Here is a 72,089-nt window from a genome sequence, read left to right as displayed (position 1 = left end):
ATGTGTGGCAATGCTGCTGGCTGGATGATGAAACCCGGCCTCATTTATAAATCTGCAAAGCCCAGGGCTCTGAAGAACAAAAATAAAAACACTTTGCCTGTCTTCTGGATGCATAATTCCACGGCCTGGATTACGAAGCTCCTGACATCCAACTGGTTTCATCAGTGTTTCATCCCTCAAGTGGTAGAATACCTTCGCAAAAAAGAACTCGAATTTCGAGTGTTGCTGATCATGGATAATGCTGGCGGTCACCCTGTGGATTTGTAGCATGAGGGAGTCCAGATCGAGTTCCTCCCTCCCAACACAACATCCCTCCTCCAGCCTATGGATCAAGGAGTGATTCGTGCCTTTAAGGCACTTTACACTGGCAACTGTCTTCAACAATTAGTTGATGAAATAGATGAGAATGAGGACTTCCAGTTGAAAGTGTACTGGCGCAATTTCACAATCGTGCCTGACAGTCATACACAAGGCACTTCAAGACATGAAAAAAGAAACATTTAATGCATGTTGGAAAAATCTGTGGCCAGAATGTGTTCATGATTACAAAGGGTTCTCACCAGATGAAATTCAACATGATGCTGTTAACAAGTCAGTTAAACTAGCAAAGTTAATCGGTGGTGAAGGCTTTGATGACATAACTTATGAAGAGGTCAATGACCTGATTAACGCCCACTCTCAGCCTCTAACGGACGAAGATTTGGCAGAGTTGACGAAATCTGCCAGTGAAGAAGAAACAGAGGGCCAGGAAGAACAATCACAAGAGGAAGAGGACAAAGGTCTAACTCTAGAACGGTTGGCTGAACTCATGTCAAAAGCAAAGGATTTGCAAGAGACTGCTAAGTCATGGGACCCTTACATGGTTCGTTCGCTGCAATTCTCAAATGCAATTAACTCTACCATGTCGACCTACAAAACTGTATTCATCACTATGAAAAAACAACGGAACCAGCTGCCAATAACCATGTTCCTAAAGAAGGTACCCAAAACGTCAAACCAAGCCACACCCGAAGAAAGTACGACACCTCCTCCTGACTCTCCTAAAGAAACAACACAACCTCTTGACTCTCCTGAAGAAATGGAGCTTTCTCCTTAAGTGCCTGAAGAGGAGTAATTACCTAAAGTGCTGTAAAGCAGCAGCTAAGCTGTGCCATACTGTACATTAGTGTTATCATCATCACAGCAAATTTCATCATCATTCATTATTGGTGCACAAACAATATTAAATTTTTTTTCAATTATTATTGCAATACAGTACGTATTTTTTTATAAATGCATACACTGTATGTACAGTGCATATTTTTGTGACCGTGTATTAATAATGTTTTTAATTGCATATTATTACTGAATTGTACTGTACTGTATTATTATTACCTGAACTGTGCGTACTGTATTTATCTGTCTAAGTTTGCCTTTAAATTTGTTCCACTTTCTGTCAATTCTAATACATGTGTTGTACGCATAGAAAATGACTTTACGGTACAGTAATACAGTATGGGTAACTATACTATGCGGTGTTACTGTCCTCCTGTACTTACGTTTCTTTTTGATTAAAATATTGTTGCAGTACAAAATTAAAATGTGTTTACATTATCATTACTACATTAGTGAAATACATGACTGCATGCAATATTACTACATTATTACTGTATTAATGAGTAAGAGTGTCTTTAGAAAGTGTCTGGGAAGCATTTAGTACCGTATATAATCTCATACATAGAAGTTTTAAAACTGCATCCAATATTCGCGGTTTTTCGCTATTCGCGGGGTGTAAAGAACGTAACCCCCGCGAATAGCGAGGGAATACTGTATCAGCATGAATTTAAAAAAACATTTAAACCCTAATAACTGAGACATCTTTAAGGTGTCCCAATTTTAAACACTATTCACATGAAATATGTACATGCACAATAAAATCAAAACCAAGGTTCCTTGTTTCTCATATTAAGTTCACGTTTTCAAATGCGACACTCAAGGCTTACAAAGGACTTCTCGAGACTGTAGGTGGAGAAGAATCAAAGGAGTTGAACTGTCTTTTCCCTTATCTGTCTTTTGTTTTCTCACAGTTTGGTTCAACAAAGAGAATATCACTGACATCAAGAGGATTTTGAAAGGTTTTGTTGCTAATCACACCAGAAAGTGTGCTAATTGCCCTCTTCAAAACTGAACAAATAACACTTTTCTTTGGAGTGTGATGGTTTGGAGTTTGAGAGTGTTCTCCAATTCTGCTCCTATTCCTTACTTCACATTAATTTCTTGTAGTTTTGTTTGAGCTGCCTCAACATCCATTCTGTCTGACAAAACAACTGAAAAACTAGCCAGCTTTACTCTGTTTAGTCTTGTCTACCACATAGAATCGTTTTCATCACATGTGTTTCTTGAACATTTTGCTCTTAATAACCGTCTTTGGGAAGAAATTAGCTTTGCTGCTTCCACAGTTTTCTTTACTGAATTCATTAAGTTACTTTTTGGTGTGTGAATTCTGGAAACAGTGTATGGGGTGGCTACCTCGGCAGGATTAATGACTGGCTGAGGTGTGTTACCTTTCTCAGATGCACTCTTCGAGTTTCTCTGCCTTAAAGCATTTTCAATGTTCCTTTTTTCTTGTTTTTCCTCCTCTTGCTGTTGTTCAAAGCAACGAAGATCGAATTCAATCTCGTTGGCAAGTTGTTTGTCTGGTGACATTATTTTGTTTTACTTCTGGTTTCTTTCTGGTTCATTGACCAGCAATGAAAATATTTCTGAGCTAAAAACCCTATAATTAACCTTAGCATGTCGTACCAACCTATGCAGCCTTTCAACCATTTCAGCAAATGATCCAGTAGGAAAACATTTCAGTATCTCTATACAAGCTTTGGCTACTTTACACCTAAAGTCTGATATATCAACAACTTTGGTACACAAGGGTTAGAAAAGAACTCTCACACCCTTCAATAAAGCTTCTTGGTTCTTCTTCATAAGGTAAGAAGTAAAATTAACAGCGTTATCTTTAACTATTTGCTGGGCTCCAGGGATAGATTGACTTCCCGTAACTGTCAACATCAGGATGTTTGGTAGAAGGTATTTCATAACAGTGAGATCCAACAGCTCAAAGATGTTTCAAACCGATAAAAGCTAACAGTGAAATATCTGGTCTTTTCTTTCGAGTATTTTCAATCTGATGATGACTGTCAAACAACAAACATTTTTCAGTTTCTACTTTTGTCAGTTCTGTTAACTGCTGGATAACATGTTCAATGAGATGTATATTAAATTTCGGAGTAAAACCTTCCAATAAGGTAGTAAAATCAGAAAGTGCATTGGATAAGATACTGATTAATTTCTGAACCTCTTCAAGAGACAGGTCAGTTGTCTGCAGAACAACAGGAAAGTTGTTATCTCTAACGAACTGTGACGATCTTCTATCCAAGTCCAAATATGCTGGGATAGGGTTCCAGATTGAATAAATATCATATTACTTATCTCATTTCTGTCAGACTTACTTGGATGGCAAAACAAAAACCTAGAGAGATAATAATAGTATAGTTGTTAATGATTTTGTTATGAAACGTTTTCATACAAATACATCTTTAATAATTGGTTTTTAAACATTTGTATTTGTAGCAACAATGTTAACACTAGATCACTGGTATTCGGTACTTAGTATTTAATTTCAGGCCATAAGTATAAATACAGTGGTTTTAGATCAGTGTAACAGTTATGTGTTCATGTTTCATTAGATGTAATGTGTGGGTTTTATTTAGGAACTTAGTACTGACATATACTTTTAATTTTACTTATTCTATGATATTATTGTCTTTAAGGATAATTTAATTAAATAATAAGGTTTGTTTTTGTTTGTTTGTTTTGAATTTCGTGCAAAGCTACTCAAGGGCTATCTGCGCTAGCCATCACTAATTTAGCAGTGTGAGACTAGAGTGAAGGCGGCTAGTCATCACCACCCACTGCCAACTCTTGGGCTACTCTTTTACCACGAATGGTGGCTCAACGGTATGTCTGCAGACTTACAACGCTAAAAACCGGGCTTCGATACCCGTGGTGGGCAGAGCACAGATAGCCCATTGTGTAGCTTTGTGCTTAATTCAAAACAACAACAACAACAAATACATATATAATACGATTATTAATAAAAATGGAAACAGAGGTCCCAGTTTCAAATCTTCAATAATTAGTGGGTCAACGATGACCGACGGTCATGCATATTTTGTTCTGTAACCAACTAAACTTTCGTCATCTGCGTAAAACAAACAACCTTCTGAGCAAATTCAATGTTTCATAATCTCTCATCTGGGTTATGACCACTCCTCAAACCATCAAGACAATATATATATATATATATATACATGAATCGTTGTAGGATTTATCATTGGTACAGCGTCTTCTTTACCCAAATACACTTCATCCAAGAATATCTAACTAGCCTTGTTCCCCTATGTAAGTAAAGTTAAACACGAATATGAAATAGCCTGAAAAAGTAGTATCCGTACACAGAAACAAAATGCTTGAAAATATAGATCGCGTTAACCAATTAAAATCTCTCTTACATCAAATTATCTTATTCTCGTTAATGATTCGACAGTTACAAATGATAAAACTGATGTTTTGTCCCAGTACTCTTTATCATTTTCTATAAGTAAGGATTTCCCAAACTGACAATTCATTATTCTAACAAATGAATCATAATGGTTATATTGAATGTTTTTCAAGTGTTTTTGGTATAAAAAATAATAACAATGAACTGAATCTTTTTCTCTTTTTTGCCACTACATGAACTGTCCTTAAAGGAAGATTCAAGAATTGATGGTGGGTTTTATTCACTAAATAAAATATGTTTGTGTGTGGGTTTAATCTTAACAAGGGAATATCTGCGACAGGCCCACAATAGCTATTCTACAAACTTTATTTTTTAGCTCAAAAAGTAAAACTAATAAAGAGAAATTTAAAAACGTTAAGATAAAATATTTTCAAATACGATGTAAAACGCTTAATCCGTCTCTGATTTGAAAACCAATTAATGATTCAAGTAACTTTCACTTAAGTTTGAAATAAAAGAAAATGCCGATTGGTACAAGATTAAATAGCGTCTAAAGTAGCTTTGTCTTGATATCTGTTTTGGTTTTGAATTTCAGGCAAAGTTACTCGAGAGCTATCTGCGCTAGCCATCCCTAATTTAGCAGTATAAGACTAGAGGGAAGGCAGCTAGTTATCACCACCCACTGACAACTCTTGGCCTCCTATTTTACTAGCAAATAGTGGGATTAACCATCACACTGTAAAGCCCCACAGCTAAAAGGGCAAAAACGTTTGGTGTGACAGGGAGTCGAACCGGCAACCTTCAGATTACGAGTCAAGTGTCTTAACCATCTGGCTATGTCGGGCCACTGATAGCTGGTAAGGAACCTGCTAGGTTGAATAAATAATATTAAAATACAATAACAGTAACTTTTACATAGGCAAATTTTGAGTTTTAATGATTTCATCCTTTCGACCTTTGGTGAGACATAATCATCAGTTAGAAATAGTTGTTATTGTATTTTGAACTTATCTGTTACCTTATTTTCTGATGAATTATACCGTGACACTTGCCAGGTTAGTTTTGTTTCCCTGTGATGAATTAACTACAAAATAATAAGTTGAATACATAATCCTTTTATCTTTCGTTAAATTCGAACCTACGAAATATATTAATAAACTAGATATTTGGTGAAACGACCTCTAACGTGCTTTCTTTCAACAGCAGATAAAAACAAAATGAAGAGTAAGAAAAATATTTTTTCAAGTTCATACGTCATGCTGTGTTGTATCGTACAGTTTATAATTCTTTTCGTGATTTATGACATGTGCACGGTACACTAACGTCACGACAGTACAAATTATAACGTTAAGTACCCCTTATATGGCATCATTTTAGTGTTTACTGACTGAGAGACAGACAGATAACACCCTACAGTATAATAGTGCAAGTGGTTAAAACAGAAGATCACCAAAGGCTCTCTTACACCGCAATAATAATAAAAAAGAGCCGCAGTGTATTCAGAGAGTGGTTGAGAATTGATATTATATTATTAGTATCTTCCGGTGTAGAGTGACGTGAGTGGGGTTTGATACGTCACGTGGGGAGAAAACAGTTGTACTTAAAGTACAGATTGTTGTTTTTCTTTTATATTAACATGGATTAAAAGTTAAAGTGTCCAATTAGTGTCATGCTACACGGATGTTGGTAAAAAAACATAAAAACACCGCATGGTTATAAAAAAAATTTGTGTCTCTTAGTGTCTAAAATTTGAGCCAAAATGTAGATAAATCCAGTAAGTAATTTCAACTGAAAATATCAGTATAAATCTATTCAGAGACATTCCAGAAGGGTTAGGAAAATTATGAACTCTCGACCTTTAACATATTTCTGTTCAAATGTATGATAGTCTAAAACACCAACTAAATATCCATTGTAAGTTAGAATTTATCTCCCTCTACACATACAATCTCATAAGGAGTTTTTTTATGGATCACTAGTGCCCCGATAAAGTTCATGATAATAATACCATTTTGTGGACCAGATAATGATTATTGTATAAAGAACACTTTTATGTAATAACTTGACCACTAACCAAATATCGTCATTTCACCAGGTAAAATATATCTAAGTAGTCAGTACGACTTCCAGTATTATCAGAAAAGTACAGAAAACAAACCCAACATTCTCTGTAAAGCCACTTACCAACAAAGTTTAAGTGTTTAATCGTCATCTAAGAAAAATGATCATTCAGTCGTATGTAGTCAGAAACGTAGGTTTTTGAAAGTGGTAAGGCCATGGCCTGACCACTTGTTAATAGCTAGAATTAATGAATTTAAACTTGCTTCTTGTAATACAATACATCACGTTCTATATACGCAGTATAAAAATTCAGTATCCTACTAAAATCATAAAAACCAGATATTTACAGATCGTCACACATTGGTTACCTCAGTGTCACATGATTGTTTAGATCTTCAAAACATAATATTTCTCCATTTCACGAGAAACAGATTTTCGTAAACGGTGGAGAAACTTCTTCAGAGATTTTTTCGATTTTTTGTCACTGAAATAGAAACAGTAATTACAAATACTGAATTTGTTTTGGTACATTTACACAAAAGTGAATTTCATCAGAGAAGATCTATAGATCTATATTTATTTATGTAAACTGTATTATATTGATAAATCCTGGCATTAGGTTTAGTGGCTAATAACTTTAATAACATTGACAAATGTCATGATTTAAATAAGTTCAAACATAAAAAAAATATTGTTAAATCAATTTGACAGCACGAGTAGTGTCTCAACAACTACTAGATCTACCGTATACCAGCTAAACTGAAGAGTCCTGATATTACATGAAATACTTCGATAACACAGAGTTTAGTAGATGTGATGTACTTTACATCTTGAAGTTCGTCCTATGAAATTAAACGTCCTAGAATATTTACATGTTGGCATAAATATTGACTAAATATTCAATGTGTATTTGAGGGTCACGTAAACTACGTCACAAAATTTGTCTTCATGATTTTCAAATACAAGAATTAAAGTTTCAGATAAAATTATAATTGAAAATCGACACTTAGAAAGTATTGAAAACAAAGATGACATAAAAGGTTGTGTTTAGCTGTCCCGGCATGGCCACGTGGGTAGGGGGACCCTGGACTCGTAATCTCAGTGTCGCGAGTTCGAATCCCCATCACATCAAATATTCCCGCCCTTTCACCCGTGGGAGAATGTTTAATTCATGGTCAATCCCACTATTCTTTGATTGAAGAGTAGCCCAAAAGTTAGCAGTGTGTGGTGATGACAAACTGCCTTTCCTTTAGTCGTCCGCTGCTATATTAATGACAGTTAGAGCAGATGGCTTTCCTGTAGCTTTACGCGAATTCAAAACAAACAAACAATTATAACACCATGACTGTTTGATAGTAGCTAATACACAAAACAAACAAACAATTATAACACCATGACTGTTTGATAGCAACTAATACACAAAACAAATAAACAATTATAACACCATGACTGTTTGATAGTAACTAATACACAAAACAAACAAACAACTATAACACCATGACTGTTTGACAGTAACTAATACACAAAACAAACAAACAACTATAACACCATGACTATTTGATAGTAACTCATACACAAAACAAACAAACAACTATAACACCATGACTGTTTGAGAGTAACTCATACACGAAACAAACAAACAACTATAACACCATGACTGTTTGATAGTAGCTAATACACAAAACAAACAAACAATTATAACACCATGACTGTTTGATAGCAACTAATACACAAAACAAATAAACAATTATAACACCATGACTGTTTGATAGTAACTCATACACAAAACAAACAAACAACTATAACACCATGACTGTTTGATAGTAGCTAATACACAAAACAAACAAACAATTATAACACCATGACTGTTTGATAGCAACTAATACACAAAACAAATAAACAATTATAACACCATGACTGTTTGATAGTAACTCATACACAAAACAAACAAACAACTATAACACCATGACTGTTTGATAGTAACTAGTACACAAAACAAACAAACAACTATAACACCATGACTGTTTGATAGCAACTCATACACAAAACAAACAAACAATTATAACACCATGACTGTTTGATAGTAACTCATACACAAAACAAACAAACAACTATAACACCATGACTGTTTGATAGTAGCTAATACACAAAACAAACAAACAATTATAACACCATGACTGTTTGATAGCAACTAATACACAAAACAAATAAACAACTATAACACCATGACTGTTTGATAGTAACTAATACACAAAACAAACAACTATAACACCATGACTGTTTGATAGTAACTAATACACAAAACAAACAAACAACTATAACACCATGACTATTTGATAGTAGCTAATACACAAAACAAATAAACAATTATAACACCATGACTGTTTGATAGCAACTAATACACAAAACAAACAAACAAACAACTATAACACCATGACTGTTTGATAGTAACTAGTACATAAAACAAACAACTATAACACCATGACTGTTTGATAGTAACTCATACACAAAACAAACAAACAACTATAACACCATGACTGTTTGATAGTAAGTCATACACAAAACAAACAAACAACTATAACACCATGACTGTTTGATAGTAACTCATACACAAAACAAACAAACAACTATAACACCATGACTGTTTGATAGTAAGTCATACACAAAACAAACAAACAACTATAACACCATGACTGTTTGATAGTAACTCATACACAAAACAAACAAACAACTATAACACCATGACTGTTTGATAGTAACTCATACAGAAAACAAACAAACAACTATAACACCATGACTGTTTGATAGTAACTAATACACAAAACAAACAAACAATTATAACACCATGACTGTTTGATAGTAACTCATACACAAAACAAACAAACAACTATAACACCATGACTGTTTGATAGTAACTAATACACAAAACAAACAACTATAACACCATGACTGTTTGATAGTAACTAATACACAAAACAAACAAACAACTATAACACCATGACTATTTGATAGTAGCTAATACACAAAACAAATAAACAATTATAACAACTGTTTGATAGCAACTAATACACAAAACAAACAAACAAACAACTATAACACCATGACTGTTTGATAGTAACTAACATAAAACAAACAACTATAACACAAATAGCAACAAACAAACAACAAACAACTATAACACCATGACTGTTTGATAGTAACTATAACACCATACATAAAACAAAAACAAACAAACAATTATAACACCATGACTGTTTGATAGTAACTCATACACAAAACAAACAAACAACTATAACACCATGACTGTTTGATAGTAACTCATACACAAAACAAACAAACAACTATAACACCATGACTGTTTGATAGTAACTCATACACAAAACAAAACAAACAAACAACTATAACACCATGACTGTTTGATAGTAACTCATACACAAAACAAACAAACAACTATAACACCATGACTGTTTGATAGTAACTCATACACAAAACAAACAAACAACTATAACACCATGACTGTTTGATAGTAACTCATACACAAAACAAACAAACAACTATAACACCATGACTGACTGTTTGATAGTAAGTCATACACAAAACAAACAAACAACTATAACACCATGACTGTTTGATAGCAACTCATACACAAAACAAACAAACAACTATAACACCATGACTGTTTGATAGTAACTCATACACAAAACAAACAAACAACTATAACACCATGACTGTTTGATAGTAACTCATACACAAAACAAACAAACAACTATAACACCATGACTGTTTGATAGCAACTAATACCCAAAACAAACAAACAATTATAACACCATGACTGTTTGATAGTAACTAATACACAAAACAAACAAACAATTATAACACCATGACTGTTTGATAGTAACTCATACACAAAACAAACAAACAACTATAACACCATGACTGTTTGATAGTAACTCATACACAAAACAAACAAACAAACAACTATAACACCATGACTGTTTGATAGTAACTCATACACAAAACAAACAAACAACTATAACACCATGACTGTTTGATAGTAACTAATACACAAAACAAACAAACAACTATAACACCATGACTGTTTGATAGTAACTAATACACAAAACAAATAAACAACTATAACACCATGACTGTTTGATAGTAACTAATACACATCACTGGTGTATGTCCTTCAAATCTATTAATATATATGTTCACCATGGTGATTGAAAAACAACTATAAAGAAAAATATATAATATACATTAACTGATACACATATTTTTCAAACTGAACGTGTCCTATTTGATTTAGAAAACATATGGAAATGTCTTTCTAGTTTCAAAATGTTTATTCAGTACTTCACCAGTTTTCGTAACTTCATAAGTGCTACATCTGGCTAGGTTGTTTTGAATTTTGCACAACGCTACATGTGGGTTATCTGCGCTAATTGTCCTTAACTTAGGAGTTATAGACTAGAAACGGAAGACATCTAATCAACACCACCCAATGTCAACATCTGCGTTACACTTTTACCAACAAATAGTGAGACTGATCATCATATTATAACAGTCTCCCCTCAGCTAAACTGAAAGTGTGTTTGGTATGACGGGAGTTCAAATCTGCGTCCTGCAGATTGTGAGAAGAACGCTCGGAGAACTATTTAAGCTGAGTGTCAGGTTTATTTCAAAATACATACCTTTCAGGTAAGTGCACTTTTCTAGTTTCCATGATTTCCCACGTATAAATGTTGTCTGACAATATAACTGAAAAAGAAAGATTATAAAATTGTTTTCATCAATAACTTCATTTCTAAGAGACTTCTAACTGGTATATTTATGAATCATTATATACACAATTACACAGACACACATCAAGATACGTATATAAGGCGTGAAGTAAACATTTTTTTCTTTTTTTTCTAGAGAGAAAACTCTATATTTAGAAACTCAAAATTACATTTTATTACAACTTTGTACCCACAAAGAAGACTTAGAAACTTAATATAACTAATTAAAGAGTATAACACCGTCTACAGGTTAAGCCCATACATAATAGATGGGTCTCTTATTAAAGTTAAAAACATTACAAAATATTATATAAACCCTGGTCTCCTACCAACATTCCATTCTACACCAGAAATTACTATTCTCTAGAATAACTTGAGCATTGACATTAAACGTTGAAAGAAAATAAACACCTTATTACCTAACCCTGAATAACTTCTACTACAGGAACAAAACAAGGCACATACATAGTATCCCATGCGAATGTATTAAGATCACTTGGTTATATTTATAAATCTTTGAATGCCAGCTCATTGTTATATTAGCCTAATGATGTACTTTACTGAAGCATTAAATGTTGACATGAAAGAAACTGTAATAGAGAGACAGAACGTGATCTAAAATATCGTTTACATTAAGTATGTAGAAGAAGTAAAAATAATGATAATTCGGCCACAGCAGACTATTTACAACAAATATAATTAAAATATAATGAGTGAAGGTAGTCATTGTGGGCTTAACTGTAAGGTATTAGAACCAGTGATATCCGTGAAACACTGGAAATATGAAAGAGGAAACAAATATAATGAATCATGAAACAGAGACGAAAGTCAGACGTATTTCTTTGTAAGAGACTTCTCATAATGTGTTTGTTTTATCTGAGATACACTTGTTAGACACTATACAAAAATGTTTATAAATGTTATGAGTTGTGTAAGAACTCAACACTGAATTCACGATCCACAATTTGGTATTTAAACTACGATAATCATTAGAAGGACGTGAATGTTGTTGATTCGAACATCTTCTATAGAAAGATAGAGTATTTTAGATCTGCAGTTTGGGTAAATTTGAGAGGTGGAGAGGAGGAGTTTTTCCTCTTGTCTACAAATAACACAAATGTTTCAGAAAGATTCTCACTGAAACTCTTAAAGATATATTTTACCTTCTTCATTGGAAGAGAAAGAGACACTTTTCCTAATTTTTCGCCGTTGTTGATCGTCCGATTCTAATGAAACAAAAAATATTATATTTATCCTTTATTTTTACTTATTTAAATAGAAATATAAAAATGGACAAAATGAATTCATTTCTATTATAATAAAAAATAAAGTATAAATATAATACCATCTTAATTTATAAAGGAAAATTTATTGATTAATTATGCTTGTTTGTTTTGAATTTCACGCAAAGCTACTCGAGGGCGATGTGTAACACTAGAGAGAAGGCAGCTAGTCATCACCACCCACCGCCAACTCTTGGGCTACTCTCTTACCAACGAACAGTGAGATATTCCAGTGCTTAATTAGATATATTTGTATTATATTTACCTGGAATAAATTTCTTTTCATCAAATAATCGATATCAGTATATAGGAGGATGAACTTTGATGATTAACAAATGTTAGGAATACATTGAACTCATCTTATTTTTAAGTGTCACGTATGTAGTTTTTAATATTTTCGCCTAGCAATATCTAATGTAAATATTAATCTGTCTTTAAGTTTTTTCTTGTTCCACAAACTCAAAAGACCCTTGAAAGGAAGAAGATTTGAGACGATTCTGAGATTAAGGAAAATGCGTACCAGGACTGTTTCAACAAGTGGAAACACCGTTGGGATAAGTGTGTGCGTTGGGGAGTACATAAATCTATGATGGTTTGTTATTTTTATAATTTAACGACACTTCGGTGAATAAAAATGGAGAACAAATAATATTAATGTTAAATTATTTTTCAACGATAATGAGATTTGTCAATATAAATATACGTCCAGTATACACTGCTGGCCAAAATCTTAAGGCCAATAAACATAAAGAAAAAACATGCATTTTGTGTTGTTAGACTCAACCACTGACTTGAGTAGAGCTTCAAAAGATGAAAATAAAAAAAGGGGAAAAAAACACTTTTAGCATTTAATAGGGAAAATGTGAACACTGTGAAATTAGCCTAAATACTAGTTGGTCAAAAGTTTAAGACCATATTGAAATGAAGCATTAATCGGTAAACACGAAACGAAATTTAGTCATTTATGTTCAAGCAAAAGCGTTGAGAACATTTCCCACTGACATCTCCTGTTTTACATTGAGTAAAAACAAGATAAAGGCTAAAAAGCTGATAGAGTTTGAACGTGGCAGAATTGTCGAGCTGCAAAAACAAGGTCTCTCTCAGTGTGCCATCGCTGGTGAGATTGGGTGTAGTAAAACTGCTGTTACAAATTTCTTAAAAGACCCTGAGGGATACGGAACGAGAATTTCATGTGGTCGGCTCAAAAAAATTTCGCCGGCATTGAGCAGGACAATTCGAATGTGATAACTGCCACGACTTCTATATTGGAGAAACAAGTAGAAAAATGAAAACCAGATTCAAAGAACATAAAAAGTCACCTTCACACGTTTTCGAACACTGCAAGTCAAATAAAGCATTCCAGATCATGATGGAACCTACTTCATTGTGTCGTGTATAAAATGACTCTGGTGGGATATCATTATCGTACCAGTAACGTTAGAAGCCATTTGGACCATCCAGGTTAAATTTTGTATCATCAGAAAACGAAACCTTTTTCCACTTTTCTACGTCCCATGTTTGGTGCTTCTCAGCAAAGTGTAACCGAGCTGTTTCGTGGAGAGGAAGGAGGTTTGGCCTTTGGAAACGTTTACAGATGTTAAAGTTTTTTTTCTCGTAGATACCGTCTTATCGTTCTTGAGCCACATTCTGCGTCCGTAAGGGCCTGAATCTGGTTCGACGATCGGCTGGTGTCTTGCAGGACAACCCGTCAAATCATATATATGCGAAAACGGCTCATTTGGGTTCAGAAAATATTTTACATAGAAGAGGGTATTGTTCTAAAAACAATATTAAACTGCTAATTTTAAAGCTTACACTTTGTTTTTTGCCAGAGAATCTTCTGTTCTTTTAGACAACAATGTGGAGGAATCCTGGGCTTTGGCTGATTGGCCATGTCTCAGTTTGTGAGCTTCAGAGGCTTCTCTGATATACTTTAACCACCTATTACAAATAAATTTTTTTAACAGTGAAGTAAAAGAAGGACCACATGAAGCTTTATGTAAGTAAATTCTACAGTATTTTATTAACACAACCTGATATAACAAGCAAAATACACATTTCATTGTACAAGTCCCTGGTTATGCCATAATTTGAAGTATTATGTTCAATCTTGGGGTCATTACCTTAGAAAAGACATTCAACTGTTGGAAAGAGTTTAGAGGAGGGTCACAAAAATGGTACTTGGGATGGTGGGGTTGTTATATGAGGAGAGATTAAGATCCTTAAAGTTGTTTTTGTTGAAAAACAAAAAAATTAGAGGGGATTTGATCAAAGTGTTTAGGATAGTAAAAGGAACTGATAATTGATGCATCAACATTTTTCATATTTGACAGCCACAGTTACAAAACCAAGGGACAATTTTATATTTAGATAATGTAGAAACTGTGCATGTATGATGAATGTTAACACTTGCTTAAAGTTCACAAAATAATTTTTTTTTTATGGTACATCTAAATAATCACTAAAACCTTAAATATCGGATTGTACATTCTTTAGTTATATTACCTGGTATTCATGATACAAAAATTACTTCAAACTAAATGAAAAATGTTTAATTTTAATATAACATTTCAAAAGGCATAATATACATAAAATAACCTTAAATACTGAATAGTGGCCAGTAAAACTATACCAATTTACATTAACAACTATATGTTTTGTTTGTAAAGGTGAAGATAACCACACTTATAGTAGACAACATTATTCTGTACATCAACCATTTATCAAAACTTTAAAATTTTTTTAATAGTTTCCTTTCAAGGGGAAATCATCTATCAGCTACATATGTGTTGGTTAATAATAAGTCTATAACAGACATCAAGTAAAATCATGTTATAACAAAAAGAACTTATGTTTAAATATATTCTTTATTTACACTGCACATGCCAAAAAATAAAGATCAGTTCTTACATTTTTCTTTCTGAAGCTGATATGGCCACAAACTCATAGATGGCATGTTGTTCAGATGTAGAAACAGGAAAAAATTCCTTTGCTATCTAAAATTTGACAAGTTATTATAACTAGTTCATATATCAAATATTACCATGCAATTTACAAGTACCATTTCTTGAAATACCTTTGTTAATACAAGAAGAATTAATGATACTTTGGTATATACTTCTAAATACAAAAATAATTTTAGTATGTTATAATAGCTATAAACAGGAATTATACAGTAACACAAAATGCTACTTCAATGAAATTGTTTTACAGGAGATAATATACAAGAGTACAGTATGCTATATTTATTAATATAAAATACTAAATGAAATATAACCTGTAGATTTACAGTAATATTATTTGAGAGAGTAAAATTCCTTTTGTTTTAAATCCTTACAAAAACACACTATCAATAACTTTACATAAGGTCAAGTACCAATTATTAGATAGGAACGTGCGTTGAATGTCACAATTCTGGAAAAACACGAGAATGCTTAATATTTACATGAAACACATGAAGAAAACAAAAAGTTACATTTAAATTGGATCTTGTGATCTCCAAAACTATCAGAAATATAAACTTTACAATTAAACCTTTAAAACTCCTTATAATATATTTGGCTATATAATTACTGCTTTTCTTTTAATTTATTTTTTTCTGCCACATATTCAACTAATGGTACTAATTCAGCATTCCAAGTCCCGTGATAAATAACGTGCCTTTCTCAATTCTCCATTCCCTACAAACATTACTTTTAATCACTATACCTTACACATCACATTTTCAACAGTTTTCAAATGGTCAATTAAGAGAAAGTAAACTCTCTTCACATCTGTGATAAAAATATCTAAATAAACGCAAGTTTTTTTTGTTTGTTTTGAGTTTGAAGTTTATTTTACTTACAACTTTCACTAAGATTAGCAGTCAAGTGCAAGAAAAACTGATTCCTTGTAACAATGAAAAAAAAATCTTGGCTGACCAGCCCATTATTTTCAAAGCACATTTTTTCCAACAAATACTCGACTGTTTTTGTTTGTACATCTAACAATAACTGGAGTTTAACAGAGTTCTTCTCACAGTTTCAAGAAGACTATAAAACTTTTTTCAGAAGATAAAGATGGACAGTAATTTTTTTAAATATATTAACTACATGATAAAAAAAAGTTGGAACATTGAAGCTTATTGATACAGTTTCATTACAATTAATTTCTTTATAATATCTTCTCAATATATTTTATTTCTTAATATTTATTTCCCCTTCATACAAATCTAAGAGCACAAGTTAACTACATTTGTAATTTTTGTCTCTGCATATTTTATGAAAAGAAACACAGCAAATATAACTTGCCTGTGGCCATGTTTCTTGTAAACAGGTTTTGTACACGAAGTATTGGGCTGTGGGTGACTTTGATGACTTCTCGGTCTGACATCAGATTGTTGTCAGGCTATTCCATACGGTGGCATAGCAACAGATGATGATAAAATTCGGGTAAACAAAGCCACGGGTGATTTAATGATTTATAAATTTGATTTTTCTGATACCGGTGTTTATAAGTGCTTTATTGAATACTCAAGAAACTTGGAGATAAAAGCACACAAACCAATTTTCATCACTCATTTCTTGGAAGGTAAATGCTTATAAGAATCGATTTTGGTAGTGTTTAGAAGTTACAAAAAAAAACACTTTAAATTATGAATCGAATTCCATCCATTTTTACTACAATTTATGTAAAGTGTTATAAGTTACAAAATATATTTAATGATTGTACAATAATTTTCCAAAATCCATGAAAATCACCTTTCCAACTACCTACATACAGCTCACCTCCATTGTTTCCGCGTTATGCCTGAGATGTTAAAATGTTGAAAATAAAACTTGTCTGCAGATATAAGTTTATCATTACGAAATAATTTTTGGTTTATTATTATTATATACAATAACTAAATACATACATAGATATGAATAAATTTAATCAATAGCATTACACAATTAATGAAATTAGACATTCCGTGTGGTCAGAAAACGAGATAACCTTATGTTAGAAATTAGAAAGGTTTTGTTGTTTTCTTTACAAGTCATAGAACAAATAATTTAAAAAAAAAATCAAGTGTTGAATGATTTCTTTAATCGTCTGTGAAAATATTGAAATTACAAAATGCTACAGTATATCAACTATATTTGTTAGATTTTGTTTATACCTTACAGGATTTCCAATGTGTGAGCTTTCACAAAGAAAAGTAGTTAATAATTTGTTATGAGCCTAAAGTGTCATATCAGGTCAAAAATTCCCCTAGTGGCCCAGCAAAATGTCTGCGTGCTTCCAATGCTAGAAACCTGATTTCGATGTCCGTGATGGGCAGAGCATAGATAGCCCATAATGTAGTGTTATGCCAAATTCCAAAGAAACAGTGCAAAATATTATTTATTATGTCAACAATACTTGAACTACGAACCATCTTATACTTTATTTTAGCATGCGTACAACCTAGTGAAAACTACCAATGTCCAGTGTTACTATTTCATTGCCATTTGTAATGTTATAAACTTAGAAATCTCTTTATCCTATATTTTTATCTTGTTTAATATAGCTTGCTCAAAATGGAATATGAATATTCCAAAATGTTGAAATACTAAATCGCTGTTGTCATCTGAAGTGTTAAATGTTGTTTCCATTGTGTTCATACTTTTATCATTAAACTTTGGTTTCTATATAGAGAATTTGTTGTGTGTGTATAAATCAAAACATTTCAACTGACAAGGAATGATTTAAATAATAACAGCTGCGATAAAATTAGTTAAAAACTATCTTCATGTAACTGTTAGTCCTAGTCAGTCCAACTAGTTTGTGAAATATGGAATAATTAATAATTGGACTAATTTACTGTAAAGTATTGAACTGTATGGATGGATAATTTAGTTCTATTTTGCACTCATGGTTATTTAACTTTGGATTCATGGGTTTAGATTAAGAGTTCATATTATGTGTTTTGTAAATTATACAGAAGAATACTATAGTTTTATCTGTCTTAAAATACAAGGGTTGGTGAAATTTGTGATTACACTTTTTTGTGGGGGTACTTAGCATTTTAATTGGTCCTCTGGGATGACTTGTAGTATCTGCAGTTAAATGTAAGTGACAGATGTTAGATCATCTTAGGACTTTATGGATTTAAACACACAGTTCTCTCCCAGTTTTATTGTTGTTGTTAAATTTCTTGCCTTAGCATTTCACCAGCAGTTTAAAAGTTTTAAAATTTACAAAATAGAAATTGAATGAAATAAAAGACTTAAATAAATGCCTGAAATTAGACTCTGCTACAGTTTAAATTTTTCTTTCAAGGTTTTCGGGGATTGGATGCTTTTGAGAAGGCATGTGATGTGATAACACTCGTGTTTAGAAGTTACCAGTGAGCACTTCTTTCAGGACCCCTGAAAGTTTCACAGAGATAATGTCAGAAAATTGGAAATATGTCTTTACAAATGGACATAGAGACATAATCTGCTTTATGGCTTAGATTACATTAGATTAATTTCATCACTGATTAGTGATGTTGATATATTTATAATTTGTATTTACTTGTGTTACACACATATCTATATTTGCCAAGTGACATCTGGTGGGTGTAGTTATAAATGTTTGTTCTTGTTTTTAAAGTCTGATTTTACAGCATGTAACCCATTTGTTTTTAACAATTTTTATAATATTTCTGTGTATCTTAAGGACTAGAATAAAATGTGGTTTGTTGTGAAGCAGATAGATGTAGAAGTGTATGTGAAAACCTTAGAAGAATATAGTTAACATTTATTATAGTATTTGATTGATGTGGTTTTGTTGTAATTTGACAACAATTGAGGTATTTTGATAGAAATCTTGGATTTAATAGATTTTTGAAACCTGTTTTATCACTTTTGTTTAATATTTATAATTTCAGATTTTGTTTATGTATCTTTCTATTAGTATTTCATAGTTTCTGTTTTCTTAGTTTTATGTGTGTACAAAGTGCATACAGTTTATTAATATTAACATTTTGTTCTTTATTAATATTAACATTTTGTTCTTTAATAGAATAAGAAAATCATAGCTCTTAAAGTGGTTGAAAATATGAAATTCTTGTTTGCATGACATGATGGTGGAGTTAAATTTTTAGAAATTTGAAAGTTTAAGTAAATTATTACTTCTTCAGAGCTCTTCCATACGGAATGCACCCATGTCCAGAACCTGAAAGTGTTAGATAGGCTGTTTCTCAAGCCAATGCAGCAGGAGCAGCTTCTACCATCAGACTAATTATATCTTCTTTTTCCTAACTTGAAGGAGGTACTGGAGATCCACAGTAGATAAAACAATAAAATGAAAGCCCGCAGGCAGGAACAGCAAGTGGTTGGTGATGTTGGAGACATCATGCTGGAAATGGTGAGTTTTACTGACGTGATCAAGTTGCTCTGATATCTTTTATTTATTTGAGATAGTGTCTGTTTCTAGCACAGAATCATATTTATTGAATTGGTTTCCAGATGATGTCAAGTTGATGTGATGTTGAACCTTCAGGTGATTGAGATTTTGTGTAGTTGTAGGGGGCACAAAACTTCCAACTTTCCTGATGCTTACAGAATTTCAGAATACGACAAGTTTCTGTCAGATAACATTTATACAGTATTTGGCATTTAGAATTCACATATCCACTGCCAGTGTTTGGGCATTTTGTTTAATTTTCAGTAGTAAATAAAATCCACAAATTGTCGTGGATCTTTAATATAGAACTTTGGGTTAGATCACTTTAGATATTTCATTGTTTATTAAGATCTAGCAAAATACTTGTATTGAGAGGAAAGATAAAACTTGTAAAGGGTCTGATCTTGTCCTCACATTTGTATTGATGATAGGTCTATTCCACTTAAATTTCTGTTATTTAATTTGCCCTATTTTAAATCTGGATTTTTTTAGACCTAATTTTTGTGTTTCTCTAAAATATGGAATATACATTTTGAAATTATTTTTTTTTTCTAACTGGGGTATTTTAAAGTTTTATATAACAAAGCTCAACAAATGTATTTACTGATTTTTTTTATCAAGATTGTGCCAAGCAAATCTATTGCTTGCAAAGACTAATAAAACACTAAAACTGTTTTACTAGTTTCTTTTAACTTCTGTTTAGCTTATAGGTTTTAGACATATACAGTTCATTCTTAAAATTACTTCAGTGGAAGTAAGAATATTTACGTGAGTGTTATTTTTATTCAGAAATGTTATTTTCTCTATAGCTTGATGGATCTTCAGGTAAAGATATCAAGAGTGCAGTAGCTAAGTTTTGTCGTAACCAGTCAAAGAAAAAAGTCAAACGAGGCCACATGGTTTTTCATATTGTGAGTTTTAATATTCGTAGTTTGTTCGCCAGTTTAGGCGGGGAGTAACATGATTCCAAGACTGTTTCATCATTGGTCAATATGTATCATGTGCCTATTTTTGTGAGCCTATTGCTTGTGTAACAGAGTAACAATACTTTTAAACTCCTTTCTTGGTAATGCTCAACAGTATACACCGTTGCTTAGCAACAAAACTATCACATGATCGTTCTTAGGCCAACTATGGTGTTTATGTTGAATACTTTAATATTCATGTTGATTTGATGAAAATGATGTTTTGATAATTCTGGTGATATAACAACAAAATAGTTTAAAACAGGAGTCTTAAGCATTAAGTTGCATCCAAAAGCGAAATTAAAGTTACCAACTAGTTTCATTTAGCCAAGCCTTGTGTTACGTTTATGTAGAAATTACACTACAAATATGCCTACCATTACCAAGGTTATAGAGTCGGTGTTTAAGAAGTTGCGTTTAGCAAGTGTTAATTAATAAATATTCTTTGGGCATTTTAACGCATTACGTGTGATGACATTTTATAGTAAGAAATCGACAAAGTTAATTATTCACGCACCGTAATACCGATCATTCAGATTATTGACTACAATATATTATATGCATATTTACTAATAATACGGTAAAGAGATCGCTAACATTTTCCTGTATAACAATTAAAAAATTTCTAAAACGGCAACCTTTCCCTCTGCTACCTCCTACCCACTTGATTATGTCAGTGGGGCTAGCCTCTAGACGGCTTGTACTAACCCTAAAAGATTTCTCCAGCTTACTTGTCTGTAGATATCCACTTTTGATAATCCATTAAATATATGCAGATTTTTTAAAATATAAATTGTGTAGGTATTACTCACTTACAAAAGTATTTTTTGCAACTCAATTCATTAAAACAGATGGCGTTGCATATTGATGGATAGGCACGTGGCAGTTTCTACAGTTGAAGTATAAACTTCAAACAGGTTAAACATAAGAAAACAAAGAGTATTGAAAAACTATGGATTTTGAAATGAATTAGGGACAAAAAGCAGTGAAACAAATATTAACACCACTGCCACAAATTTTATAAAGTATAATCCCATGTAAGCAGATTTGGGCACTTATTTGTAGGCCAAAATAGGGTTTGCATTTTAGGAACTCGATTGTGGATTTAATTCTTGTAAAAAAAACTATAGTTATCAGAGTTGTGGTTATACTGAAAGTTTATAGATGTTGTGCTCATTACATGGATGTATGAAAACTGAACAATTAAATAGGAGAAAATAAAATATACGCAGAAAACCGGAATCGTTAGTTTTTGGTATAAGAAGTATCCAAATCAAAATGCTGCAGAGAAAAGTACACAAATAAGTGGTACTAAATGGATAGATTTGTTTTGGATACTTCTTTATATAGCAATTCAAATAACCAAAGATTTATTGTATAAAGGAAAATAAGTGTTTGTTGCTACCAACAATCTTTTATCCTTTTTTTACAGGCGAGAGTAAAATTTGTGTTGCACCATGTGTTACACTTCCTACTCTAGAATATAGTGGAAAAGCTCATAAATTATATTTAAGTCTCTTTCGGAGTGCACAAATACGGACTTTTTATCAAACATTTGATGATTAAAAATTACTTCAAGACTGAGAAAATAAGGTGAAATGCAGGTGCATTTTGAAGATGCAGGTAAATCCATTCCAGTTAAATTTTGTAATTTTCGTTAATCACTCAACAGTGGTTTCCCGTCATTTTTGACAGACTTTTTTATTCTATCATTTCCATAATTCCGCTCGTTCTTGAATATTTTCGTTGAAAATACGTTTCTCTGTAGGCTTTAAATGAATGATTGAAACAAATTATAAAATACAAATTCAAAAATTACTCTTAACAGTACCTGCATGTATTTTAGTGAAACTTGCAAATAGTCAAAAGTTGTAATGGACATGGAATTGGCTTGTAGGTTTTACTTGTAAAGTAGAAGCATATTTTATTGGTAAATGCTTTTTACTGTATCGTATTGCATTAAGTTTTCTTTTTATAACATGTAAACTGTTTGCTTTCCATAATTTGTTATGTCTATACCCAGGGACAACAAGGGTATACTTTGTTAAAGGTATTTGTGAAAACCTCTTTCACCAGTGATCAGCTATTTTAATATTTCGTGACGTTATTAGACTTGGAATAAATAATTATATCAGCAAAACATAGAGCTTGCATCACTTTTATGAAGCTGTTGATTAATTGCCTGCCATTGGTCTGTCAGTTCAAAACTATAATTTTGAAAGAGAACTTTAAACAGTGTGCTCAAATGTTTAATAATTCCATTTGGAATGCTCATGAAATCTGCTTTGGTTTGAAGACATTTCGGACTTCTACCGAGGGATGGTTGAGCAACCGGCTTGAAAAACACAAACGGTTGGTCGGGAACGTCGCAAAGTGAATAAACTACCATAATGATTTAAAGTTTATTTTCTTTAAAAGCCTAATTTCATATTATACGCGTATCTCTTACCATATGAAAGTATTTTCTAAAGCAGGAGCATCATGAAACTCAGTACTGCATGCTGTTAAATTCTGCGTTTGACATCATTTTCTAAATGAGATTATATACAACTTGCATTATCGAAGTTCACTCTGAAAGAAAGGAAAAATGAAGAGAAGAATTTAATTTCTGTAATCGCATTTCATCTGGAATTAACACCAGTTACAGTACTGGTATAGCATTGTTAATGGTGTTTGTTTGTTTTAATATTGCGTAAAGATAAACAAAGAGGTATTTGTGCCAGGCATCCCTCATTTCGACTGTGAGACTAGAGGGAAGGCAGTTAGTTTTCACTACCCACCGAGAACTCTTGGGCTACACTCTTACCAACGAATATTGGGATTGCCCGTCACAAATAATGCCTCCACAGCTGAAAGGGCGAGCATGTTTGGTGTGATGGACACGAACACAAAACCCTGAAATTATGAGTCAAGTGCCCTAACCACTTGGCTACTTCGGGCCACTCTCATATGGAAAAGCGGTAAGAAAATAAGTAAAAAATGCTTTGCAGCTACCTTGAGAAAATTATCCAAATTATCCGTTCGTATATGAATAGTCAGCTAGCCTGTGAAGTTTCTATTGTAGTTAGTACGGGAAAGTTTAATTTTTACAGGAAACTTGAAAAACAAATTGTCCTACAGCTAACGAGGATTCGAACCCGCAATCCTCAGATTACGTGTTAAGCACCATAACCATCTGATTATGCCAGAGTGATTGTTAATGGAGAAAGTCGCAGCGTAAACAGAAGTTCACTAAAAGACGCAGCCTGCTGTTTTATCACTGTAGAACTGGCTTGTGGGGTGTAAGAAATTAGCTATACTGTCAAAGCAGAATGTGGTGCAGTACAAGGAAATTTTGACTTCAGACATTGCTGTAAGCTGTCAAGGTGAATGATGTATATTGTGATGTAAAATAAAACTTTTCAATTTTTTGTATTAAATCCCCAGCTCTCAGTAGCCCTTGTCATTTGTTTATTCTTAATGGTCTTGGAGGAGTCTGCTTGGGTGTCAGATCTTGTTCAGAAGGGTCTGATTTGATTGTGTGGAAGATATTACCTCCCCTCTAAAATGTTAGTGTTTCTTGAACACAAATCTTGATTGAAGTTTCTTAGCTGCGGCATAACGGTTCTTTGTTTGTTTTTTTCAAGTACAACATTTTATCTCGTAGCTTTGTCATCTCTTGACTGATTTGAGATCTAATTAGAATTTTGAACTTGGGAGGTCAAACGTTTTCATTGTTGTATGTGACCGCGCCCAATGTATCTTTATAACACAAATTCATCAATCAATCAATTCTTTTACAAGTCTGCACATACACAAATTTGCCCTGAACAATATTTTAGGTAACACTGCATAACAAATCATTTGCAACTAGAGAAAACTCAAGTAATTCTTGGTAATTAAATAGTTTTGGTTTCAGATATGTAATCAGAATTTGTCCATCACCTCTAGATTTTAAAATACTGTAGTATCTCACTACTTTATCAACAATATGTGTAATACCATACAATCAGCTCATGTTCAATAGGTTTATACTGTGAAATTAAGTTTACTTAGAAAGTTTAATGAACAAAAGGAATAAATTTTTTGATAACTTCAAACAGTAACTGCATTGTATTGGTGTAAAACTCCATATATATTGTTCATATGTGCTACTTGTGGTCTAATAAATAGCAGCTATGATAGATCTAAACTGTCTTCTTTATGATTCAACACACTGATATATTTGTGTTAAGAGAGTCATCTGTATAAACAATATCTGTAAAGATGTGTTTTCAAAACAAACACCAAGGGCCTTTATGAGATTTTTAGAATGGTACTTAATACAGTTTTTCAAGTGTGGTCCCAGTTATTACTGGAAGAAACATCATCATGTGGATACAAAGTAAAATTGCCAACCTGGTATGTGGTGAAATAAAATGGTAAGCAGACACTACAGGAGAGAACAGTTAGTATTATGTACAATAATTTGGTACATTTGACTGGTATGCTGTAACATAATGAAGGGTGCTAATAATACATTTTGTCATAATAATCCAAAAATGGCTAAATGATTGTTACTATACCACAACTGCTGCAACCTAATGGCTGATGTACTGGCTGCTTTCACTTCAAGTAAAGTCCAAAAACCACCTAAACAGTTTATGCTACATTTGTGTTGTACAGTTTCCAAATCTGGCTTCACACTGGCTAAATAAAAGAAGAGCAATTGTGTCATTGACAATTTCAATGATACAGTGTGAGCCCAAAGATCATCTAACTTACTGTTATTTTTGCATTAATATTTCTGGATATTCAGACAAAACTAAACAATACACTAAATATCCAGAGATTGTGATGAAACCAGTACCTCATGGGGATGATTTTCTTGTGTCACATCCAGCAGCAAAGTGGGAAATAGAAGATATACTGCAAAAAGACAATGAATCATCTTTACTTCCTTCATTTAGTAATTTTACCCCTGTGGCATCTCAACATAAACTGCCTCATCTGATCACACAAGATGAGCTAAATGATCAGATTTGTGACTTGTTTTATACTGAAACAGCATGGGAACTTTCATTTACAGCAATGGAATTTATCATAAAAGTCTTGCTTCTCACTACAGCATGCAAGATACTTTGTGTTTCTGTACAAATGTTGATGCACTAGTTGAAGAATCAAGTACTGAATATACTCTCAAGAAAGAAAACATGTTACCAATTCATCTAAAGTTAGTGTGAAAACTGTGCTTTTACATAATGGGAACACTAAGCCATTGGTTCCTGTTATTAATGCTGTGAACATAGTAGAACATGCAGCTTACACCTAAAGCAATCAAATATCCACTACTGCTAAGTCTATAAAGTGAGTATACCAAACACTGTAGCTTTTTGTCTGTCTGGGATAGCCGATATCATAAAATTCATTTAAAAAAAAAGGAATGGCCAGTGAGAGTTGATTGATTGATTGATTTAGTGTTTTATGGCACAAAGCAGCTAGGCTATCTGCACCAAACATCCAGTAAAAAGGTAAAAATAAAGTAAATATAGTAAAATACATAAAAGGAAATGAAGGTAAAACAAAAAAGTATAAAACCAATGTTGACACCTAGTCTACAACGGTAAGAGAGAAAGCAGAGTAAAAGAAGTTGTAAAGTACTTACTCTAACAAAATGGTAATGATCATAACCCGCCAGGAAGACTAACAGGTAAGTTCAAGAACCACCATCAGTCACCTGAAGTTGGCCTTTCCAGTCCTGGTTCCGGGTTATGTGTCATAGCAACCAGTATCAAAATGTAAAAGAATAGAAGTTTTAAAAGACACTCCGCAAAATCGTAATAATGAGTAGCCAAATGTCCAGTGAAAAGATAAAAGTCAAGTAAATGGATTAAAATTTGTAAAAGTAAATGAAGGTAAAAACAAAACAGCAAGTAAAACAGTATATGGCATAAAAACCAATGGTGACATCCAGTCTACAAAGTTGTAAAGGACTACCTGCAGCAGAATGGTAACGATCATAACCCGCCAGGAAGACTAACAGGTAAGTATAAGAACCACCGTCAGTCACCTGAAGTTGGTCTTTCCAGTCCTGGTTCCGGGTTATGTGTCATTATGGCCAGTACTAAAAAGGTAAAGTAGTAAAAGTGTGAAATGATACTTATGATGATTAGAAGGTATTGATTCATCTGTCATGGTACCCTCAATGCAAGCAAATTTTTTGCTATAATCCCAAACACAAGATTCAGCTGGCTAAGGAGGTTTAGTTTTGTTCTAAACACATACCTTAAGATAACAATGCAAAATAATCTTCATAAACAAATATATATATATATATATATATATCAAACAATTTAACCAATACTAAAAATAAACTAACATTAAAGAAAGGAAAAGTAAAACATTACTTTATTCACAGTCTACAACTATTTATCATCTTACCTTCATTCTTTCTAAATTTGTATTTACACCTGTCAAAGGCTAGTTGAGAAACTAAATAAGACTTAACTTTTAATTTAAAAAATGAAACTTGACATCTTGCAGGACATGTGTTGGAGTAAGACATCAATAGTATCAGGTATCTTAAGGACAACATATGACTAGGTAACTAAACATACAACTTTCATCAATGGTATCAGGTTTCTTAAGGACAACATATGACTAGGTAACTAAACATACAACTTTCATCAATAGTATCAGGTATCTTAAGGACAACATATAACTAGGTAACTAAACATACAACTTTCATCAATAGTATCAGGTCAACACATAATTAGGTAACTAAACATACAACTTTCATCAATAGTATAACTAGGTAACAGGGTTTCTTAAGGGCAACATATAACTAGGTAACTAAACATACAACTTTCATCAATAGTATCAGGTTTCTTAAGGGCAACACATAACTAGGTAACTAAACATACAACTTTCATCAATAGTATCAGGTTTCTTAAGGGCAACACATAACTAGGTAACTAAACATACAACTTTCATCAATAGTATCAGGTTTCTTAAGGGCAACATATAACTAGGTAACTAAACATACAACTTTCATCAATAGTATCAGGTTTCTTAAGGGCAACACATAACTAGGTAACTAAACATACAACTTTCATCAATAGTATCAGGTTTCTTAAGGGCAACATATAACTAGGTAACTAAACATACAACTTTCATCAATAGTATCAGGTTTCTTAAGGGCAACATATAACTAGGTAACTAAACATACAACTTTCATCAATAGTATCAGGTTTCTTAAGGGCAACATTTGACTAGGTAACTAAACATACAACTTTCATCAATAGTATCAGGTTTCAGGTATCTAAACTAAACATACAACTTTCATCAATAGGACAACATATGACTAGGTAACTAAACATACAACTTTCATCAATAGTATCAGGTTTCTTAAGGGTAACACATAACTAGGTAACTAAACATACAATTATTCATACGTTTTTTTTTTTTTTTTTAAAATCAAAACATGCATAATAATTATTGGAAAGACATTAACAATTTACAATAAAGCAGTATATAGTGACATTTAAAATTAACTTTGATTACTTTTATGTTCCACTTACTTTTCAAGCAGAACTACAGCAACTTGTGGGTTTACCCTTAAATACTTGCTATTTTCTTGTCCATAGTCATGAAAGTAGGTTGCCCAGTCCCATGTCATGAAAAGATCTAGAAGCTATTAGAAAATATAACTAGAAAAATTCTGCAAGAGAAATTTCAGTGCACCAAAATAAAGTAAACTGCTATACATAAATTAACTAACAAAAATTACAAGAAGAAGGAATTGTACACTATCAGTCAGAAAGTAATAATAAAAAATAATACATCTTTAATTATGTTTGTTTGTTTGTGTTTGAATTTCATGCAATGCTACAAGAGGGCTATCTGCACTAGCCATCCCTAATTTAGAAGTGTAAAACTAGACGGAAGTCAGCTAGCTATCCCTAATTTAACAGTGTAAGACTAGAGGGAATTATGTACTTTAAATACTACACATACACACTTAGACACAACTAGTTATCATCTGATCTTAACATTAGTAAAAGAAGGTGTATTTAATGGCCTAAATATAAGCATTGGGTGTAAAACATTATTATAACAAAGGCTTAGTTGAAACACTACTCCATTGAAACCCTTGGTAACTTTTATCTTACTTTTGTCTATACATCAATGTTAATAAACAACTGAAAAAAATATAAATAAAATGCTATTTAACTTATCGTGGTGCAATAAGTGAGCCTAGGGTATTGTTTGTTTTATAATTAATCTTAAAAATGTACTGTGCAATAACTTACTCTAAGCTCAATAAAGACAAAATATCAATTCTAAATCTAAATAATTTCTGAATTAAATTGTTTTGTTGTATCACCAAAGTTAACAAGAATAAAAATCAAACCAATATGTATATTAAACATTCACAACAAAAATACCATAGTTGATGTAACAATATCAATTGGGAGTTTTGTTACTAAACAATGATATAAATTGTAGACCATTACTATTAAAACAAAGAAGCATGACACAAACTGTTTATTATATATATTAACACCAGAGGGACATTTAGAGTGTTCCTTCTACCACACACATTATACTCTTTAACACTGTAAATATGTGACAGCCATAAAGCTTCTTATTTCCAAAGAATGCAACATGTACATCTTCAATGTTTCCAGTTTACTAAAATGTTTAGTTAAAATAAAGTTATTTTTTTAATTTTTAAGCAAATAGGTCTATTCAGATACCAATAACTATTTTGAATCTATTCAATGTTACACAGCATGGCTTTCAAATGCATCACTAAACTTTTGGAAAAGAAATATCAATAACTAACATACTGAGCAAGAGCAAGAATTTAAACTGAACAAAATACACTATTCATTTCAAGCAGGCCAAACTAGCCTAACAATCCTTTGACTGTTTATGTACATGTGAAACTGAATGAGTGCTTAAATCTTTATCAGTATTACATATAACCCAATAAAGGTGACATAAAATATTTTAACTCAATTGACTATTCTTTTTTCGGACAATAAAGAGCAATGATTAGTAGGGCACATTACAAGTACAGATGTTGATGTCATTTATGTCAATAATAACAGAAGACATTCCTGTCATGTTTAGATGTACATAAAAAAATGTGTGCATTACATGAAAGATAGCAGTGACAACAGTTAAAAAAGTGTTAAAACAGTTTTCACAGAATAGAAAAATAAAAAATAAAAGAAATGCGAATTACAGAAAATGATAATGTAAAAAAATATATAGGAAACAATACTAATATACAGGAAAAAGAAAAATGAATTAAAATACAGGTGATAGTAATAAAAAAATAAAAATAAATTACAAAGTTGTTTTGAATTTTTTTCAAGAGATGCACAAAGGTGATTAATTCTAGGACTGAGAATAATGTCATACTGTTATAGAATTTAACAATGCTATCCAATAAACATCCTTAATTTCTTTCTAAAAGTGGAAAAGATTCACAAATAACAATGAGCAGTTGTGTTGAAACTTGAATAAAGTAAATAACCTTAAACAATATCAAACCTAATGAAGGGCAGTTGCTTGAAACACTAGTTAAATAATGTAACTGTTTTTGTCCTTTTTTTAACTTTAGGTGTTTATAAAAACATTATTTCTTTTGTGAAGTAAGAGAGGATTCCATATACCAGCACAGTGCTTCCTTGTACCTAGACAAGCATGAGACCTGTACAAGTAAAACTTTATACAACCTTCCTTAACAATGGCTAGTGACCAATAAAAGCCAGCCTATTAACCTGAGACACACATCCTCTAATACAAAGAAAAAGCAACATGCAACAAAATTCACATAATACAAACTTGAAACTCCCTTGAGTTAAAAAAAGAGAAAACAGACCTCCATGATGGTCACTGAATATTAAAACTACTGTATATATATATATATATATATATCAACCAGTCTCTGCATCAAGAAGACTAATGATTGAGTTTTAGCCACGACCACTAAATAAATAGTTCTTTGTGATTTCCAGGAATATGGAAGCAGATTATTAGTCAAAACACAAGATAAAAAGTAATGAATAACTAATATCTAGTAGTTAATAAAAAGTTTTCAATTAACAATCAGACTGAAGTGACCATACAGGTTACTAACCATGACAGTTCATGAGCATCAGAACTATGGGATGAACTAGACAAATACAAAAACTTGTTCACCATTTACCATTCAGATAACTAGACTAGACTGATGTTTCAGGCAAGACTAAGAAAAGAGGATTCTAAAGTATTCTAGAGATGTTTCTCAAGCAAATTAGAATGACCAAATACAAAGTTCACCAAAATAATTGTAGCAGAAGTAAACAATCTGATTAACAATTACTTTGAAATTCTTTTAAAGCCTGCAGAAAGGTCCAGTGATTTAGTCAACAGAAAAAAAAAAAAAAAAGAGAATAAAACAAATAACTTCATGAGGAAATCACAATTCCAAGAATTACGTGACAAAACAAGTCACTCTCATTTACAGCTGTGATGAGACAAATAACTGGATTCCTCGAAGTTCAAGAGAGCAAAGTCAGCAAAAAATGTATCAATTACAAACATATATGTGACATTTATAATCACAAGTACAAATGCCATAAATACATTGAGGGCTGTCACTGACAATGAATGAAAATCTTGTGTATATATTTGGTTCCCAGATATATAAAAAGTGTTCTTGACTGAAGCCAACAGGCAAAAAATTCCAGATTAAAATGCACACAGAAGCATTTAAATGACATAGTCTTAAGTACTCACATCAGAAACTCAATGATGAGTAGTGTTGATAAACAAAATAACACTGAAAGTCATATCTGTTTATCTGATCAGAACAGCAACATTTTAAAATTAATTTATATGCAAATTACTGAATTATGTACAAAATTTAATTTAACAACTTTACAATCCATGCATGTGAATGAAATTAACATTATAGTATATAATTTAATGTTCATGTTATCCAAGTTTTAATTCTTTGTTACAACAGAAACATTTAAAATAAATAGTTTGCTTGTCACATGATCCAAGCTATATAAAAAAAATCTCCAATTTAACAGAAACTGAATGTAAACACATAAGCTCGCAATGCATACAACTGTCTAGATGCCAATGTATTTTCACATGTCTTTTTGAGACATACGATATATGCAGTCTTAGAACTGAATCCACTGCAAAAGAGAAATAGATTTTACAGCCTTTTATGGGTGTTATGCCAACCTTCTATACTTTGGAAACAAATTTATGATGTACAAGTAATTAGTTAATACAAGTGTACAAAGCTGTTATAAAGAGCTCAGTTTACACTCCACTCCACCAACAGTTATTATGAAATTGATGAACAGTTTTTGTTCTGAAGTAACAGCCTGCAGTACTATTGTCTACAGCACTTACAGTGGTTTGTTACCTCAAAATGCTATAGTTAGAGATAGTTGAACTGTACTTAAATCTAAATTTTATATTTTAGTTGACCGTGTATAATTTATGTTTTAAAAATCATATTTGAGTGATTTAATTGTTTTTATAAGCTTAACTTGTTACATGGATTGTGAAAGCTTTATAAACAAGATGGTATCTATAACAACCATCCTGTTTTGGCAACACATCTATGTGGGGAATTCATCAAAATAACTTCTTCATAAAAGGCCTATTGGTATCGGTTAACATATCAGAATAAATAGAGACAAAGAATTTTAAAGGAGAATTAAAAATAAACTATAAAAGAAAAGATAGACGTTAAATTACAAATATGTAAAAAAGATGTAAAAGGTATGTGCACATTTTTGTTAATTTTAAAAACATTTCTCTACACTCTCTGTTGATGATGATAAATAGAGTTAGTAATACGGTGCATAAAAGAGAAAATAAAGTACAAACATTTACCTTAAAAAAACAACAATTGATGTTCATTTGTGAGGTTCTAGAGATTATGCAAATGAAATGTAAAAATGGTAAGGTAAAAAGTATTATTTTTATACTTTATGTAAAAATTACTTTGCATGTGAACTACTCAGAGTCCAAGTGTAAATAACTACATTAAATAATGAATTTTTATGAGAAAAATCCAAAAAATATTTACAAAATAAAACTTTTGCTGAAACTACTTACTTTAATGAAAGTTTGTTATCAAGTTTTAAGGAAATAATTTCATTAACTAGTTTCATTTTTGAAAGGCATTTCATGAGAGTTGCATACTTTTCTTCCTGTGAGCATATATCATTCTACAAGGTTTAATGTCTTCCATAATGTAACTGTTAATTACATATCTATATACATAATGTATGGCTATGTTACATACATATACAATATTAATGACTATTCTACAGCAACCACATAAAATGTATTTAGTCCAAAAGCAATGCTTACATTACTTGTAATATCTTTTAATATGAACTTAAATAGTAGAGTTTTGTAAAGGTTTACTAACCTGCCTAAGATCAGCAAAGCATATCTGGAGTGTACCTTCTTCAAACCCTCTAACAGGCTCTGAATTAGCAAACACTATTGAAGACAAAAAAGAACTCAGTTTAGTTTATATCCATTAGTGAATAATTATTATAATGCATTATTATGGCCATCAAAACTGAACATGATTTATAATGAAATAGTTCCAAGGGCAGCAGGAAGCCTGAAAATTGTTCTTAAAAGATAAATGAACCCTTAAACAAATAATACTGTGTAAGACTATTAAGTATTCTGATTATTTGCAAAACAGAAAAATAAATAAGAACAAAACTACAATAAGAATTTTGTTAATTAATCAACAACAAAAATAAATATCTTTGCAGAAAACTAAATCTCATTAAAAAAATACAATTCCTAATTGACCTAAAACTTTAAGAAGTTAATTATTCTTGGGTATCTTTGAAATTAGATTTTGATAAAAATGGTTTTATGTTTCAGATATGGTTTAAATAAACAGTTTCAATTTTAAAGTAATAACATTAAAGTGTGATGGTCCGTAAGGTACAAATTTTCCAAACTCTTAAAATTTCTTGATTTGCATATAGTGTTCACCTTATTTCCCCAGATGTTAAAAGCTTTAAAAAATAACAACAAAAGCACTTTCAATTTTGTCCATTAATCATCCATAAAAAGATCATAGCATAATGTGTTTGCTAAATGACCAATTTCCATCTTCAGTCATTGTCTAATTCAACAGAAATACCTTTGTTGCAATGTATGGAAAATAGTCAAGTAATGAAACTGTTATTATATTAAAGTCCATCTTTATACTGTGCTGTTTGTGTCCCAGGAACCACAGTATTTACATTATACATCCATTACACCTCACTACTATAACAACTGAATAACACAAGCAAAACCAGGTTAATATATGTGATTCATCCTCACTGTCAAGCTGAATTCAGAGAAAGTACACCTTACTTAAAAAGATGGGACTAAATATTTGTCCATAGAAAACCATCCTTTCCTTTTCACTACTGGCTTACGTTATACACTGTATCTTATTAGTATGATAAAACTGACTTAAAACTGTAAAATGTTCAAAGTTGCATCACCTACTTCAATCTTTTTATCTACCTTTGTATTAAACTCACCGACTCTTTAATCTTTTTGAGAGTGTATGTTAAGAATAGAAAATGGTATATCAACCTAGAAAACCTGATGTCCTGGATTAAAAAAATGTGTGTGAGAGAGAAATTGACCAAAACCAACCTAAGACAAATAACATCCTCAGAATAAGCTACACAAAAAACAGTTGAAGGGAAAGAACCAGAACAATCCCAAGTTCCTCCACCATGCTGTATCAAGATGATTGTAAAACGTAGGCACCTACTGTTTGTAGGCCCTACCAGCCATATAAGTTAAACCAAAAATTAACTTTTAAGGAAACTTTTCATGGACCTATAGTTTTCATAGGCCCTAGGCACTGTGCCTAATAAATAATTCAGCCCTGCCTCCACAATACAGATAAAGTATAATTGAAGGAGGAAGTCAAACATCCATACAATGTGCAAAAACTTATGTTTTTTGCTTTTACTCTATATCCAAAATCCAGCCAATGGGAACTGACTTTCATATGGGACCAGGATGATGAAACCCAACCAAACAAGTGAACTGCAATTTGAGGTCTCACTCCTTTGGTCTATATATATGATGTCATCTACACCTGCAGAAAACCACTTCCCTACTTTGCACTGAATTGTATTTTTGTAGATATTTTATGCCATTAAACAATTCAGGACAATGCCCCACATTCCACTACCACAGTGACTTAGAATTGAAAATTGATAAGGACACCCAACTCCACTGGAAGGAAAAGAAGTTAGATAAGTGGTGGAAAGTTTGGAAATATGTCAACACTTAAAATAGTGAAATAGGTGACCATGAAACTATTTTTTACAGTAGACCAAGCTGATTTATTCAATATAAGGCATGGCAGGATAGGCAGCTATCACATTCTGTTTTACTCCTGTAGTCCATGATTGGTACAGTCTGGGATGGGTGTATTTGTGAAGCAATTTTGTTGCAAAGTTAATCCTTAAACAACCTTGTTGAATACCCCATCTCAACAGTATACACTGAATGGCCATGGAATATATTTAGGTGTGTATACATGGCAGAAAAGTGTGGATTTTAAGGTTAAAGAACACTTGATCAGGCAACACTTGCCATGGAGTGTGATCCAAACAGAGGATAACAATGAGAATGGAAATAAGGCCTCTGAAAATGTAGAAAAAGATGAAATATAACTTTTCCAGGCTTGTTGTCACATGGAAGTCTAAAGAATAGTCACAGGTGAAAGACAACATCCTGAAGAGGAAGTAGAAAGCCTGTGCAAATAATAAGAGAGAAACATATTACATGTAGCCCATATGCCTAAGAATTTCCTCCAACAGATGATGAAGATGAGATGCCAGAGAAAATGTAAGATGCCTAATTTGATGAGAAGACACCTGGAGTAATGTATGGGAGGATAAAGAAACATAGGAATAAACCAATCAAAAGTTGAACCCATATGGTGGAAGGAGAAAAATCACAAACAGAAGATGGTTTCCAAGGGATAAATTGGTGGAAATGGAAATCATGAATGGAAGCTTTGCAATATAACAATGAAGAGCACATACAGGACACAGAAGGCCAGGAAATGGAAGGAAGGGAAATTGGTATTAACCATATCTAGCAACCAAGATTTTATGGAGGAAAGAATAATCTGGATAAATAAAATATGTTAAATGATAAAGAGCATATGAAACATTAATGACAAATAAATCAGACTGCCAACATCCATAAGCTAATAGGAGAAAGAACACTCACCAAGGGAAGAAACAATTTCATTATAAAACAAGAAAAGGAGACTGAGAAATTGATTGAAAGACTATGACAGATAGCCAGTCTTCAGTTTTAATGACAACAACAAACACATACCTGAGAAATCTTACCTAAATACGCAATATTAGACCGAGCTGACTCTACAGGAGGTGTGTTGGAAAACACGAGAAAATCCTGCGGTGGAAAAAGGCTATACAAATCTTTCTCGGAATGAACAGGTTCAGACTGTTCATGACTTGAATAACTTTCAGAGAAAGTGGCTGACTCACAGAACGACCAGTCTCTCATTGAATAATTTCAGGTAATTCCATTAACAGGGTTGCTTGCACCTCCAGCCACAGATACAAAACCGGCACTCTGCTCCATCTTCCTCATGTGCTTCATAAGCACTCACGAATTTTCCAAAAACAAACATGTACAATATTATACCAACTATACTTTGTCCTTTCCATTGCCGATGACCAGACATAATAAGCACAATATTTATATGAGCAGTTTATCACGGCAACGGATCGTACGGTAAAGACGTTTTTTAAACTGATAGAGGGTGATCACAATTAATTATACTTATGAAAAGACATTGGTGGTAGGCCTATGATGTTATTAATTCTACGACTTTTATATTCAGCCCCCTAGGTATCTTCATGGGAGAAAATAAATAAATTTCTGTTTCTTGTAATTCTGTTCCAGCCAGTATGTAAACAGTTTGTTTATGATGCTTTAATTTTTTAATATTTTAACTCAAATTGGGGAAACTTAAGGGAAGAACAGAAACTTTTTAAATTCCGTATAAAATCCGAGATCTTGAAACATGGAAATAAACCACATTCGAGAGGTAAAAATCATGTAATCGCATAACTTTGATGTTTAATAACTGTCATAGCAATATCACTTTAGTAATAAGCGGAAAGTACGCGTTGAATGATTTTATTCACTATAATTCAAGCCAATGTTTTGCTTTTGAACTGAATGACTATTGTATATGGGACCTTGTATGATACACTTGTATCAGACGAAGGACTTTGATTGTTGATGAGTGTTTTTGATACATTTATCCGTGTTACACAAACATATTCTATGACTGGTCATGTATGTTTTGTAAAGTTTTAATATGTTTATTGTTGAATCTTCTTGTTTTTATCATTCAAATTCCTAAGGTAACTCGCTAATTTTACAAATTCTGGTTTTTATGTTATTAATGTGTTATATCCAGTTTAATTTTGAATCAAAGTAACCCCAATGAATTTTTTTGACATTGTTATCTGTAAAAGAGTCACGTTTAGATATTACTGTAATATTGATATATTAATTTGTTTTCTTTTTGTACGACTTTGTAAATAATATGACTTGTATTTTGTGCGCATTTATTTTAATTCTCCACTTACTGCAGTTAAAATTTAAAAACGTAGTGGCCATTGTTGCTGTTATTGGTTTTTCGACACTCTTCCAGACTGCAACATCACCTGTGAATTGTAAAAGAAAAGTGTGGTTTGGGTCTTTCAGAGGCTTGTTTATTAGTTATGTAATTTACCTGCCAGGCGAGTTGTTTGAACTATTTTCACAACAATAATTGTGATTATTTAGCAAGTATTATTGTGAAACAACCATACCTTATTTTGTAATAAAAATAACGTAAACATTAGATGTTTTTTCACACATTTTTGAATTTGTATATTTTAAATTCAAATCAAAGCTGTTTAAAACTGGAATTGTGGTTTCTATAGCCTCATCACAAATTTCACACCTTTTAGTTTCTGTACTTTGTCAGCTTTTAGCCTTTAATCCGTAACTCCGTAACTTTTATCGGCTTTTAGTGTTTAATCCGTAACTTCGTACCTTTTATGACATATTGTTTATGGTTCTTACGTGCTTACAATATTTATAATATTAATAATGAAACAGTATCTTAGCAACACAGATAATTAGGAGACATTTTGTAAAACGTTCAAGTTACTACTGCAAGCAAACTTTAAGATATAGAGATGATGAGGTTCTTTTTGAAAACATTGATTTTATAGCATTATATGCTGTAATAATCGTAACGCCTGGACAAATAAAACTTAAACCTGAAAGTATTATACTTGGCGCCCCAGAGGTGCTTCCGTGTGTCCCTGACAGCTATAGGATCAAAAGTTATACCTTTGATGTTTTCAAGTATTATTGGTTTGGCCCATACGGTGGAATAGCAACAGATGATGATAAAATTCGGGTAAACAAAGCCACGGGTGATTTAATGATTCATAAATTTGATTTTTCTGATACCGGTGTTCATAAGTGCGTTGTTGAATACTCAAGAAACTGGGAGATAAAAGCACACAAACCAATTTTCATCACTCATTTCTTGGAAGGTAAATGCTTAGAAGAATCGATTTTGGTAGTGTTTAGAAGTTAAAAAACAACAACTTTAAATTATGAATCGGATTCCATCCATTTTTACTACAATTTATGTAAAGTGTTATAAGTTCGATATATATTTAATGATTGTACAATAATTTTCCAAAATCCAAGAAATCACCTTTCCAACTACCTACATACAGCTCACCTCCATTGTTTCCCTGATAAGCCTGAGATGTTAAAATGTTGAAAATAAAACTTGTTTGCAGATATAAATTTATCATTACGAAATAATTTTTGGTTTATTATTATTATATACAATAACTAAATACATACATAGATATGAATAAATTTAATCAATAGCATTACACAATTAATGAAATTAGACATTCCGTGAAGTCAGAAAACGAGATAACCTTATGTTAGAAATTAGAAAGGTTTTGTTGTTTTCTTTGCAAGTCATAGAACAAATAATTAAAAAAAATCAAAAGTGTTGAATGATTTCTTTAATCGTCTGTATTGAAATTACAAAATGCTACAGTGTTATAGCAGAAAAATGTTTCTTTTGTTACAAACATACAGCCAAGTTCTAGTGTTCAGAGACATTGTTTACCCAATTATCACATCCAAGCGATGAAACAATACATTCTTATCATTTGAAATAAGAATGTTTGAAGAGCTTATTTGATTAACTATATCTGTTACTGAGCATATCTTTAATTCTGATCTGGGTAGACATCTTCATTTGTTGGAAGTTAATATTAAACACGTCACATATTAATGAAAAAAAAATCTTGAATAAATACAGCACTGCGTGTTCTTTACTCGCTATTCCGTAAAGCAGAAAAAAACACATGATTTCGTAAATAATTTTAATTTTTTTGGTTTATGTTCTTTCTCACGCTTCACTTTATTTTCCGCCCGGTCATGTTATATATTTTTTAATTACGATTGTTTGTTTGTTTGTTTTTAAATTCCGCGCAAAACTACACGAGGGCTATCTGCGCTAGCCGTACCTAATTTAGCAGTATAAGACAAGAGGGAAGGCAGCTAGTCATCACCACCCACCGCCAACTCTTGGGCTACTCTTTTGCCAACGAATAGTGGGATTGACCGTAACGTTATAATGCCCCCACAGCTGAAAGGGCGAGCATGTTTGGTGTGATGGGGATTCGAACCTGCGACCCTCAGATTACGAGTCGAATGCCTTAACACATCTGGCCATGCCGAGCCTTTAATTACCAAAATTTGCGTTTTTCATATAGCAAAGCTACAAAGGGATATCCGCTGTACCTACCGAGGGGAAATCGAACCCTTAACTTTAGCATTGTAAATCCTTATTTATCATTAATTATGAAAATACATTCAGTTGAAACCTCCTGTGACTTACGATACAATAGATAAAGAACAAGATAAGCCATCAACTATATTTCTTAGATTTTGTTTATACCTTACAGGATTTCCAATGTGTGAGCTTTCACGAAGAAAAGTCGTTAATAATTTGTTATGAGCCTAAAGTGTCATATCAGGTCAAAAAATTCCCCTAGTGGCCCAGCAAAATGTCTGCGTGCTTCCAATGCTAGAAACCTGATTTCGATGTCCGTGATGGGCAGAGCATAGATAGCCCATAATGTAGTGTTATGCCAAATTCCAAAGAAACAGTGCAAAATATTATTTATTATGTCAACAATACTTGAACTACGAACCATCTTATACTTTATTTTAGCATGCGTACAACCTAGTGAAAACTACCAATGTCCAGTGTTACTATTTCATTGCCATTTGTAATGTTATAAACTTAGAAATCTCTTTATCCTATATTTTTATCTTGTTTAATATAGCTTGCTCAAAATGGAATATGAATATTCCAAAATGTTGAAATACTAAATCGCTGTTGTCATCTGAAGTGTTAAATGTTGTTTCCATTGTCTTCATACTTTTATCATTAAACTTAGGTTTCTATACAGAGAATATGTTGTGTGTGTATAAAACAGAACATTTCAACTGACAAGGAATGATTTAAATAATAACAGCTGCGATAAAATTAGTTAAAAAACTATCTTCATGTAACTGTTAGTCCTAGTCAGTCCAACCAGTTTGCAAAATATGGAATAATTAATAATTGGACTAATTTACTGTAAAGTATTGAACTGTATGGATGGATAATTTAGTTCTATTTTGCACTCATGGTTATTTAACTTTGGATTCATGGATTTAGATTAAGAGTTCATATTATGTGTTTTGTAAATTATACAGAAGAATACTATAGTTTTATCTGTCTTAAAATACAAGGGTTGGTGAAATTTGTGATTACACTTTTTTGTGGGGGTACTTAGCATTTTAATTGGTTCTCTGGGATGACTTGTAGTATCTGCAATTAAATGTAGGTGACAGATGTTGGATCATCTAAGGACTTTATGGATTTAAACACACAGTTCTCTCCCAGTTTTATTGTTGTTGTTAAATTTCTTGCCTTAGCATTTCACTAGCAGTTTAAAAGTTAGATATAAAAAGTTTTGGGTGCTGATTCTGCAGTTACTTTTTTACACATTTATGACTTTTGGATACTCCATTTTTTTTGTTTAGAATTTGTAAACATAATTTATAATTATTTTTTGTGTTGTATGGTTTGTGTTCATTTAACCATCGAGCAGAGGTACCTACACTAGATGCAGAATGTGTTTTTTTGCCTTCACGAGAGGGTGATACCTCAATAGCTTGGGGAAGGAAGGGGGTAAATTGAAGTTTTAAAATTTACAAAATAGAAATTGAATGAAATAAAAGACTTAAATAAATGCCTGAAATTAGACTCTGCTACAGTTTAAATTTTTCTTTCAAGAACTGCTGGTTTTCAGGGACTTGGATGCTTTTGAGAATGCATCTGATGTGATAACACTAGTGTTTAGAAGTTACCCATGAGCACTTCTTTCAGGACCCCTGAAAGTTTCACAGAGATAATGTCAGAAAATTGGAAATATGTCTTTACAAATGGATATAGAGACATACTCTGCTTTATGGCTTAGATTACATTAGATTAATTTCATCACTGATGTTGATGTATTTATAATTTGTATTTACTTGTGTTACACACACAACTATATTTGCCAAGTGACGTCTGGTGGGTGTAGTTATAAATGTTTGTTCTTTTTTTTAAAGTCTGATTTTACAGCATGTAACCCATTTGTTTTTAACAATTTTTATAATATTTCTGTTATCTTAAGGACTAGAATAAAATGTGGTTTGTTGTGAAGCAGATAGATGTAGAAATGTATGTGAAAACCTCAGAAGAATATAGTTAACATTTATTATAGTATTTGATTGATGTGGTTTTGTTGTAATTTGACAACAATAGAGGTATTTTGATAGGATTCTTGGATTTAATAGATTTTTGAAACCTGTTTGATCACTTTTGTTTAATATTTATAGTTTCAGATTTTGTTTATGTATCTTTCTGTTAGTATTTCATAGTTTCTGTTTTCTTAGTTTTATGTGTGTACAAAGTGCATACAGTTTATTAATATTAACATTTTGTTCTTTAATAGAATAAGAAAATCATAGCTCTTAAAGTGGTTGAAAATATGAAATTCTTGTTTGCATGACATGATGGTGGAGTTAAGTTTTTAGAAATTTGAAAGTTTAAGTAAATTATTACTTCTTCAGAGCTCTTCCATACGGAACGCACCCATGTCCAGAACCTAAAAGTGTTAGATAGGCTGTTTTTCAAGCCAATGCAGCAGGAACAGCTTCTACCATCAGACTAATTATATCTTCTTTTTCCTAACTTGGAGGAGGTACTGGAGATCCACAGTAGATAAAACAATAAAATGAAATCCTGCAGGCAGGAACAGCCAGTGGTTGGTGATGTTGGAGACATCATGCTGGAAATGGTGAGTTTTACTGACGTAATCAAGTTGCTCTGATATCTTTTATTTATTTGAGATAGTGTCTGTTTCTAGCACAGAATCATATTTATTGAATTGGTTTCCAGATGATGTCAAGTTAATGTGATGTTGAACATTCAGGTGATTGAGATTTTGTGTAGTTGTAGGAAGCACAAAACTTTCAACTTTCCTGATGCTTACAGAATTTCAGAATACGACAAGTTTCTGTCAGATAACATTTATACAGTATTTGGCATTTAGAATTCACATATCCACTGCCAGCGTTTGGACATTTTGTTTAATTTTCAGTAGTAAATAAAATCCACAAATTGTTGTGGATCTTTAATATACAACTTTGGGTTAGATCACTTTAGATATTTCATTGTTTATTAAGATCTAGCAAAATACTTGTATTGAGAGGAAAGATAAAACTTGTAAAGGGTCTGATCTTGTCCTCACATTTGTATTGATGATAGGTCTATTCCACTTAAATTTCTGTTATTTAATTTGCCCTATTTTAAATCTGGATTTTTTTAGACCTAATTTTTGTGTTTCTCTTAAATATGGAATATACATTTTGAAATTATTGCTTTTTCTAACTGGGGTATTTTAAAGTTTTATATAACAAAGCTCAACAAATGTATTTACTGATTTTTTTTATCAAGATTGTGCCAAGCAAATCTAATGCTTGCAAAGACTAATAAAACACTAAAACTGTTTTACTAGCTTCTTTTAACTTTTGTTTAGCTTATAGGTTTTAGACATATACAGTTCATTCTTAAAATTTCTTCAGTGGAAGTAAGAATATTTACGTGAGTGTTATTTTTATTCAGAAATGTGTTATTTTCTCTATAGCTTGATGGATCTTCAGGTAAAGATGTCAAGAGTGCAGCAGCCAAGTTTTGTTGTAACCAGTTGTAACCCAAGTACCATTTTGGTGACCCTCTAAACTCTTTCCAACAGTTGAATGTCTTTCCTAAGGTAATGACCCCAAGATTGAACATAATACTTCAAATTATGGCATAACCAGGGACTTGTACAATGAAATGTGTATTTTCCTTGTTATATCAGGTTGTGTTAATAAAATACTGTAGAATTTACTTACATAAAGCTTCATGTGGTCCTTCTTTTACTTCACTGTTAATAAAATTTATTTGTAATAGGTGGTTAAAGTATATCACAGAAGCCTCTGAAGCTCACAAACTGAGACATGGCCAATCAGCCAAAGCCCAGGATTCCTCCACATTGTTGTCTAAAAGAACAGAAGATTCTCTGGCAAAAAACAAAGTGTAAGTTTTAAAATTAGCAGTTTGATATTATTTTTAGAACCATATGAACACCAAACTTTAAACTTTCATTATAACAGTTATTAAAGAAAACTTCTCTTTTTTTATAAAGAGAAAGAGTAGTTGAGGTTTAAGGTAAAATTATTTACTAAATATTAATCAAACTGATTTATTTAGATTTAATTTTAAGGATACTTTATTGATTGATTCTTCTTTCAGCAGAAAAATATAATCACTGCCTCACTTTGATTAAAATAGTTAATGTAAGTGAGTCTTGTTTTGAAGATTGAATATATAATGCTTTTTAAGTAGCATGAAAACCTTTAAGAAATGAAATATTCCTGTGTTCAATGCATATTTCACTTAACTCTATTGTAATGGATGTCCTTTACTGTACATGACAAAAGATTTTAGTGTCTTATATTTAAAGTTTTACTGAGCTTATGTTATTTGTGTTATACCAATTAGTATAACATTTATCAAATAAAGTATTGTATAACGTTTTCTGAATCAATAATCATCAATTTTACTTGATATGCTGTTTATTCCTGTGAGAAAGTTAAAAACCAGCTTGGATGATTTTGTTCCAACTCTTGTCACATGGTTAGAAAACCTTTTTGCATGTTGTTAGTCTATTTTCTTTGGTGCATTATTGAATTAAATAAAAATTATTTAGTGCATTACTACCATTGGTGTGGTGTGTGTTAAAGGGAGTGTTTAGTTTCATTGACAGCAAGAGAAAAGATGATTTGCTAAGTGCTTTATATCTTGTTTTCCACGGTTATTCTTTATTATAAAAGTAAAGTACAGAATTAAGGAACTCTGTCTTTACATTAAGTTCAGATCAGGTCAAATAAATAATAATAATTTTATAAGCTACACATGCAAACAGCTTGTAGTAACTCATTGGTAATGCAATTCAGTAGTTTAATGTGAACTGCACATTTCCAGAGTGATATGCAACTTATAATGGTGCAGGTAGTAGTTGGGGGCTCATTTCAATTTGGCAGGGGGTTAAGAGGTCAGTCATATTGACTAACTTTATATATAGTTAGGGTAGAGAAAATAACAGATAAAATGTAAAGTTTTACTAAAAATAAACATTTGAAATGTATTTAGGAGGTTTTAGAGATTAAACAAGTGAAACTTGATATTTTTGACATGAAAAACTATTTTAATTTAAACATGAAAATCACTTTGCACATGGACTGTTCAAAACAAATACCCTATATATTGATGGACTATATATTGAAATCATTATTTTAATTTATTGAAAGTACTTCATTCAAAATTATTTTTTGTACATGAAAGACACATTAACTGAAAGATTGCCAATGATATACACACTGTTTTGAAAATTAGAACTATTAAATCTATAATGATATTAAATGATTACAAAGAGATCACATGGTTGGTTAAATTGTCCGAGCCAGTGTTGAGAGAATTAATAACAAATTAACTTTGTCATAAACCTAGGATGCTTGTATCATTAGAATCTTCACATTCTGAAGTAAGCAATGGTGTGGAATCCACAGACACAGGAGAAACAAGTGATAGCAGCTCACATAGTGTTCCTAACACTGAAATATCTAGTCCCAAACTCCCACCAACAGAAAATCATCCACAGAAGGGTACTTCATCAGTCACACCACAGAAAGAAGCTCCTTCACCTTGTAGCTCAGTTGAAGATAGCCAAGAACAACAGAATCTTGAAAGAGTAAAAGTTTTTCATGTTCCAGTCAAACCTCAGCTGATAGAACCATCGGAGATTAAAGTGAGCGAAAATGTGGTTCTTCAAGTTGCAGAACGTGTACTTACTCCAATAGGTACAGTTACCTTGTAGATCATTTATTTCACAAATCATTTTACTGTGTGCATGATGTTTCCCCAGTTCATTTATATTTAAAAACAACAAAATAATGTACAAACAATGAACATACAGTTAATTTGTATTTCTAGGCAGATATATTTCTAGACGACATTTCCAATTGATAAGACACTGTAGGCAAAGTAAAGACGTGTAGTTGGGCAATCGTTACTGTTTTTTGTTTTTTCAGAGTAAATCCAGTTGATTTTTCATAATAAAAACTATGTGTGTGTTTATCTTATTTAGAAATCGGGTACTGTTTTCATGTTTAAACATTAACATTGTGTATTTTTATTGCTAATAGATCTCGCTGATTAACTTCATAATAGGCATTAAAAATAATTTGTTTTCGTCGTATTTTAAAATAGTTTATTTTGAGCACTATAAATTATTTAAATATTAATAAATGATTTGGAAAAATTTCCAAATGAAATTGATTTTACCCAGACTTGACTAGAATGATGTATGTACTAGTAGGTGGATTTTAAAAGTTAAGGAAGTATTAAAATATGCAGTATAAAGGAAGCGGTTATTGTTAATGTACAAACCTTATGTACTTTGTTATTCATCTTGCTGGCAGCACTAGTATTAGAAGGACAGTCTTGCCACTAAGTTTTGTAAATTCGTTTGTTTTTTCCATCATTTGCATGGAAAGATTTAACTTGGATTTCAGTCTAATATTAACATAAAGAATATAGTATAGATTTAAAAACTGGTTGATGAAGGCGAAGTGAAAGGCAGTACTGCCATGTACGAAGAGCAGTTTGGAATAAGAGAAAATTCTGTTATAAAATCAGCTGACATAAAAACAAATGTATACCAACTGGCTAATGTCTTTGAAAGTAAATGTTATATTGACTAAAGTAAATTTTTCTACTAAAATTGGAAGCTCTATTAGCTTTAACAGAATAGTGATAAAATTGGAGGTACAGGTTATTTTATTTCTTGTAGGCTTTATTAACTTAACCATGGTCATGTTTTTAGGATATTGAAGGAAAACAACAAAAAACAAACTTGCATCACAAAAACTTGTACCAACAAGTTTTAAAGTCCTCTTTTTGAAATTTAATTTTTCCTATATAAGTGTACTTTTGAATACTAACTTTTCACCATATTATTTGTCCAATACTTGAGTGTATTACTTGTATCTTGTACAATAATGTTGTGCTGCTGGAGTAAACTAATTTATAAAAAAAAATATTCATGCATAAGTTTCATGTCCATCTTGCTGTACTATCAGTAGTGGTCAGAATTATCTTGTTATTAGTTCATACAGTTGGTCTGATCTTCTAATAATATATTCGTATGTTTTGCCAAATTGATAAGAGGATTAGAACTAATTCGGTAGAAATTAGTGTTTTTAAAATTTTTTATACATTTTCAAGATACCAGTATATACCTCTAACAGATTCGTAAAAATCATGAACATAATTTGAACTGAATTAATTTCAACAGTTTAACTAATCTTGTTTAATTTAGAAATGTTACGTCGCAAAGATCAACAAATTGCAGAAGCTTTGGCAGAAAAGCAAGAACTCATTTCCCAGATTTTTCAGATTCCAAGAAAAGAATTTCAGTATGTTGCTGAGGTATGATAGAATTCTATAATTGTTTTTCTTTTACAAATATAAAAACTCCTTTTTGGATGTGTTATGCAAATGTTAAATAACATGGTTGTTTTAGATTCCTAGAAGTTATACTAACCGATGATTCAGCACACTTGTCAAAATCAGTATTAATTACTTTAATGTTACTGTGAACGTTTAATGTATTTTATGTACCTGTGATATTCACAATTGTGAATGTCGTTTTCTAAAATTTATTTAATCTGTTACTAATATGAGATTTACAATGTTTTACAGAGAATGAAACATTAAACTGAATTATTTTTTTAAAATTTGATTTTATAATGTTAATACTGATTTGCTGGGGTTTATGCTACATTAATCTGGATTTAATAGTTTTATGGAGAATATGTGCAATATTTGGTGGTAATTTATTTTGAATATGCTCTTTTGAAATCTTTAACATTTTGTCTTTGTCTCTATGTAAGTGTATCAACAAAAAACAACAGTGTTTTAGAGTAAGTCCATAACAAATCCTTACTCGTAAAAAAAAATAAAGTGACACAATTAAAACTCTTACCCTTTGCTACCAAATTACAAAAGTAGCATACTGTAATGGGATTCTTGCTCATATGATGCTAGAAAAGCTTTATTACGTGATGTATAACCCATAACTTTGTGAAATGTTTTATCCTCTGTGCATGTAGATTTGCAATAGTGGTTATGATTTTTCTCATTTTGCCTTTGTTTCCCATCATGGAAAACCTTATTTTTCTCCATTCTAAGGGTGCAGATATGATGTCATGAATAACTCACATGCAGATCTAATGTACTGGCGCCATCTATATAAATATAATAACACTGTCTGTTGTATGACTACGCAAATACTTTATAGGATGTGGACGGATTTTCACCAAAACTGGTATGGAGGTTCATCAGGTCCATGGAGGGGGAATGCACAAAAATTTTCGGTTTTGTAGTTTGAGGTTTTTATGAGTGTTTTTTGTAGGTTTGTTTAAACACTATTTCTCCTCTGTTGATGGATTTTCACCAAATTTGGCATGAAGGTTTGTTGGGTCCTTGAGGAGTTGTATGTAAACTTAGTTTCACTTTTTGTGTTTTGCTGTGTGTATGGGCAGTTTGGTTTTTTTTTTAAATTATATATAAAGGAAACAAAATGACAGTCATAAGGTAAAAGTATTTTTGTATTACAATTATTAAATTAAAGTTAGAACTATTATTTTTACATAAATTTGATATGCAAGTATGCACTTGACAACTAAGTGATGTTTACATGTCTTGGTAGCATCAAAGACTTGTGTAAGTATTTTATCCAAGTGATATATTTGTTTTCATTTTTACATGCACGCACATGTGTATGTGTGTATAATACATATAATCTTTTTTTTAATGTGTATTCCAGATGGCAAGTGAACTTGAGGGTCAAAAATATTTGAAAGAACTAGTTCTAGCATCCATTTACCAAGGTAACTTTATTTTAAGCATCTGAAAAATATTAACTTCTGTAATGACTTGTTAGATACTAATTTTGGTACTAACTTCAAACATACCATGATTTTTGGAAGTATTTGTTTTTAAAGTAGTTTTGATAAGAAAATTATTCTGTACTTTTGTTTCTGTTGTCATTTACAGTAGCACTGGAGTCTTTAATGCTGATGTAATAATATCTCGTAAAATTCAGTGTTAAAACTGTGATAAGTAATTTGTTGTTACAGGTGTAATGCATGTAACTATATTTCAGCTAATCAACTTACTTCAGTATTAAATGAAGGCCTAAGAGTGTCTGAAGATGACATGTTTAATGCCTGTAGTGGAGAAGGTGAGTACTAGCTTTGAAAAACAACTTGATAGAAGTTTGTAATGAAATAGAATCTCTTGTTAATGTCAGAATATTTCAGCATTAATAGTTAAGCAAAGAAAATTTGTGAAGATATAACTATGTAGTGTTTTCTTTAGTTTAAGAAATACAAGTCTTTAATTGTGAAACGGTTTTTTCACATATCCTTTTCCTGTCAAAAACAGCTATTTTCATTTGAGTCGCATGTTTTCTGATTGATTGCTATTCGATAAATGTAGCATGAGATTCTCTGTAATGAAATAAAGCAGCAAATGGACTAGATTGCTAGTATGGTTGAGCAAAAACAACAAAGGCCATTCTGACAATAAAATAACATTTGTTGAGTCTTTGAGATTATAATTTTCCCATACATTTGAAAATGTATGTTTGGGTGTTTTTGTTACTGAATTACAAAATGCTGGTATAAAACTGTTTTTGTTTCCAAAATAAAGTTGATTTATAACTTGTATTTGTTTACATTATTACAGTTTTCTTTACAGGCTGGCTAATACATTTTGTACTGTTACATTGTGAACGTAATTAAAAAGGAGAAAACAAATTGTATAATCCAACTTAAATGTTGTATTTACCTGTTTGCACAATCTGATAGTTCATTCAGATGAAGATCACTTATAAGGCTTAACATGGTTCTCAAACCTTATTGGTAAGGAAATATTAAATGTTCTCTTAATATTGTAGCTTGTTTATTACTTATTTCATGATTTAATAATTCTGCTGCTTACAGTTGTGGGGGGAAGAAAGCAATAACACTCATGCAGAAACTTCAGTTGTTGCAAGGAAGACAGGCCTGTTACTTAGTTTACCTTTGCCAAAATTAATAAATATATCAAACACTATAAATAGACATTTGACTCAACTCTTGGTAAGTTGTATATTTTATAGAATTTATCTAATCATAAAATCATCCAATTTAACAATGGTAGTAAAAGCATAGAAAGATGGGTATTGTTTGTAGAGACGTTTTTTAAAAACATTCTTGTATGTTTAAGAAGTTGTGGATGTATTTAACCTATAACCAGATATCTGTTTTATGACTGACTACAATGTTTTATACCTGATTAAAACAATCTTCAAATAATATTTGAAGAGAGATTTTATTTTATTTAATGTGTTACTTTTTCAACAAACAAGGGAAATGGAAATCGTTCATTATAACAATTGCTGCTATTTCAAAAGATGAATTCATCATTTTCCAAAAGGAATCTGAATTTGTTCTATTGAATTATATTTATTATTTGACTAAGTATCAATTAATAAATGAATGTTTTAACTTAAAAAACCAACAGATATAATTAAATTCTCTTTAGTTTCCTTTGAAAAAATAAGCACTGTAAAAATAAATAAAAAATACAATTTATTAATTTCTTTTGTATATAGTTGTATAGCCAGTAAAAAAAAAAACTGTCACAAAATAGATTTTAAGGACCCAAAGTATTGATCAGGTTTGTCCAGAAGTAAAATTGAAACCACAAGCTGGTCAAAAATTGTTTAAGTTAATTGAGAAAGTGAACACAATAATATAAAGAACAAGAAAAGTCTTAAACAGTTACAGTTTCAGAAAAAAACATTATAATTTTCTGCTTTTTGTTTCTTTTTTTGAATTTGTGTACTTCTACTTACATATTGTAAGTCATGTTTTACTTTCTAATTTTCTGATAAATCTATCTTTGTTTAACTAATATACTGAAGTTCATTTAACTCTTATTTCTCTTCCTATCATATAGTCGTATGTCTCAGAGAGGGAAGAAGAAAGACTGCGGATGCATGACGAACTTCATACTTCAAGAGAGCAGCTTCATTTTCTTCATGAAAGTCATCGTCTTTGTCACAGATTATGCCCTTCTCCTAGCAACTTGAATGACATTCAATCTCGACCAAATAGCTACATCTCTGTAACTTCATCAGTATCTGAAGGACCAATAGACTTTGTAGATGAAAGTGAAGAAACAACAGGTTTTGTGATAACACATTTCATAGAATGATACTTACACAGCATATGTCAGCCACTGATACTTACACAGCATGTGTCAGCCACTGTTTCTTATTGTATATTGATTCTTCTTTATATTATAAATCAGACAAGGGTTTCAAAGTATAATTTTACTTCATAGCCACAGTAACAGATGAAAACCTCAAGGAGTCTGGAGATGAGGAAAATGAGTCAGAAGAAGAACATCAGGACTGTAATCTTGAAGGTGAAGACATTGGTGAAATCGGGCAAGTTGAAGATGAGGGATACAAAGACACTGAACACCTTTTGTATGAAAAGAAAGGAAAACAAGAATATCTTGGGACTAAAGGAAAAGCCAAACTGGAATTTTCTTTTGAAAATTATACAGAAAAAGATGTAGAACATGTTGAACCTTTGAAGTAATTGTGCATCCTGAGGAGAAACTAGCAGAAATCTCTGAGAAACGATTCTTAAAATTGAATAAAGATAAAATACAGCCCAGAGAAGAATTGAGCAAAGATTGTGATAAACAAGCTTTGTATAGTAAAGAATGTAATACGGAATACGAGTCAGAGATTGGTAGTAAAGCGGTAACTGAGGAAGATTTGAGCAGTGTAAAAGAAATGGAACCATACAACTTGGAGGAAGAGGAAGATAACAAAGAACAAAGATGAAGAAACCAAATCTGAGACTGAAGAACACTTGCAAATATTAAATTGAATAGCAAAACATTTTTAATACAGGAAAAAAATACAAATGTTTTTATACTTTATAAATAATGATTATAATTACTTTATATACTTTATAAATAATCATTATAATTACTTTTGTCCAAAATATTCAAGGGCCATGTACATAACTTGTAAGAAATTGTGATGAAAAATTTTTTCTTTGAAGTGATTCTTAAATAATTATTTTTCGTTGTTTATTGTAATATTTGAAAAGTAGTTTTGGGGTATAAATTATTAGTTATTATTGGACTGTGTTATTAAACATGTTTTTGAAGGTGGAAAAAAAATCTTTCATTATAGACAAGATTACCTGTTTGGCTAAGTTGAAGAAATCTTATGAAAGTGAGATCTATTTGCTCTGAAGTTTTACATTGGTATCTGTAAGTGGTTCAGATTACGATGGTATAAATTCAAGCTGGGATCATAGCTTGAATTGTAAATATATATTAATACAAAAATTTTTGAAAACGAAATCATTATGCACTTAATTTAAAATGTTTCAATAAATGTAAAATTCATTTTGTTAATAACTTGGTTTGGTTTTTGTTTCCTTTTTTAAACCCGAAGCTTTCTCTAAGGTATTATGTTCATAAATAAACAAGAGGAAATTCTCAATAGCCGTGGCATCTTAAATTCTTTCAGGCAGGATTAGAGTAAACTAATCTACGAGATCTTGAATGTGGTTAAATACAACAATCGAAAGAGTTTGATCTGCGAGCCCAAAACTGCAATTAGATCTCGAATCGGTCAGGAGATGAAGGCACTATGAGCTAAGTTTTTGTTTAAGTACAAACAATACCTCAGAAGCGTTCTATGAGCCACACATCCTAGATTAATAATAAAAGAAGAAAAATACATGTCTTATCGTGACACACTGTCAGTGACTCAAAAACTGCCACTTAACCATATGGGTTACATACAACACGCCACGTGTGTAGAAGTAAATAAATTAACCTTGGTTCTCGAATCAACAATGGTTCGTGAACAAAGTGTAAGTGTAGGAAACATTAAGTTTTATGTCGTGTTCAGTTTTGAACAACTGACCAAAGTGAACTAAATTTTAAAGCCTTACCTTACCGAATTCATATTAGCGCAATTAAAAATGGAATAACTCCAACGAAATCGACTGTATCAGCAAATAAAAAAAAATTATTGTATGAAGAATCCATGTTTGACTACCTTTTTACTTTTTACCTTGATGTATTGATTCGTTCGTTATACACTAGTGTTGTTCTGAGGTTATATATTTTTCATACAATAATTATATTCTAGTGCATCACAATTTCTTTATATTTGTAGTAGACAAGCATATTCACACAGTGAAAAATAATTAAAACCTTTAATTATTCTGTTTTTAAATTCTAAAGTAACACTTATTTAAACCTTCGAATTTCCAAAGGGATCTGAACGTCGTCGCCTTTCGAAACACTGTTTGTTAATTTATTTTTGTCTCTTTCTTCATATCGTTGCAAGACTTTATTTTTATCCCTTAATTAAGGACTAACAACGCATAGAAAAATACGATCAATATTGCAATTAATCCTTAATTACCGCTTGGGCAGCCTGTATATTTTATATAGAAAAACAATGTAATTGCTAGAAACTTAACATCGATGTAGTATGTGAATTCCAACAACAAAAAACAGTATAATAAGCGGATTATTTGAAGGCTAGAGATTGTTTAAACTGTTATTTTAAAGCATAATTAGGGATATCATCAGTGTTGCCAACTTCAGGGATGGAGTGCCAGATTTTGGTATTATAAAGACTTAAAGAACTCGTTCATGGAAAACTTTCACCAGAGAATATTACACTACTTCAGTTATTGATGACTAGTTCAATATTATTGATGCTTTTCCTTGGTTTTTGATTAGTGGAAAGTTTGGGGACCTACAACGCTCAAACTTAGGGCTTGAATTGCGCGTGAAGGACAAAGTACATATGACTAATCCCCTTATGTAACTATACACTAAACCAATTGTTCTTGGTGTTTTCGAAAACAAAATACTTGATTGATGATGGTTACCGGTTAGCTGAATGTTGTTTAAACCAATTGTTCTTGGTGTTTTCGAAAACAAAATACTCGATTTTCGATGGTTACCGGTTAGCTGAATACTGTTTCAAGTAGTTCTGTATTACTGGTAGTTATTTGGCATAAGTTTGTAACACATTCGAAGAGATAGTGTTGAATATTTTAATTGTCCTTGTGTGTTTCCTTATTAGTCCCTAATGTTTTTTTGATATGACTGATACTAACGCTACTTCGAAGTTTTTTCTTAAAGCGCTTGTGTAGGATGAAATATTGTGAAAGAGCTAGAGGTATCGTAGAAGATATCGCTTCCTATTCTTTTTGTTTCCGCTGGGGTACCGTTCAACGGTTGAGCAGCACATGTTTGATTAGGCACGTATAAGAATCTAAAACGTTACTTCATGTTGATATCTTGATCGGTTTGACAGGAGTTGAAGTTTGATGCATGTTCTGAAGAGCTAAAAGCTGTTTAATAAATACCTCAAGTGTATTCCTATGAACTGAAACATCAATTTCCCTTTATTTTTAAAGCGGTTGAATTATTAGATGGTTGACAAACACTCGGTAACGACGTGGAAGTATTGGAAGCACGTCATTCATCATGAATATTAAAAGAGTATAGTGAAAACTTCATGCACAGATATGTGCTTTTAATTTTATTTCTCAGTATAAAAATACTAACTTTATGAACACCATAATGTTATGTCTGTAATAACAAACGTAAAGACACAATCCCTGCAGGTGTATTATTGGATATTTTTTTTAATTTAATTATCACTGGTTTGGTTGGTTTCTTTTTACTTAACGCATTTTGATAATGTCTGCTGTTATCCCATGTTTGAAACTCAGATCAGCGTGTAGGTAAACGGCTGGTAGCACTCACCGCTGTCCTGGACTACGCTCATATCAATAGATGTTGTGATTGACTGTCATATAATAACGCTTTTACGGTTGAAAGGTTTGTTTGTTTTGGAATTTCGCACAAAGCTACTCGAGGGCTATCTGTGCTAGCCGTCCCTAATTTAGTAGTGTAAGACTAGAGGGAAGGCAGCTAGTCATCACCACCCACCGCCAACTCTTGGGCTACTCTTTTACCAACGAATAGTGGGATTGACCGTCACATCATACACCCCCACGGCTGGGAGGGCGAGCATGTTTAGCGCGACGCGGGCGCGAACCCGCGACCCTCGGATTAGGAGTCGCACGCCTTACGCGCTTGGCCATGCCAGGCCCTCGGTTGAAAGGGCAAACATCTTTTGATATATTGGTTCATTATATATTTAGATGTTGTCCCGTGTTTTCATGTCTTTTAATTTTAAACAAACTGAAATTGTATATATACAGTAAAATATATCATGTTTATCAATAAACCACAGTCCTGTTGTGGATATACCAGCGTGAGTATTTCTACTGAACATGCTTGCACTCCTAAGTCCACCTAGAATGTGCATTGGCTTTAGTAAGAACAATCATTGAACGGAGCTTAGAAAAAATGGCCACAAAAATTATTACGACAATTAAAATACAAGAACGTTTTATCTCATTATGAGTAAGGGTCAGATTCTGGTCAACGTGATCTCCATGGGGTCAATAGAAATGCCACAATAATGTGACCAAGAAATTCTACTTGTGTATACATAAGTACACATGTATAGCCAGTTGCCAATATCATCCATTCAGACAACTGAGCATTCCCATTGCATCCCTTTGAAAGTAATATCTGGTAAGCTCTTGAAAATGTCTAAAATATTACAGAGGACAAATGACACGACTCGGAACTCGTACAAACCATCTATAGTGCTGAAGCTACTTTTGTCATCTAGTCTGATTTGTTACCATTTTTAGGCCAGATTTAATATTATAAATTATTGGATACTTTATACCACCTCCGCCCTCTAGGAGTACAGTGGCATGTATATTGACTTGCAGTGTTATAAACATGGTTTTGATACCTATGGTGGGCAGAGTACGATAGCCATTGTATGGCTTTATGCTTAGCTACAAACAAATACCACCTTTTAAGATTTGTCTCTACATGGCAATGGGAAGGCATTGGCGTCAGTCCTGACATTCAACCAGCAGAAGTCGACACTGAACCTTCTCATGTCATCCTTTTTGACAATCACTACTTGAGACTATCATGCACTATCTGAAGACAATATAATTATTGGCTTTATCTGTATCCTTAGTGCTCGAAGCAAACCTACACAACAGCTGTTTAATCAGACATCCCTCACCTGTATCTGTGTGGTGCAAGTGGCTGTTTTTTTTTTACCAAGTGGGCCATTCAGTCCTACAAATACACTAATAAACTTAACTAATAGGTTACTGAAAACTTGCCTCTGTGTTACTTCGAGGTTGCTTGCATAGTCATCTACTAGCAACCTTAGATGTAGTTGTGGAGAAATACTTACTTTCAGATATTGCAGGGCAGAATCATCATCAGTGTTACAATTAGTATCATAAGTACTACTCTTATGATCATTCTATAAGTATCTGGACTATTAGTATCATAAGTACTACTCTTATGATCAATCCAAAAGTATCTGGACTGTTAGAATCATAAGTACGATTCTTATGATCATTCTGTAAGTATATGGACTATTAGTATCATAAGTACTACTCTTATGATCATTCTATAAGTATCTGGACTATTAGTATCATAAGTACTACTCTTATGATCAATCCAAAAGTATCTGGACTGTTAGAATCATAAGTACGATTCTTATGATCATTCTGTAAGTATATGGACTATTAGTATCATAAGTACTACTCTTATGATCATTCTATAAGTATCTGGATTATAAATTAGTTATAACTTAGAACAAACTAGGATTTTGTCCCACAGAGGACAAATCAGTGTTTGGGTTAATTTATATTTTATGGACAGAACACGATTATTTCAGTCATTTGAAAGACAGCCGGTCTAAACTGTGTCAGTACACAAGAATTTTGTATGGTAAACTATGAGATACAACTTATTTACACAGAGATGATGTGGTCCCTTCACAAGGCATACAAATGTAGTCGACTGTTTCTGGATTTGTTCTTAATGAAAATGAACGATTATCACGTGGAGACACAGTCCACTTGTTTCATGAGTGTAACTGGAAGAACATTTCTGTGGCACCGAAATCAGAAACAAGATCTGCTTTCGTCCTACGGTTCACATGACTAAGACCTAATTGGAAATGTGCTTCTCTATTCACATGTACCATGTCAGTGTTCCCCAGAATAATGTGAGCGTTAAATAGATGAAACAATTCCTTTAGTGCGTGATACGAGATCGTATCCATAGTGGTTATATCGACTCCTGTTCGAACCAGGAACTTCATCTTTTGATTATGTATTTTTAAAGACAAATAACAACAAGTGCCAACTATCACTATCTTTTTTTTATACAGATACTATATCTGTTAGGGTTCACACTTCTCTACCCCAAATGATAGCTGACATTCTCACAAGGAAGCATCTCCATGAATTTGCTACAAGGATGTTTTTAAAATCGATAAACGACATTGCAGGTTATACTGATCCATGCAAACAATGCAAATTATCTGGCGGATGCACGCGCGTTTTAAAAAATACTAATTTTTTTATGTCTTGAACTTGGCCTGATGAATGGTTAAGTTCACCTTTGTCAGAATGTCAGTGCAATGTTGCTAAAGCTTCGTCCAAGTTCAGGCGTTCAATAACATTGAGGGCTAAACTGTCTATGTTAAGGACCAGACCTCGCGTTGCTTATTATTTTGTCCATTTATTTCAATAAGTGACCTGTCTAAAATGTCTCAAGTACCAGTTCCTCTTTGGCTACTTTCTTAAACTCCAGGAAAGAAATCTGCTCTCCTTCAACCACAGTTAGTGAATTTAGTGTAATACTTTTCTCTATAGTCTTGAATGTTGTCAGAGCTCTTATTCTTAGATGAATATTGACTTTCAACTACAGTTTCACTGAATGGCAAATTCCAAGAGGTTTCTCATCTTTCAGACCTATGTGACTTCAGGTATCTCTATGATCATATATCCAGTTACGGAGAGACTCCACACTTCTCTACAAATCACCATCTTTAACAGCTAATACACTCTGTATCACCCACTGATAATACTAATCCTGTAGGTGGATGTCATTAATCAGTGGTACCGATCACGAATGTGAGCTCCCTCTCAATAGAAAATAAAATAAAAGCTAAAATTTACTGTTGCGATAAAAACTGCCTAAGTTACAAAATAAAACTATATTTATAAAGCTTCAAGTGGAAATATTTAAAGCTCTAAGGTTTCCTATTAATATTCTTCATATACAAAACCAGGCTATTTAGAGCTTCAAGTGGAAATATTTAAAGCTCTAAGGTTTCCTATTAATACTTTTCATATACAAAACCAGGCTACTTAGAGCTTCAAGTGGAAATATTTAAAGCTCTAAGGTTTCCTATTAATACTTTTCATATACAAAACCAGGCTACTTAGAGCTTCAAGTGGAAATATTTAAAGCTCTAAGGTTTCCTATTAATACTTTTCATATACAAAACCAGGCTACTTAGAGCTTCAAGTGGAAATATTTAAAGCTCTAAGGTTTCCTATTAATACTTTTCATATACAAAACCAGGCTACTCTATTTAAAGCTCTAAGGTTTCCTATAGGCTACTTAGAGCTAAGTGGAAATATTTAAAGCTCTTTTCCTATTAATACTTTTCATATACAAAACCAGGCTACTTAGAGCTTCAAGTGGAAATATTTAAAGCTCTAAGGAAATATTACTTTTCATATAAAAACCAGGCTACTTAGAGCTTCAAGTGGAAATATTTAAAGCTCTAAGGTTTCCTATTAATACTTTTCATATACAAAACCAGGCTACTTAGAGCTTCAAGTGGAAATATTTAAAGCTCTAAGGTTTGCTATTAATACTTTTCATATCATATACAAAACCAGGCTACTTAGAGCTTCAAGTGGAAATATTTAAAGCTCTAAGGTTTCCTATTAATACTTTTCATATACAAAACCAGGCTACTTAGAGCTTCAAGTGGAAATATTTAAAGCTCTAAGGTTTCCTATTAATACTTTTCATATACAAAACCAGGCTACTTAGAGCTTCAAGTGGAAATATTTAAAGCTCTAAGGTTTGCTATTAATACTTTTCATATACAAAACCAGGCTACTTAGAGCTTCAAGTGGAAATATTTAAAGCTCTAAGGTTTGCTATTAATACTTTTCATATACAAAACCAGGCTTCTGATCACACTTCTTGTATTAACTAAACACTGGAAAAGAAAATACATTTCGAAAACTGTGACATGTTAACTAAATAGACAGTGAACATATGGTACTACCCTGTACCAAAGTACATTTGAGACGTTTAATTTAGCATTTTTATCCTGCATATATTCAGTTATAAAACAAGAAAAAATACTGAACATATATATTAAATAAATAGGGCAAAAGTCGACCAAACAACTTAGCCAAATTTGAGGAGTGATAAAATCATTTTGAGCAGTATTTCACAACTTTACGTTAATAAACAGAATGATAGTATAAAAAGAACGTATATAACTGTGACACATCTAAGATAACCGGCAGAGCAAATACGTTACGCTCGCTTTTTTAGGTGTGGTGCATATTTCTCAACGTCTTGCAAAATATGTGGTAGAAAGAACCACAACAGTTTTATCCAAAGCTTTTAATAATTGTATCTTTTCGTCACGAGTCCACGCAGGCTGGTTCAGTCACTTTAGAACCCAAAATAATTATTCTTCTCTTCTCTGTTAATACAATACAATCTGCGGTAATTACACTTTAAGAGACGCCACAAAATACACTATTCATAGCTAAATGTAAAAATACAGTCTATATTTAACTAACTATATTTCATCCAAATCTGTCTTACTTTCACTCTCGCCAACTTATTTGCACTGACTTGGTCGTCTCTGTTTCTGTACAGATATCTACTGTCCGACTGAAGCCTAAAACTTTCGACAAACTGAAAGATGTTGTGATTTCACAATACTCACTTAAGGCAACGAGAAAAATTCAGAAGGTTCGAGTAACGCAACGCTAATTGACAAGAAATGATACATAAACAGTTACGTAGCCAAACCTACCATAAATTATCGCTTCTAAAAATACTAAATATAACACTGACATTTTATAAATATCTAAATTATGATTCTCGCATTAAACTTAAATGAAGCAGTCATGTATATTTAACATCAACCCAAGGTATCTTGTGCCGATGGGGCAGAAGGCCGACTGGAGGGGCTACCTGTTTTAACTACACGCACTACATTAATTTGTTGTCTGTCAGCTAGTCAATAGACACTAAAAGGACATCATATAAGTAAGGCTTAACGTTACAATTTATACTATCGTGACCTCAGTAAAACGTATGTATGCCATAAATAACGAGAAGAAATATGCACTTTGAACGATACATCATAGTATGACACATTAAGTTAAAAAGGAATAAAAATACAGGCGCGGCATGGCCAGGTGGTTAAGGCACTTGACTCGTCTGAGAGTGGTGGATTGGAATCTCCGTCACACCAAACATGCTCGCCCTTTCAGCCGTGGGGGCGTTATAATGTTACGGTCAATTCCACTATTCGTCGGTAAAAGACTAGCCCAAGAGTTGGCGGTGGATGGCGGTGATTAGCTGCCTTCCTTCTGGTCTTACGCTGCTAAATTAGGGACGGTTAGCGCAGATAGCTCTCGTATAGCTTTGCGCGAAATTGAAAAAAATAAGCAAACAACAAACAAAATAAAAACATTTGTTACGCTTATTGTTGGTTTTATTTACTCTTGTAACAGTAAATCTAGTACTATAGCAAGTCACAAGTCCACAATGCACTTTAAAACCAAATATATTAAGCTTGTTTTATAGAGTACAACATTATTGTATTGTTATCACTTCATAAAAATGAATTAAGATAAAATGAACTTTACACATAACAAGGTCTGCAGTACAACTACACCTACACATTTTGTTTGACCGCACTATGTCATATTCATTCTAGTACGCTAACATTTTAACTGTATACACTTGTGTTTGTAGCTTATAAACCCACTACATTTACCATTTCATTTGAAATCTAAACCAATTCATAGTGCTCTAGACTCGCAATCTGAGGGCTGTGTGTTCGAATCGCTATTCCACCAAGCATGCTAGCCTTTTCAGCCGTAGGAGCGTTGTAATGTACAGTCAATCCCAATAGTTGTTGGTAAAAGAGTGACCCAAAAGTTGGCGGTGTGTAGTGATGACTAGCTGCCTTCCCTCTAGTCTTACACTGCTAAATTAGAGACGGCTAGCACAGATAGTCCACGTGTTGTTTTCGTTAAATTCGAAACAAAACAAATTCTCCCCACCCCTTTTTGTTTTTGTTGTTTTTTTTTACAAACCCAACACTGCTGCCTAGTACTGAACAGTGTATTAAAAACATCAATTTTACAAACCCGAGACGCTTCAAGAAAGGTAAATCGAAATATATTGATCGAAAAAATTACCCGTATGTTCTTCGAGTACGAATCATAAACGATGGTTGCAAGGCTTATATTCAATACTGTAGGCCTATTCTTCAAATATTTTGCGTTGTTATTATTATCTCAAGACTTTTATTTCTGCGGATATATTACAGCATTTGTTTGTAGTTGAAAAGCATTTTCGATAAACAGTTACAGTGAGGACACCCATTATAATTTTTAGTAATATCAGCCTTCATTCGAATGATACAATGTAATAAATTTAGTATTTTGTTGTGTTTGAACTTTGAAGACAAAGACGATTACATCTGCTGGAAGACAAATGTAAGTTTCTGTAAAGCATTTTCTTTATTTTGAGATTCAGTCAAAATGATGTTATAATTACATTTAATTTGAAAACGAATATCATATTATTGATCCATTCTTCTTTTCGTCCGAGCACATTTCATTAATTGTGTTTGATCTATTTAGTTATTGGTTGAAAAGCCTTGGCGAAGATAAACAGATCATGATTACACGTTATTCAAAAAAAATTATGTCGCCTGTGAAAAATGATCAAAATTGAGAAAACGACCATATTTCTTGGTTAATTAGGTTGGTCAACATCCTGAAGTACATTAAAACAGGCTGGATTTGTGTAGCAACGGAATCACACACTTTATTCACGCAAGTTCCATGTTACGTATTGTGTCACCCATAAATCATTAACGGAATATTCAGATGTTTGTTGTTTTATCAGCGCAAAACTATAACTTAATGAACTCCGTCTGTCACAGCAGTCGATCTCTGGATTTAGTTAGTGTTGGTTTTTTTGCGTTGGTAAAATACAGAGAACTGTGCATATTTTTCATTATCTTAATTTTTCCTTTTTGCGCTACGTTGTTATAGCAATCATGTGTACAAACTGCAGTGTTATTTTCGAATTTCAATTGCACATACACTCAACAAATTATTAAAATATTAATTGATGTTTTTCATTTAAATTATTAATATATTTATTAAAGAATTCAAGGTTTCTCTAGCTTAATGTGTTTGATAATAATACACGAAAATTATATTTAAAAATTGTAACAGGATTTTTAAAAAGTAAACATTGTTTAATATTTTCAGAGAACATAAATTAAACTTTTCTTTTGTTGAATGCCCCCTAGTGGCACAGTGGTATGTTTGCGGACTCACTTCACTAAAAACCGAGCTTCGATACCCGTGGTGGGCAGAGCACAGCAAGCTTATCGTATAGCGTTGTACTTAATTCAAACAAACAACAAAAATGCTTTTATTGAAATATAGATATCAAAGAAATATAAATAAAACTACATTATTATGATATGTGTTTAATTTTATAACCACTGAGATAACGCTGGCATTGTCAAGTGGTTAGAGGCACTCTACTCGTCATCCGAACCTCGCGGTTTCGAATTCACGTCACACCAAATATGATCATCCTTTCAGTCGTAGGGGCGTTATTATGTGATGGTCAATCCCACTATTTATTGGTAAAAGAGTAGCCTAAAAGTTGGCGTTGGGTGGTGATGACTAGCTACCTTCTCTCTAGCATTGCACTGCTAAATTAGGGACGGTTATTACAGATAATCCTCGTGTAGCTTTGTGCGAAATTAAAAACAAACAATACTGCGCTAACTTCCAGTATTTGTCTGATCATAAATTGCTGGACAGTTTGTAAGTAACATCATTCAAACTTTTAATAAGTTTTTTTATAAATTTATCATATTTTACGAAATTAATACATGGAAAAACTGCACGATGGCTATCTGCGCTAGCCATTCCTAATTTAGCAACGTAAGACTAAAGGGAAGGCAACTAGTTATCACCACCCATCGCCAATTATTTGGTTCCTCTTTTTCCAAACGAATAGTGGGATTGATCGTCACACTATAACGTCCCCACGGCAGAAAGGGAGAACATTTTTGGTGTGACTGGGATTCGAATCTACGACCTGCGGATTACGATTCGAGAGCCCTAACCACCTTTTTAATATAAGTGTTATAATTTATATTATTGATTACATTTAAAGGTTTGTTTATATTTCTGATTTTCAAATTGATAAAAATATTTTCAATAAAAGTCATTATTTTGTGCAGCGAAAAAATTTACCTTATTTAAAAAAAATTGAAGGAGATACGAATGATATAAAACTTTCTTCAACCATTTGACAAAAATAATTTGTAATTGAGCAGTGAGTCTGTTTGTTTTATCACAAAGTGAGAGAAGAAGAAACACCTACTCAGAAAGAGAATCACGAATGACTAGCGACATCTTCCTAATAAATGGTGTTTAATACTCATAACATAGGTTTACTAATATGTAGAACAATACATGGATTTTTATCTACGTTAAAATATTTTTACTTACGTGTTTTTGGCCCTCTTACCGTGGTTTTCATCGGGCAACAACGTATTGAATGTTAACTGTAGAATTATTTTAAAATGGGTATTTAGGCAACAGTTGTAGCAATAATTGACAACTAGTGTTAAAGTTATTAAATACATAGAATTATAATGAATGTAAATCGATTGCTTCTGTGATGACCTGAATAATAAACATAAGGAAAATACAATTGTACGTATTAGGTGTAGAAAATTAAGGGTATTTTTGATATTTCAAATAATACATTGTAAAATTATATGTCGAATTCTACATCGAAATCACATAGATACTGTATTTGTGTAATTTCTAAATATTGACCCTAATTTTAAATTACAAAGTTAGTTGTGATTGATTATATTAATTAAATATATGTTAACCCTAAAAGTTTAGTTTTTATTCTGTAGCCAACGTTTTGTTTAACCTGGTGTTACAAAACAGTTATTGTATTATTTTAAAGCAAACTTTGCATAAAAGTATTATAATTCGTATTATCATGTCCGTTAATAATATAAAACAGTTTTGTAACAATAGGTCAAAACACAACAACAATACGCATAAACGTGTTACGATTCGTATGAATGGCGGAAATTATTATAATTAAATGTTTATTCTTATTAATTTCGTATTTAGTCTAGTTCACTTTTTCAAAAAAAGCTGATTGAGAAGATGGATCAAACATTTCTAGATAATTTATGGCAAACATTGGTGAATATAAAAGTGTTGAGTTAAAAAAATTTGTTTTTCCTTCACCCTCAAAATTGACAAAAAAAAAATGGACACCATTTACCTCTGGGGTTTGGATATATATCTTTTATTATGTAGAAGCAAATTTTCATTTAGTATGTATTTTGGGTCAATTTGTGAATGCTGAGTTCAAAAAGTGTGATTACAAACCTAAATTTTGTCTCTTTCGCCAGGCAGTGGTACAGCTGTATGTCTTTAGACTCACACCGCTAGAAACCGGGTTTCGATACCTGTGGTGAGCAGATCACACATAGTCCCTTGTGTAGCTTTGTGCTAAATTTAAAAAAAAAAATCTGTCGTCTCATTCTTCTGAGGCCCCAGCACGGCCAGGTGGTCATGGCACTCGACTCGTAATCTGAGGCTCGCGGGTTCGAATCTCCGTCACACCAAACATGCTCGCCCTTTCAGCTGTGATGACGTTATAATATGACGGTAAATCCCACTATTCGTTGGTAAAAGAGTACCCCAAGAGTTGGCGGTGGGTGGTGATGGCCAGCTGCCTTCCCTCTAGTCTAACACTGCAAAATTAAGGACAGTTAGCTCAGATAGCCCTCGAGTAGCTTTGCTCGAAATTAAAAACAAACCAATCTTTTCTAATGCCAGGCCCATCTAGGAATATGCTGTGCTAAGCATCTCAAAGTTGATTTCGTGGTATAACCTGCTAGAAATAATGTTGAATCAATGCTGCTAAGAGCGTAACATGGCAGAAGATTGGATAAAATACATAATGATGACAGAGCAAAGATAAGTTCATTAATTGGGGTGAATTTTGGAAGCTTCTGAGAACGTGCTTTTGAATAACAAAGTATTCTCTTGTCTTAACACAGTACTGTGTGTTATCAAACATAGATTTAGTGTTGTTGTTTTGTTTTCCAGGAACAGAAGTGGCTGACTTGTACTCATACATTTTACATCTGAAACCGAAGTTGTTGAATCCAGCTGATGGATGAGAAATAAGTCGTTTAAAATGACTGACAGCATTCCAAGTGGAAACAATTTTGATGACCTTCCTGAAAACACAGATGAAAAGGACACTCACTCCGTATCATCAGAATGTTCTGAAAGTTTCAGCCAATCAAATGGCTGGAAACGGATTGACCAACAAAAGAAAAGGTTCCTTCGTACTGCAGAGGTTCTGCACAGAATCGAGTTGATGCAGGTAACCATGACAACTGCAGATTTGCTCGTAAGAAATCGCCATTTGGAGGAAACTATCCGTGAACTAAAGGAAGGGATTTCAAGTTGCTTACAGTCTCTTGGGGATACAAGTAGGGATACAGATCTAAGCTGCAATGAACTTTCGCTGAAGAAAGATTCGAATTGACGTAACTGACAAACAGTCGTTTATCCCAACAATGAACTCCGTTACTTCAACATTTAAGATTTTGGAAGCGCTTGGATTACAGGGTATTTCATTTCCGTCAAGACTTCTTGAACCTACATTTTTTTCCAACATCATGGAAGGATGTTTACTTGTTATATAATAAAAATACCAAGAATATTTATTGATTGTATAATAAAATTCCAATCACTTTACTGGTTATGTAACAAAATACCAAAGATATATATTTGTTATGTAATAAAACACCATGGATATGTATTAATTATATAATAAAATGCCAAACTATTTACTGGTTATGTAATATTTACATATATTTATATCCATCAACTATTAACGATGAAACAAGAACGGACATATATTTTGAGAACAACAAAGCAGATAAAACAGAATTTTTAGTCTCCGAAATGGAGACTATTGGTATGATCACCAGTAACATTTTAAAAGCAGGTGGAGCTAAAACATTAAAGTAGATAACAAAATTATTTAACGAAATATTGGAGTTAAAAAGAAAAGATATTAAACACGTGGAAAGAAATCAAGATCTCCATTTTATATATGAAGGGAGATAAACAAGATATTAATATTTACTGTTCTATAATTTTATTATTTTAGTTACATACAGTATTCTCAAGAGTACTAAAACATCTATTCGTAATCCGAGGGTCGCTGGTTCGAATCCCCGTCACACCAGACATCCTTGCCCTTTCAGCCGTGGTGGGCGTTATAATGTAACGGTCAGTCCCACAATTCTTTAGTAAAAGAGTAGCCCTAGAGTTGGCGATGGGTGGTGATGACTAGCTGTCTTCCGTCTAATCTTACACTGCTAAATTAGGGACGGTAGTGCAGATAGCCCTCATGTAGCTTTGCGCGAAATTAAAAACAAACAAACAAACAAGTACTTAAAGATATCGGAAGACCGTTCTATGAACACTACCCAAGAGAACGAGCAGGATTTACAAAATATCTCTCCATTTACATGTAACTAACCAAATAATAGAAAAATAAGGTGAATACAACTTACCTTTATCTGTGGGATTTGACTCTGTAGAACACAACACACGGTAACCTGATGGTGTTTTTGAATGTGTAAAGAAATCCTGGAGGATAAAGGTATCCTCATTACTTTGAAGAAACAGATTAAGTTTGAATGTATGCTACCAACCTTAACGTATGGAAACAGAACATGGAATCTTAAAAAAAAAAAAAAAGATAAGGAAAAAGATGGAAGCCACACTAAGAGCTATGGAAAGCAAAATACTTCATATAGCACTAACAAACAGATGGATAAACGACAGAATAATAAAAAAACAAATATAATAAATACAGTAAGGTTCATTCTGAAGAAGTAGATGAAAATGGACTGGGCATATAGTGAGGTATTTCGATAATAGGTGGACATTAAGAACGATGGAATAGTAACCTAGGTTAGGGAAAATCTAAGGGAAGGCGAAAGAGAAGATAAAGGGACGATATAGTGACAGAAACAGGAATTAGGTGGACACAGTATATTAAGAACAGGAAATGCTGGACCGGACTAATGGATAGCTACATCCAACAAGGAATGACAGGAGATTATATAGTTAAAATAAAATATCAAGGATAATTACTAGTTACGTAATAAAATGTTATGGACCTGTACTGGTTATTTAAAAAAAGAAGCCAAGGATTGTGACTTGTAATGTAACAAAACACCAAAGATATTTACTGGTTACATAATAAAACACCAAGTGTATTTACTTGTTGTGTAAGAAACTGCAAAAAATAATTACACGTCACATAATAACACACAAATAATATTTACTACTCAGGTAAAAGTTGTCAAGAATATTTACTTTTTATATAATAAAATACTAGCAGTATTTAATAAGATTATATAATAAAATACCAAACTATTTACTGGTTATTTAACAAAATACCAAGGATATTTACTGGTTATGTAATATATTACCAAGTTTATTTACTGGTTGCATAATAAATATTTAGAATATTTATTCGTTACTGAATAGAGTACAAAGAACATTTGCTGGTTGTGTAATAAGATAACAGTAGAATATCCTCCATGTGTAACTAAATATCCAGAAGATATTTCGTGTAACATTTTGTTATGTACAAGATGTTTCTCTTTAAATATTTATTATTTTATTTCTCCAAAATGTTCTCCATTGTTATTATCAAAATAAGTGTTGTTTTTATTTCAATAAACCTGCAGTTAATTAGAAGTACTTATCTGCCTATACTTCATATTTATAATAAACTGGATTGTGTAACGGTGAGAACATAACCATCCACCACTACAAATTCGAAACAGAATGATGATAAATTATTAACTCCGTATTGTAGTGCCCTCTATTGGCATGGAGTAGTAACCTTTATATAATAGAAAATAGAGGGCGATTTTTGAAACACCAATATTTGAAATTTTCAAACTAAGCGACGCCGTATATGAGACATACAGTGGCGGATTTAAGGTTTTGTGGGCCCTACATCTCATGTAATTTTACATAGAATAGACTTATCAATGAGCCCCCATTAAGACCATGGGCCTTAGGACTGAGCACCCTCTCGCCCCTACCTAAATACGCTACTGAAGACACAGACTAATTGGCTAGGTCAAAGGGCTTTACGATTCATCTCTGTAATTTTAAGATGTTGACCAGACCCCAATCTTGTAGTAAGTCAACCAATCAGTACTCTCCGCCATTTTCACGGCTGCTTTTAATTCAATAGTGGAAATAGGCTGTTACTTTTATAACGTGCCTACTGCTGAAAATAGGTTGCTTATTTAGCAGTATATAGTGGGATCAAACCTTGGGCCTTCTGATTACTCATCTAGTGTGCTAATTACTGAGCCATAAATGTGCAGTTTTGTGTACTTATAAAAATGAAGTGAAAGTTCTAATTAGTGTATACCAGTGTGAATTGTGGCAAGAGGTTTCAATATTTTCTTTTTGAAGACATATTAATTAACGAGTGTTCTCGGGTGACTGGCAATTCTCTTAATAAATCACATTTCAGTTCTGTGAAACTAACCTACACAAGGCCTCGGCATGGCCAGGTGGGTTAAGGCGTTCGACTCGTAATGTGAGGGTCGGGGGATCGAATCCCGGTCGCACCAAACATGCTCGCCCTTTCAGCCGTGGGGACGTTATAATGTGACTGTCAGTCCCACAATTCTTTGATAAAAGAGTAGTACTAGAGTTGGGGGTGGGTGGTGATGACTAGCTGCCTTCTCTCTAGTCTTACACTGCTAAATTAGGGACGGCTAGCATAGATAGCCCTCGAGTAGCTTTGCGTGAAATTACAAAAACAAGCCACACAATGGGTTACATGTACTACATATTGCTTTGCCACTCGGGGCGTAGCTTTGTACTTAACGACAAACAACTAAGTTATATTTAAAAAAATATGTCACATTTTGAATGTCAGTGTACTCACAACTTATTTTTGTTATCAATCGATTAAGCAGAATCATTAAATTAGCCTTCGTAGACTGCGCTAAAATGACATTTAACAACTCACTTTTCAAGATATAAAAGAAGTAAAGCGAACAACTTTGATGATTCTGCTGAGAAAAAGAAAACATCATATTATATAAATCAATTAGATTTTACCATATTCAGTTACAGAATACTGAATCTTCAAAGATCACTACAGAATTTGTTGTTTGTTTAGTTTTTGCCAAAGAATCCCACTGACTGAAAGAAAGCGAGATAACAATTTTATTTAAATCAATTTCTTTTATTGCCATAATTGGAATTAAGCACAAAGCTGCACAATGGGCTATCTGTGCTCTGCCCACCACATGTATCAAAACCTGTTTTTTAGTGGTGTGAGTCTGCAGTTATATCCCTGTGACACTGGTAGGTTGAGCTAAAGTAAACCATCAAAACATTAGGATGCTGGTTAAATAATAATATATTAGAACTTAATATATTATTATTATATCTTGGGATGCTGGTTAAATAATAATATATTAGAACTTAATATATTATTATTATATCTTAGGATGCTGGTTAAATAATAATATATTAGAACTTAATACATTATTATTATATCTTGGGATGCTGGTTAAATAATGATATATTAGAACTTAATACATTATTATTATATCTTAGGATGCTGGTTAAATAATAATATATTAGAACTTAATACATTATTATTATATCTTAGGATGCTGGTTAAATAATAATATATTAGAACTAATATATTATTATTATATCTTAGGATGCTGGTTAAATAATAATATATTAGAACTTAATATATTATTATTATATCTTAGATGCTGGTTAAATAATAATATATTAGAACTTAATATATTATTATTATATCTTAGGATGCTGGTTAAATAATAATATATTAGAACTTAATATATTATTATTATATCTTAGGATGCTGGTTAAATAATAATATATTAGAACTTAATATATTATTATTATATCTTAGGATGCTGGTTAAATAATAATATATTAGAACTTATTATATTATTATTATTATCTTAGGATGCTGGTTAAATAATAATATATTAGAACTTAATATATTTATTATATATCTTAGGATGCTGGTTATAATATATTAGAACTTATATTATTATTATATCTTAGGATGATGGTTAAATAATAATATATTAGAACTTAATATATTATTATTATATCTTAGGATGATGGTTAAATAATAATATATTAGAACTTAATATATTATTATTATATCTTAGGATGCTGGTTAAATAATAATATATTAGAACTTAATATATTATTATTATATCTTAGGATGATGGTTAAATAATATATATAGAACTTAATATATTATTATTATATCTTAGGATGCTGGTTAAATAATAATATATTAGAACTTAATATATTATTATTATATCTTAGGATGCTGGTTAAATAATAATATATTAGAACTTAATATATTATTATTATATCTTAGGATGCTGGTTAAATAATAATATATTAGAACTTAATATATTATTATTATATCTTAGGATGCTGGTTAAATAATAATATATTAGAACTTAATATATTATTATTATATCTTAGGATGCTGGTTAAATAATAATATATTAGAACTTAATATATTATTATTATATCTTAGGATGCTGGTTAAATAATAATATATTAGAACTTAATATGACAGAATTGTTGTGAAGAACAAGCTGATTCAGAATCGTACAACCTCAATTCGTAGCCAAATGGATATACTTAAGAAAAATTGTGATGAAGGAATGCTGATATAGAGTTTTGTCATTGTACGAAAGACCTCTTGGACAACGAAAAGAAGCTTTCACATGTTACTTCAATCTTATAAAGCTAATGGTCAGTTTCTTCTATGTCAGAATTATTACAATTTTTACATTTGCTTGACAGTAGCTGGCCTAGTTGTTTAAAATTGAATTCCGTACCACACACTAACTTTTTGAACACAATTCCTAGGCAGAAGGTAAATACATAGCAACACATAAGCTGTTTATCCGTAAACAAAAACAACAAAAAGTATTTAATTTCACTTGTTCTTCCCATAAATAATTAATTAGTTTTATAAAAAAAACACTAATAAAACAGATATAACATTTCAAAATCATTATATTGTAAAGAGATTAAGAGAATTAATAAGAAATATATTACAAATACGAACCGAAAATAACCCAGAACAACTAATACAGAAGACAGTTTATAGCATAACTGAAGGGAAAGTCAGTTTACAGGGCAACTAACGTGGATTGTTTGTTTTTCAAATTTCACTCAAAACTACACGAGGGCTACCCGTCCCTAATTGAGCAGTGTAAGACTAGAGGGAAGGCAACTAGTCATCAACACCCACCGTCAACTCTTGGGTTACTTTTTTTACCAATAAATAGTGGGATTGACTGTATCATTATAACATCCCCACGACTTGGTGCAATGGGGATTCGAACCAGAGATTATCAGACTACGAGACGAGTGCCTTGACCACCTTGCCATGCCAGGTCCTAACTGATATGAAAAGTAGTTTATAAATATCATAAAGTATTTTTTATTCATATATTTTTGTTAATATACACGAGCATTCAAACAGTTGAGAGAATCAGTTTTAACAATCATGGGATGTTATAGTGTAGTTTTGACTATCATGGGGTATTATAAAGTGTCCTAACTATTATGGAATAGTATAGAATATTTTGCTTGTTGTTTATTTGTTTGTTTTAGCGCAAAGATGCAGAATAAGCCATCTGCATTTTCTCCACCACGGGAGTATCGAACCCAGGATTTTGTAAGTCCGTAAATTTACTGCTAACCTTCCAGAGTAACTTATGTATCTTTGAGTGGAGACCTTTTAAGA

General features: G+C 32.1%; 3 protein-coding genes across 6 annotated transcripts; 2 read left to right on the top strand and 1 right to left on the bottom strand.

The window, feature by feature from the left end:
* Positions 1-14,477: 14,477 nt before the first annotated feature.
* LOC143226683 (uncharacterized) lies at positions 14,478-36,918 on the bottom strand. Of its 4 annotated transcripts, XR_013014708.1 has the most exons (6): positions 36,415-36,918; positions 33,438-33,511; positions 28,558-28,670; positions 23,469-23,590; positions 15,573-17,048; positions 14,478-14,603 (listed from the first exon to the last, which is right to left on the bottom strand). XR_013014708.1 is itself a non-coding variant. In XM_076457974.1 (4 exons), the coding sequence occupies exons 1-4, from the start codon at positions 36,590-36,592 to the stop codon at positions 25,849-25,851; spliced, it is 423 nt and encodes a 140-aa protein (XP_076314089.1). In that variant the 5' UTR covers positions 36,593-36,918; the 3' UTR covers positions 23,700-25,848. The 4 variants fall into 4 exon arrangements, 1 of the variants encoding a protein (XP_076314089.1); XR_013014707.1 differs by having other exon boundaries at positions 15,573-23,590; XR_013014709.1 differs by lacking the exon at positions 23,469-23,590.
* Positions 36,919-40,183: 3,265 nt separating this feature from the next.
* LOC143226681 (uncharacterized) lies at positions 40,184-49,197 on the top strand. The gene is made up of 8 exons (XM_076457972.1): positions 40,184-40,422; positions 42,299-42,525; positions 43,375-43,500; positions 43,683-43,808; positions 45,282-45,631; positions 47,152-47,261; positions 48,661-48,724; positions 49,000-49,197. The coding sequence occupies exons 3-8, from the start codon at positions 43,487-43,489 to the stop codon at positions 49,086-49,088; spliced, it is 753 nt and encodes a 250-aa protein (XP_076314087.1). The 5' UTR covers positions 40,184-40,422; positions 42,299-42,525; positions 43,375-43,486; the 3' UTR covers positions 49,089-49,197.
* A 649-nt stretch (positions 49,198-49,846) lies between these two features.
* On the top strand, positions 49,847-52,328 carry LOC143226682 (uncharacterized). The gene is made up of 3 exons (XM_076457973.1): positions 49,847-49,978; positions 50,841-51,069; positions 51,228-52,328. Exons 2-3 carry the CDS (start codon positions 50,877-50,879, stop codon positions 51,488-51,490), a joined length of 456 nt encoding a protein of 151 aa, XP_076314088.1. The 5' UTR covers positions 49,847-49,978; positions 50,841-50,876; the 3' UTR covers positions 51,491-52,328.
* Positions 52,329-72,089: the final 19,761 nt, after the last annotated feature.

Source organism: Tachypleus tridentatus, chromosome 9, assembly GCF_004210375.1.
Source record: "Tachypleus tridentatus isolate NWPU-2018 chromosome 9, ASM421037v1, whole genome shotgun sequence".
Taxonomy (NCBI): domain Eukaryota; kingdom Metazoa; phylum Arthropoda; class Merostomata; order Xiphosura; family Limulidae; genus Tachypleus; species Tachypleus tridentatus.
This window is presented reverse-complemented; position numbering and strand designations above follow the sequence as displayed.

What these genes read in the sequence shown, in the direction of transcription:
- LOC143226683 (XM_076457974.1), bottom strand. Translation starts at nt 36,592, where the DNA reads ATGAGAGACTGGTCGTTCTGTGAGTCAGCCACTTTCTCTGAAAGTTAT. An exon ending in GTCTAATATTGCGTATTTAG is followed by an intron (nt 33,512 to 36,414) that starts GTAAGATTTCTC and finishes TGTCTTCAATAG; the next exon opens with TGTTTGCTAATTCAGAGCCT. An exon ending in GCTTTGCTGATCTTAGGCAG is followed by an intron (nt 28,671 to 33,437) that starts GTTAGTAAACCT and finishes ATTTTCTAATAG; the next exon opens with CTTCTAGATCTTTTCATGAC.
- LOC143226681 (XM_076457972.1), top strand. An exon ending in AATTTCAGTATGTTGCTGAG is followed by an intron (nt 47,262 to 48,660) that starts GTATGATAGAAT and finishes TGTGTATTCCAG; the next exon opens with ATGGCAAGTGAACTTGAGGG. An exon ending in TCTAGCATCCATTTACCAAG is followed by an intron (nt 48,725 to 48,999) that starts GTAACTTTATTT and finishes ACTATATTTCAG; the next exon opens with CTAATCAACTTACTTCAGTA.
- LOC143226682 (XM_076457973.1), top strand. Translation starts at nt 50,877, where the DNA reads ATGCATGACGAACTTCATACTTCAAGAGAGCAGCTTCATTTTCTTCAT. An exon ending in TGAAAGTGAAGAAACAACAG is followed by an intron (nt 51,070 to 51,227) that starts GTTTTGTGATAA and finishes TTTACTTCATAG; the next exon opens with CCACAGTAACAGATGAAAAC.